General features: G+C 40.6%; 1 long non-coding RNA gene across 1 annotated transcript; it reads left to right on the top strand.

The window, feature by feature from the left end:
- Positions 1-16,068: 16,068 nt before the first annotated feature.
- On the top strand, positions 16,069-63,835 carry LOC147017059 (uncharacterized). The gene is made up of 3 exons (XR_015049320.1): positions 16,069-16,194; positions 18,501-18,649; positions 63,311-63,835. It is a non-coding gene; the product is annotated as an uncharacterized LOC147017059 (long non-coding RNA).
- Positions 63,836-72,089: the final 8,254 nt, after the last annotated feature.

Below are 72,089 nucleotides of genomic sequence, written 5' to 3'. Positions count from 1 at the left end.
AACATGTGGCACTCTGTAAAAGTGGCGTTCATGGGTGAATCTGTTGAGAACCCATCTTCATGCCATTAACACCAACTGTGCTTATAAGAGTATGTCATTTAGTAGCCCCATGCAAAATGCAATAGTGGACAAGTGGGACCCCTGTGAGCCTTGTCAATCTATCACACTAAAATACTAAATTTGGCGTTCGTCTGTCTGACGTCGATGTATTTGAAGTTGTTACTTATGCAATCTCAACCAAATAAACTTGCCAAGAGGATGGTGGGTCATCTGGAAAAGGCTGCAGCGACTAAATTTGCCCCCCTCATCCGGAGTTCCAAAGGTGTGGCTGCAAATTATCTTCTTAAATGTGTACAGTGTTGCGTCCCTGCCGGTGGTTGTGGGAGAGGGTATTACTATGACGAACACTTCAGAATCCTTCATCGTATCACTAGTAAGAGGACTCCATGTTATTTTCACACTCACTTAACTTATGTTGCTTTCGCTTCAATTTCCACAAAATCCAGATGGATTCCAATGTTTTATTGTCTTTTTCCTTGTTGAAACGTGTGTATAGCGTGAGCATCGTTCCACTTCATCGTGGCATTTTCCCAAGGCCACTTCAAATGACAAAAGTAACAATAAAAGTAATGATAATCGCATAATAAAAATAATATTAACATTACAGTATTGCAAAATAATATTATTAACAATAATAATAGGACAATAATTGGCAGTAATAAAAAGAATAATGTGATCCCCCTGTGGCAGCTCCTATAGATAAATTTTAAATTATTTTTTGCGATTGGAATTACGATTATTCCCTAATCTCACTCGACACCACCAGGCATCAACACAAACTCGCGCAAAAAGCTGTTCATTGGGATGTGTTCAATTACCAATAGGCTTGCTATCGCTTGCCTAGCCAGATCTTCCTTATCGACCAAATCATTGGAAGTGCTTGCTTGAGTGCTTAAACCACTTGGTGAGTGCTCTACAAGCTGATTAGTCACTGAACACACCCCAGCACTTGTGCTCGGCCTCAGGCCCTTTTCTGGTCTGCTGCTTTTGTAATGAAACAAGGACAAATGTGTCCAAGAGCCGCGTCATAAAGGTTTTGTCTTCACCAGAACAAGAAGAAGAAAAACAACGCAGAGCTCTCTTCGAGCCAGCGTTCGCAACGCGACGCAGCTAAAAAGTTAATTTCTGAAGATTTTTAACCATTTTCGTCTTTTGTTGAGCTATTTTCGGCTTTTCAGCACTGGTTGGGTAGTTTCGCTTCATCCTTTGGGCAGGTGCTCTGATTTTTAAAACCGCAACATTCCACTGTGTGCATGTGTTAGTCCATTTACTAAAGGCCCGGTCACACCTTGACGTTTTAGCCAGCGATGGCAACGTATTAAAATGTATGTAAAACGCTGGCTTACGTTGAACTTTCGATGTTTTTTTTTAAAGATTCGGACGTATTCATAGCGATTTGGTCTTATGTATAACGCATTAGTAACGGACACAGACGTTTCGTTGTGTTATAGATAACTTATACCAACGAATGCTGAACCTGTTGTCGGCCTACACAACCGATGCCCAACGATAGTCTAACTTAAGGCCCGGTCACACCTTGACGTTTTAGCCAACGTATGCCGATTTTTGAATTTTTTTTCTAAAACGCTGGCACACGTTGAATACGTTATGGGTAAGTTTTGATAACATTGAGAGCACGCTGGCATACGTTGTAGTACGTTGCCATACGTCGTTGTATGTTGGCTTTAAACGTTGTACTTTTCGGTTGTCCTCAAATTTTTTCATGCTTGAAATTTCACGACGTATGCCGGCGTATGACTCACACGTTCCGCTACGCTGGCCACAAGTTGTAGGCACGGTCTGCGATCGTTGACAGACGTCAACACATGCTACTTGTAAGTTAATCATAAGTTGAGACACGCCGAGGTAATGTTTAGAGTACCCGAAACTTATTTCCTACCTATGATTAACGTGTTGTTGGCACGTTACGCGATCGTTGCCACACGTCGACAGACGTTACTTTTAAGTTACTCATAGGCTGAAAGACGTCGGTATAATGGATCGTCCTTGCGTCAGCGTCCACGGCCACGGCCAGGACACTTATTTGCAGCATTCTTCAAACTTTTCTTCGGCATGACGAGGATGTTCACACTTTGATGTCTAGCTTGGCTATGATTCCAATTGTCCATCGGCAGCGTCTATTTAAAATAGTCGAGTTTGAGCGTTTTAACACGTTCAGAAGAAACGTTTCAAATTTCCAAATCCCAGCGTCAAAAAAAAACAAAAAAAAAAAAAACAAAGGCGAGTGACAGCAATTTAAATCGTTCATTGTAAACAATGAAACTAGCTGAGTTGTACCGTTTAAAAGTCGTTTAGTGTAAAAAAAACCCAATTGTTGAGCGCAAGGGTCTACTTTCAATAGTGGAGATGCAGCCATTTAAATCGTTGAGTGGCAGCCTATGAACCTACCCGTGGACACGCGGACGCAAGGACGATCCATCATAACCCACACCCTCCCCCTCACACCCACCTACTACTGCCAACATGAACAAACTACTACTAATACTAATACTAATACTAATACTGTAACTGCTGACATGGACATCGACTCAAAAAGGACTCGAAAACACTGTTGGGTTCCCCTTTTATGAGCACCATTTTTATATACCAATTCCCAAAACCGCTGGGAACACGTCTTTATATGGCAGTTGTAAGCTAGAAACACATTCATTTTTTTTTTTTTGTCGACCGGAAGACGTCATTGGAATACGTCTACATACGTCGATGTGTGTTGGGACTACGTAAAGAATTGGTTCAAAGCACGTCAAACATAAGTTAGAAATAAGTTTCGCGTAAAAAAGACATTACCGCGACGTGTTTCGACTTATGAGTAGCTTATAAGTAGCCTTTGTGGACGTGTGTAAGCGTCCACATATCATGTGTAAAACTTATCCTCATCGCATGCGAACGTGTGTCATACGCCGAGTACGTCGTAAAATTTTGAACATGTTCAAAATTTCTTGACGTACTCTACTTACTACGACTTATGATAGCGTATTTAGCGTTCTACTCGCGCATACCAAACTTACCCATACCGTATTCGACGTGCCCCAACGTTTTAGACACACTTTTTGTTACATCGACATACGCTGGCAAGATCGCCAAGGTGTGACTGCGATTTTGACCCTTCCATTTCTACGGCAGTTATGATTTGAATCGTTGTGCGTCAGCCTTTTAATAGGCTATGCCATGACATCGTCGGCGATGCGTGCAACGCGCTATGCCCAAGTTAGACTATCGTTGAGCATCGGTTGTGTAGGCCGACAACAGGTTCAGCATTCGTTGGTATAAGTTATCTATAACACAACGAAACGTTCTGTGTAGTTACCAATGCGTTATACATAAGACCAAGTCGCTATGAATACGTCCGAATCTTTAAAAAAAAACATCAAAAGTTCAACGTAAGCCAGCGTTTTACATACATTTAAACACGTTGCCATCGCTGGCTAAAACGTCAAGGTGTGACCGGGCCTTTAGGCAGAGCGCGTTGCACGCATTGCCGACGATGTCGTGACGTAGCCTATTAAAAGGATGACGCACAATGATTCGAATCATAACTGCCGTAGAAATGGAAGTGTCAACATCGCGGTCACACCTTGGCGATCTTGCCAGCGTATGCCGACCTAAGAAAAATGTGTCTAAAACGTTGGGGCACGTCAAATACGGTATGAGTAAGTTTGGTATACGTGAGTAGAACGCTAAAGTACGCTATCGTACGTCGTAGTAAGTAGAGTACGTCAATAAATTTTAAACATGTTCAAAATTTTACGACGTACTCGGCGTATGACACACGTTCCGCATGCGATGGGGATAAGTTTTACACACGATATGTGGATGCTTACACACGTCCACAAAGGCTACTTATAAGCTACTCATAAGTCGAAACACGTCGCGGTAATGTCTTTTTTACGCGAAACTTATTTCTAACTTATGTTTGATGTGCTTTGAACCAATTCTGTACGTAGTCCCAACACACATCGACGTTTGTAGACGTATTCCAATGATGTCTTCCGGTCGACAAAAAAAAAAATTAACGTGTTTCTAGCTTACAACTGCCATATAAAGACGTGTTCCCAGCGGTTTTGGGAATTGGTATATAAAAATGGTGTTCATAAAAGGGGAACCCAACAGTGTTTTCGAGTCCTTTTTGAGTCGATGTCCATGTCAGCAGTAACAGTATCAGTATCAGTATTAGTATTATTAGTAGTAGTAGTATGTTCATGTTGGCAGTAGTAGGTGAGTGTGAGGGGGAGGATGTGGGTTATGATGGATCGTCCTTGCGTCCGCGTGTCCACGGGTAGGAGACATCTTTTCACCATTGTTCGAAGTTCTTTGTGGCTAATTTTTTATGGGGCTTTTTCAACAATGAGCTATAGCTTGTTTTTACGATTTAGGTCTATTCATAACGGGTTGGACAAATGCACAATGAACTAATAATGTGCATAGAGCGCTTTGATTACTTATAGATACGATATACCAACGAATAATTATCGTGAAGCCGGCATTCACAAACTATGCCCAACGATAGCCTAACTTATCCATATCGTGCGGCAGTTTATCTTTGCCGGTGACGTGGGGTTTGCTATTCAAAGGCTGCCACTCAACGATTTAAATGGCTGCATCTCCACTATTGAAAGTAGACGCTTGCGCTCAACAATTGGATTTTTTTTTACACTCAACGACTTTTAAATGGTACCACTAAGCTATTTTTATTGTTTACAATGAACGATTTAAATTGCTGTCGCTCGCCTTTGTTTTTTGACGCTGGCGTTCGGAAATTTTAATCGTTTCTATTGAACGTGCTAAATCGCTCAAACCCCACGATTGAAAGTAGATGCTTGCGCTCAACAATTGGATTTTTTTTACACTCCACGACTTTTAAACGGTACCACTCAACTATTTTCATTGTTTACAATGAACGATGTAAATTGCTGTCACTCGCCTTTGTTTTTTGACGCTGGGGTTTGGAAATTTGAAGCGTTTCTTCTGAACGTGTTAAAACGCTCCAACTCGACTATTTTAAATAGACGCTGCCGATGGACAATTGGAATCATAGCCAAGCTAGACATCGAAGTGTGAACATCCTCGTCATGCCGAAGAAAAGTTTGAAGAATGCTGCAAATAAGTGTCCTGGCCATGGCCGTGGATGCTGACGCAAGGACGATCCATTATACCGACGTCTTTCAGCCTATGAGTAACTTAAAAGTAACGTCTGTCGATGTGTGGCAATGATCGCGTAACGTGCCAACAACACGTTAATCATAGGTTAGAAATAAGTTTCGGGTACGCTAAACATTACCTCGGCGTGTCTCAACTTATGATTAACTTACAAGTAGCATGTGTTGACGTCTGTCAACGATCGCAGACCGTGCATACAACTTGTGGCCAGCGTAGCGGAACGTGTGAGCCATACGCCGGCATACGTCGTGAAATTTCAAGCATGAAAAAATTTGATGACAACCAAAAAGTACAACGTTTAAAGCCAACGTACAACGACGTATGGCAGTGTTTTTCAGCGTGCTCTCAATGTTATCAAAACTTACCCATAACGTATTCAACGTGTGCCAGCGTTTTAGAAAAAAAATTCAAAAATCGGCATACGTTGGCTAAAACGTCAAGGTGTGACCGGGCCTTAAGGAAGGGTGTTTTGTGATCATACAATAAATTGTCGTTTAGATTTCCTAAACAATATCGATATATATATATACATATATATATATATATATATACATATATATATATATATATATATATATATATATATATATATACATATATATATATATATACATATAAATATATATATATATATATATATATATATATATATATATATATATATATATATATATATATATATATATATATATATATATATATATATATATATATATATATATATATATATATATATATAAATATATATATATATATATATATATATATATATATATATATATATTATCATTAGGAATTGCACTTGTTTTATTTTGATTATTGTTGCATTTGTATACATTAAACATAGTTATTATTCCACTTACTGTCTCTGCGAACATCACCCCCTAATTTTGTAATAGCTCTGTCCAGTTAAAGACCAGGGAAAAAACCTTTTTAAAATCCATTCATTACATGACAGTGCTTTCTTTCCTTGAGATGGAGGAATCCCTTTGCGCTGTGTTTATCACCACTCACAAGTTGATATGTTTTGTCGGCAAAGTAAGACCCCACCCTCGGGGGCCCTGTCTCAAAAGATTGTGAATCACAATTGGTCATGTGTGGGCCGCTTGTTATCTCGGGGGTCCAATGCAATCGCATGGGTTGCACACCTCAAACACTGCCTCTGCTTATAAGAGATTCTGAAATGGCCAAGGTTTCCATAAAGAAGAGGTCGATGCTTCCGGAGCGATGTTGGGGCACTGAGCCATGTACGGAGCTAGTTCCTGTCCCCATATGATGGTGAAAATTTGTGGCAACAGAACATCTTGAACTCTTGCATTGGAGTTTTGGTCATATTTCGGTTCAGCTTCTTTGATACCACACCTTCCAATTAAAGTCTTTTTATCGAGTGCCTCGTGTGCAGTGCGAATAATTATTTTCAATTGGTGAGACGCTGAGACTCCCTTTTCTTAGCTTTTCCTTTCATCCTCCCTGCTGATTTGGACTTGACTATAATGACACAACAAAAGTGCTGGTCAGGCAGCATAATTAACGCCATCTTTATAAATTGTCCTTTTATTTTCCTTCGAGAAAAGATAAATAAAACAAAACGAAATACAAAAAAAAACAGAGAAAAAGAATAAACAAGTTGGCACCACCAAAATAGAAATAACAAAATCAAGGCTACGAGAGATGATGGCCAATTTCACAAAGGACTCCGACAATACCTTGTATACTCATAAAGAAAGTGCTGGGATCCTGCTTAGCTCGTTACATGCCACGGCTGATTGTGTTTTTTGGAGGGGTTTAACCCTGTTGCCTTCTACAAGGTATTGATTCCCCTCACTGATTCTCCTTAAACCGCTGTGAGGAAGGTCAGACTTGCACTAAGCTGACAGACAAGTCCCACAAATCAAAAGGCCTAGGTAAGAGCTCGCCAGACCAGCCAGCTGCCCTTTTTTTTAATTTTTTTTTTCTTGTGCCGCTCTATGGCCTAGCTAGCTCTCCCAATCATAGGCTCAGGGGCTGCTCAGTAATTACTCGAGCCATGTGCAAAGTCCCACGCATGAATACAATTACGCACCCTCATTATGGAACACAACGGACAGACCTTTACGCAGCAAATATATTCACGGCATTGTAAATGGAGTGATTAAAAAAAACTGTACAAATAATGAACACATGGGTTGGTTATACAAGGATATTTACCATAATAACTTCATATTTTATGCATTCGTGCCACCGCCATCATCCTTAATTTCCCTTCTCTCTTCCTGATTAATATTTTCAAAGGCCATGAATGCATTCCTCAAAAGTAAAGTGGTGGGATGAAACAAGTTGCCTTTTACAATCCATTGACTTTGATACTTTCATTTTATGACACAAGTGTAATCATGTTTCAATTCTCCTTTGATGTTGAATAATCTGTATTCTGAAGTGCATTTCCAAGTAATACGCAAGTAATTCAATTCGGTATAAAATAAACATTTCTCTATGTCACCTCTACTTTTATCTATGACAGCACAATGTACCCTGGGGACTTCTGTGACATAAGGCAACCTGTTCACAGCTTGCAGATCTTCCAGTGGGAATAGAAGTCGAAAAGAGAATGAAAAAAAAAATTAAATAAATCATTTGGGGTTGACCTGTTCAGTGTTTCCATTTGAACCGCTGGCTTACGATGTGGGGAATCCAGATGTGAATCTCATATGGCACATAAGTTTATCTGAATTGTCCACGAATGTTCTTGCAATTCAATGCTAAAAGTACATTGATGTCTTTTCTTGAATTCTACTCATGACCTTGACATGCATGTCAAAGCTCCCACAAACCTTAGAGAGCTGAAAAATAAATAAAATACCAGTCAACTCAAATTATTGAGATAGCTTTTGTCAAAGCATCAGTGCCCGTGTAAAAATGAGGCAGGGAGAAGGAGAGGAGTTTGGGTTTAAAGTGAGGGTTCGATTAAAAAATCTTCATTCACAAGGACTGAGGTTAAAAAGAGAACTGAGGAAAGTCTGGATTGTCTGAGCTCCAGCAAAACAAGGGAATTGAAACAATCACCCCAGATTAAAGAGGATTGGGCCAAGGATACTTATAAAGTCAACATATCACATTCTAGGAGTTGATTTATTGTTTATATTATTTATTGCGCATAGACGAAATGTGTGTGTGTGTGTGTGTGTGTGTGTGTACATACATATATATATATATATATATATATATATATATATATATATATATATATGTATATATATATGTATATATATATATATATATATATATATATATATATATATATATATATATATATATATATATATATATATATATATCTTTTGATATAAAGTTGAAAGTGTGTGTGTGTGTGTGTGTTTGTCTGTGACCTATGCACGCGAAAAGTACTGGACTGATCCTCAACAAACTTCAAATGCTGACAGAACATGTACCTGGGAGTGTCCCGATGTAAAAGAATTGTACTTCCGACTTCCGGTTTCCGAATTATGACGTCATCACCTGATTTCGTAACGTTAATTTTTCAAGTTCAGCCGATTGACATGGGGCCAACGCCATTTGCAATAGAATGAAAAAATAATGCTACAGTCAATTGAAGACAATGTCTTCCGACTTCCTGATTTCCGAATTATGACGTCATCACCTGATTGCGTAACGTTAATTTTTCAAGTTCAGCCGATTGACATGGGACCAACAGAATTTGCTAGAGAATGAGAAATTAATATGACAGTCAATTAAAGACAATGACTTCTGACTTCCCGGTTTCCGAATTATGACTTATGCATTCGACACACTTGCAAAATTGACCGTATGTATATTATACCGTATAATGAGAAAATAATCATCTGTGTCATATTTTATTAACATTTTCTTTGTTCATTATTGTTATAACCATGGTTATAAAAACCATTTTTATTGTTACTGTATAACGTTTTTTACGTCACTTCGGCCTGGATTAGGGATCAACGATCAAATAATGTAAATCACGATTAAAAATTATTTTTGATGATGCGGGAGTTATCTTTATTAAAATCAGTAGAGGAAATATACACCATGTCTGATATTTGGGTCTTTCATGTCTCCGCCGATGCCTTTATCTCCAGGGACGCATCATTCCCCATGACAAAAACCAGAAGCAAAAGGGTCATAGCCGACGACACGGATTCCAAATTGCCAGGGTATTGTGTTGTTGTTGTTGTTGTTTACTATTCTCTCATGTGCAAGCGTTGAGTATGAAGCTCACTGCGTTCACTATTAAATACTGTGCGGTGTATAAACACGATTGGGTTTGATTTCTATGTTGCGAATATTAAACGCTGTGCAGTGTATAAACACGATCGGGTTCGATTTTTGTCTTGCGAATATTAATAAACACTGTGCGGTGTATAAACACGATCGGGTTCGATTTCTATGTTGTGAATATTGTATCCACACTATTAAAAGTGTGTGTGTGTGTGTGTGTGTGTGTGTGTGTGTGTGTGTGTGTGTGTGTGTGTGTGTGTGTGTGTGTGTGTGTGTGTGTGTGTCAGTGTATGTGTGGCAGCCTCTACAATTTTACAATCAACTGTAACATATACTCCTTCAGACCCGCCGTTATCCACGGGATTCCTGTGCGGAGCACAGGTATCCCTGCTAGTGTATGTGTGTGTATATGTATATATATATATATATATATATATATATATATATATATATATATATATATATATATATATATATATATATATATATATATATATATATATATATATACAGTAAGTGTACGAGGTCAGTCGAAAAAGTCATGGGACTGACTTCACTGAAATTTAATTCCAAAAAAATATTGAAATCACAGCTTATACCATTCAAAATAGAATCCCTCCAGTCTCACACACTTGTCCATCCTCTTCTTCCATGCTTCGATGCATCTCCAGGAGGCTTCTTCTGGAATCTTCCGGAGCTCCATCGTCACGGCCCTTGTGAAGGCCTCCACATCAGAAAATCTGGTCCCCCTTGATCAACCCCTTGAGCTTGGGGAATAGGAAAAAATCCCAAGGGGCCAAGTCTGGCGAATACTGGGGTTGCTCCAGAGTTGGCACGTTCCTCTTCGCCAGGAACTGTTGGATGCTCAGGGCACTGTGAGCAGGAGGGTTGTCATGGTGGAGCACACAAGCGTTGTTCTCCCACAGATCCCTCCTCTTGTCCCAGACTGATCTCATGAGGTGCCGGAGGATCTCCTTGTACATGTTTTGATTCACTGTTTGACCCTGTGGTATAAACTCAAAGTGGACGATGCCCTTGATGTCAAAAAATGCGATGAGCATCACCTTGACCTTCGACTTCGACATCGTTGCTTTCTTTGGTCTTGGTGATGCCAGACTTTTCCACTGATGACTCTGCCATTTGGTCTTGGGATCGTATTCGAATATCCACGTTTCATTGCCAGTAATGACTTCCGAGCAGGTCTGGATCGTTCTCGAGGCGATCGATAATGTCTTGACAGACAGTGACTCTTTGCTGTTTCTGGTCTTCGGACAACAGCTTGGGGACCATCTTTGCGCACACCTTGTGCATTTCGAGATTTTCAGTGATGATGCTCCAGACAGTGTCCTTGTTGATGGAAAGTTCGTCAGCAATCATCGCACCATGAGTCGACGATCTGCATGCAACATCTGCTTCACATGCTCGATGTTGTCCGCCGTTCTGCTCATTGAAGGTCTTCCAGACTGTGGATCATCTTCAACCTCCTTCCGTCCCTCTTTGAACCTCTTGTGACATTCAAATGCACGTGTATGTGACTTCATTTATTCGCTGTGGACTTGCTGCAGCATTGCAAAGGATTCCGAAGGTGTTTTGCCAAGCTTGGTAAGAAACTTCAGATTGGCTGTCTGCCTCTCTGGCTCACAGCGAGACGACTCAGATTAGACAACGTGTAAAGCACGACCTGTAAAAAATCACACAATAAGCACAGTCAACCATCACCAATCATATATATTGCTGGAATTTTGCGAAAGACTGTGACTCAACCTGTTCATTCAAGTTGTGTAAGTGGAGCACACAGCAGGCTCAGTCCTGTTACTTTTTAGATGGAGCATATGTATGTGTATATATATATATATATATATATATATATATATATATATATATATATATATATATATATATATATATATATATATATATATATATATATATATATATATATTCCCACCAGACTCCCCGGAATTGTAGGCCATAACGGATAATTCCATGACGCGCAGGTCGGTTAACCGACCGTGGACGCCAATAACTCAACCGCGTGACCTAGGGTCCTCCCGCCATTGGAATCAGGTTACCTAATTAACCACGCAGTTTAACCACCGGGGAATCACGCCCTCGGTACGCCTTGTCCGAACCAGATCACTCTACCGGATCAGATCTCCTTTCCGGATCAGATGCAGCCGAGCGGCACTGCCAAGGACGTACCAGCTAGAAGGAACGGATTGTTGGGAATAAAGACACAGCTCAACCTGAATTCGAACCATGCTGGACCAATGAGGGAAAAGACAAAGGCGAGCTGGGAGCATTTCTACAACAATTATTTATTTACATCAAGCGAGGAAAAGCATGTGGCACACAAAGGTTTGTGGGGTATGTAACGCAGGGAAAGAGGAGAGGGGTGTGGGGGGGGTGCGACAATTATACAAGCAACTTACGAAAGCAGACACAATGAAGACTTGATACGAGATTATTCACAGTAACACCAATAAAAGATCTTCTACAGGCTTATTGAACAGACAGACGCCAGCACACTCAGACACACAAACACAGAAAAAAAAGAAACCCCAATTAAAAAAAGGACTTTTGCAGCCAGGGAGGGAGGGGGTTGAGGTGATAGTTTTCGGTACCTGGGTGTTTCAGGGAGGGATGCTCCGTGGTGTGGCACCCGACAATAGCCGCGTTGTTCTGGCCACAACCACATGTGTGGAGATCATGTTCCGAACAGGAGGAGCTTGAGTGGAGAAAGGAGGAGCCCAGAGGGCGAGGCTGGAGCAGTAGCCGGGACCAGGCAGGAGATTGTTCGATGTCGTGTGGGTGGAGACGAGGAACAGGAGGTGAGCCGTCGAGGCGAGACGTGGGCGGAGTCAAGTAGCAGGGACACTCCAAGTGAAGACACCCACACCAAACACACAACAACCACTACACAGAGGATTTATCCGTGTTTTATAGAGCCCGGTGGTCGGGGGAGGGCCGTGCCGAATCCGACGTCATCGCCTGAGTTGGCGTTCCGACTGGCCCCGACCCATCACATGGTCTGACATTCTGGGCCGGGTTTCGGCCAGATGCCGGTATAGCCCACCCACCTTGGTGCGAAAGCGTACGTGACACGCCGCACAAGTCTGGCCTCGGGTAGACGGTGGAAGTTCAAAGCTCCAGTCTACTCCAGAGTGCACATTGCGATTTTCCTCAGAGTGATCGTTGGGGAGGGTACCGTGGGTTGTCATGCTGTGGTAAGCGAGAAGAGGGGCAAGCGAGGCAGATTTACCTCAGAGAAAAAAAGGTGGGAATAAAATAAAATAAAAGGGAAAAATGATTTAATAATCCTAACTAATAGCCTATCGCAACGCATTCCCTTGACCTCCCACTACATAAAAGGAAGAGGTATATCTGCACGTATATTAATGGCATAACTAAATCGGGAAAACGATCTGTTGTGCGCATGCGGTTCCGTGAACCGCAATAATATATATATATATATATATATATATATATATATATATATATATATATATATATATATATATATATATGTACATATACAGATGCATGTATATATATATATAAATATATATTGTTACGGATTTCAGAATCCGGTCTGATGTATGCATCCACACATCCAGGTCCTGAGACAGTTATTTCCTGAAATGCATGTCCAGAGTAGCCCCATCCCCATGTCTAATAGGATTTAAAATGTGATGCATTGCAAAGGGGAAAGAATAGATCCCCTCTCTTATGGGAAGCTTTTTTCTTTCCGACAGACAGATTTATGCACATATTTCCTTCGTGACCGGTGATGTCCACCTTTTTTTTCTTCAGCAATGTTTACACACATATCTTTCATGATACCGTGGCCCGCCCTTCTTCGAGAAAACGGGTTGTCATGGTAACGGTGCGCAAGTGGGGCGGCGTGAGCTTGCGGGGACTCTGTGCCCGCTGAGATGGGCCACATATATAAAAACGAATTGGAGAGGTCCGTTGAAAAGAAAAAAAAGCGAGAAGGAAAGCATGAGAAGGGAGAAGCGAGAAAGAAGCAGGCAAGCGAGCCAGAGAGGAAGTGCGCGAGCGAGAAGTGAGCCCGAAAGGAAGTGCGCGAGCGAGAAGTGAGCCCGAAAGGAAGTGCGAGCGAGCAAGCACGAGCGAGCAAGAAGCGGGCAAGCACACGATGGAAGAAGTGAGCGAGTGAGCGTATGGGTGTCTGATCAGCACCAACAATGGGACAATTTGTCAGTCAGTCAGTCCTTCTTTCCAGTGCTTGAGCAAGCGAACATGTGGTGTGGGTGTGAACAGTGCCGACAATGAGTGAGGCACGAGTCAGTCACCAACGGACCATGTGTATCACTGGGCATCAGCAGTTTCGTAAATTGTGAGGAGCTGCCGGTGTCGCAGATCCAGGGTCTAAACCCGCGACAGACAATCTCAGTGCCCCCCCCCCCAACCCAGACGTCGACTGGCATTCAAGGCTATTGGCGAGTGGGTGCATGGCAAGGCTGGGTACTGGTGACGGACAAGACACGCACACACACATTTCAGGTCGTTTTTACTTCATGGATGACTTCTCTCTGGTGAGCGAGACGACTCTTCTCCCTCCCCTGAATGACCTGCTGGGTACCCTTTTCTGTGTTTAGTTGAAAGTAAGTCAACCCCCAACAAGCATCGGCTCTGTGTCTCTTTCCAATCATTTCGAATGATTTTGCCTGATTAATTATTCATTTCGATTGCTTTGGAATTTATTCACTTATTTGCCTCAGGAAATAAAAAGTTATTTATATATATATATATATTTATTTTCCAATTAATAAATTATTTGTTGACTTCCAACCTGACCGTGTTTGTCCTTTCCTTCCATTGGTCTAGCATTGTCCAAACCTAGATAGACTGGGAGGTAATTACCACAGATTTGACCAAAAATAATCGACACGCACCAGCGGTTAAAAGGCTCGGCCACCCTAAATAAAGTTAAAACAAGATAAGATTGGTGCTTTGCCGATGGCGCGCTCCCCATTCAGGCAACCACGTGACCTCTAGTTAAATGGCATAATTAGATGGTGGAAACTGGAACTTGTGGTTAACTGGGTGGTGTTCCTGGTTCTAAAACAACACACCAGACCACAACGTTAATTGTGAGCGGTGGCCCTAGGTCTGGCACTTCCGAGGAAAATCGGAGATTAATCTCGCTGAGTGACAAACTGGTGTCTCGGTACCCGTGGCCATAACAATATATATATATATATATATATATATATATATATATATATATATATATATATATATGTAATATATGCATATTACACACACATACACACACACACACACACACACACACACACACACACACACACACACACACACATATATATATATATATATATATATATATATATATATATATATATATATATATATATATATATATATATATATATATATATATATATATATATATATATATATATATATATATATATACATACGTCCACTAGAAAAGCTGTGATTTGAGTTTAAACCTCAGTATCAAACACCCTGTAAAAGAGAATGGATCAACCCTTGGCCTGTCAGGTCAGAAAGAGGATCGAAGATGTTTCATCCTCCGATGTTTAGCGGATCCGTATTTCCACATTGAAGTCCTGCCAGAGAACATGAAGGCTAACATGCTTTTGACAAACACATCCTGACATTGCTGACAGGTCCTAATTGCAAGAGAAAACAGGAAAAGTTTTGGTTCTCTGGGCAGATGGCTGGAGTATAGAAAAATGGTTGGCATTGTGACCAGGTGTTGAAAGAAAATAAAGTGGAAGGGTAATTGCAGTGGTATCGATCTTTTATCCTGATTCCTGAGGTGTAGTAAAAAAAAAAAAATTAGCAGAGAGAAGTGCATGAAGCCTTTTCTTACAGGTAAGCTCATTGGCCATGTTTTATGGCATTCGGTCAGCAGAGATATCTTTGGCATGTATTATTAATGTCCATTTGCAGTTTGGAGCATTTCATCAGGCTTCGGCTGGGGTCAGCTTTCAGTACTGTAAAGACTTTTTATTTTAAAAAGCCTTGTCATTCCAGCATTTCGTAGTGGTCGTACAACAGATCACCAGTTGGAGAAGGTGGAAGCGTCGTTCGGTTGAAATGGATTCAAATAAAATGAGATACGAACTTGCGTTTTGTTGAACTTTTTTTGTTGCACTTGTTTATCAGTAATACAGATTGATTTAAGAAATCATTGAAATAAAAAAATCATGGAGTGTCTTATTAAATCATTAACGTGACACATTTATAAAGCATCCATGGGGATGAGGAAATTCCTCCTTTGGAAATTCCCCGCTGAGTGCAGTGAGAAATGCGAAGTCATTGTTGTGGCATCGCTGGTACTCAGAGTATCCCGGGAAGTGAAACAATTCCTCCAAGTTCAGTGTCTGTGTCGTGTGTAACAGTCTTGTGTTGTGTTGCTTATGTTCATCTGCATGTCCATACATGTATGTGTGACAGCTCCACAATGACTCTGCCAGCCAATTATAGATCATGTTTAAAAAAAAACTCACCATTTCCCCTTCCAATGTCCCTCAACCAGATCCCAATCCCCTCAAACTCCTCCTAATTTCCTCAACCTCCTCCCAAACCCCTCAGCCCCCACCCCTCAAAACTAAAGGAAATTAAAAAAAAATTAAGGAGTGTGAAAGGGGAATGCAAGATATGAGCGTGTGGTTGAGAGAAGTCGGGAGAGAAGAAAAAGAGGTTTGGATTAAGGATACATTTAAGAGTAAACAAGAAGGATAAGTGATGGATGTAGTATATTGAAGAGGGAAACGAGGGGGGGTGGCAAAGATGTTCAAAAGTTCCACCGTGATTGTATCAACACCAGAAGAGATGTGTGTGTGTGTGTGTGTGTGTGTGTGTGTGTGTGTGTGTGTGTGTGTGTGTGTGTGTGTGTGTGTGTGTGTGTGTGTGTGTGTGTGTGTGTGTGTTGCATTTTTCTCAGAGATGGCAAAACGGATCTTTGTCAAATTTTCATAGGTTCATCAATCAATGAGTGCTGTGGATTGTTTTTGCCAAAGACAACTTTTGAAAATTTTCACAAAAAAAGTCGGCATTTTTTGGAATCACTCTATAATGCCTTACTTCGCCTTTGTAGCTATATGAAAGGTAACGATATTAAATGATCCCTGACCCCATTCCTTAGTGGGTGTTGGGAAGTGTTTTACGATCCACAAACAAAAGAGAAACAAGTGGTGCCAGGCACAACAAATCCCGCCCATTTAAGGCATAAAGTTATTTTGGGGATCACATTTAAATTTGATACATCCTTAACCTGAATGTTGATTATAAGGAATAGGATACGGAATATTTTAGTCTTAGATTGAAGTCAATTAAACCATTTTTGACGAAGTTGTGAGCGAAAAACGATTTTGATCTTTTCATGACCTTGACCTGACCTTTGATCTAATTGGACCCAAAAGTTAGTGGGGTCATCCAAGGTTCATTGCCTGCCTGTGGATTAAATTTGATAGTGTTTGATAAAGCCGTTTTGCCATAAAGTTGCTAACAGACAGACAGAAAAACAAACAAACAGACAAACAAGTAGTGCCAGGCACAACAAATCCCACCAATTTAAGGCATAAAGTTATTTTGGGGATCAAATTTAAATTGGATACATCCTTCATATAACCTGAATGTTGATTATAAGGAATAGAATAAGGAATATTTTAGTCTTAGTTTGAAGTCAATTAAACCATTTTTGACGAGGTTATGAGCGAAAAACGATTTTGACCTTTTCGTGACCTGACCATGACCTTTGACCCAATTGGACCAAAAAGTTAATGGGGTTGTTAGAGGTTCATTGCCCACCTGTGGATACAATTTGACAGTGTTTGAGCCAGCCGTTTTCCCGTAAAGTTGTATTTTTGTAACCATGTTTTAGTTTTAATGGAAAATTTGTAACTTTGACCGATAGCTATGACGCCCAAAACTTCGGACCCTACCGATCTTCACAAATATGCATTTTTCACTATAGGAATGTGTAGGATTATAAGTGACAAATAGAATAAGGTTCACTATAAGCTTAGTTTAAAATAAATCAGATCATTTTTGATGAAGTTATGAGCGAAAAACGATTTTGATCTTTTCGTGACCTTGACCTTGACCCTTGATCCAATTGGACCCAAAAGTTAATGGGGTCGTCCAAGGTTCATTGCCCACCTGTGGATTAAATTTGATAGTGTTTGCTAAAGCCGTTTTGCCGTAAAGTTGCTAACAGACAGACAGACAGACAAACAAACCGGACAATTACAATATCCTGCTCCCTCCCTCCGGGGGGGGGGGGGGTGGGATAAAAAACAATTACATTTTTAAAAATGCCAACAAGATTTGAACAGCACCAGGCAAAGCCAGGTACCCCTGCTAGTACATAATAAATAGATGACTTGGCATGATGTGCTTTGAGGCAATATATGTAAAGCTTTGGGATAATTATGGATTCAAGTATAAAACTGCTTTGCAACTAATGATGACAAAATCATGTGTGTCCATTTTCCCATTTAAAAAAAAAATCATTTTTCTTTACCTCTTTTCTCTAATACAGTGTATATATATATATATATATATATATATATATATATATATATATATATATATATATATATATATATATATATATATATATATATATGTATATTAATAAAATTAAATAGTCAATATCAGTTTATTGCAATTTAAGAAGATTATTAATTTGAAGATAAGATGATAAGTGAGGTTTAGTTTTTTACTCTTGTGCAACACAATAGGAGATATCCCATCTCTTCTTATCATGATGAGAGGTGATACTGGTCTCTGGAGTTCTTTAAGTTTCTAACGCATCAATGAAATTTACAGGAGGTAAGAGAACAAATTCTTGAAAGTTGTTCAATTTTCCCTGGAGCACACAAAGGGAACTCTCATGAAGGGGCACAATCGAAATTCCGAGTACTCATCCGAGTCCACTGCAGTGAATCTCTGACAGCTTGTAGTTGGATAAGCGAGCACAACTGTTCTCTCTATGAATGCAGATTGGAAGCTGTGACCCTTATCTGAGCCATACATTTCTCATGACCGCCATGGATTCCACTTCTTGTCGGCAATCTCCTTCAATTTCCTGTGTACAAGGCTGCCTTGGAAGGTTCCTGGTGTGTGCCGCGTGGACTGGCGACAGCCTCGGGTAAACAACATCTTTGGATAGAAACAGCAGCCTCTCGGTCTGCCTAATGGCTTTTCCACGGTTATTATTACATTGCTGACCAGAGACAAGGCCGGTAATTTAACAAATCTCTACCAGACATGTGCAGAAAAAGGCCTCCTGGTTGGTGACCATGTGTGGCAGCTATGTTGTAAATTTCTCTTGCAGGGATGAACAGTAAAGTATTTTTCTTTATTTCAAGCATGTTGACCATGCTTGTAGCTGCCTGTAACAGCCACCACCCTATTCCCCCCGAGATATCCTTCTGCACCTGGTGTTTGTGTTGCTGCCCATACTGCCGGATGCTTTCTTTGGTTTCCCATTGCTTTTGCCCCATTGGTACCGCCACAGCAGCCTGTCATGAACGGTCCAGCTGAATGCACTTTGCTACCGATCCACATCAACCACCAATGATGTAAAGTGAATGAGCGGCACAGCGATAAATCAACCAAGGCAATCCACCGTGTTGCTTCTCCAATGTCTGTGCATCTCCATTTAAATGCTGCCATGTCCAACTTTGGATGCATTGTACTTTGCTGCCATCTGAATGTTCCATGAGAAGGCACAGCATCGTTATAAATTATAAATCGGACACCCATGTTTGATGCCCATACACCAAACACCCTCATTTGTTATTACCTTCACCATTGAAGGTGAAGGAGGTTATGTTTTCACCCCTCTCTGTTTGTTCATTTGTCTGTCTATTTATGTACAGGATATCTCAAAAAGTTAAAGACGGATCCGAATGAAATTTTCTGGACAGGTTTGGAATGTGACAAGGACGAACTGATTCGATTTTGGTGAAGATCCAGATCCGGCTACTAGAATTTTTAAAGTGATTCTTCACCAGTGAGAGAAAGGGCCAAAAACGATATATAGCATGATATCTCAAAATGTTGTGGAAAGATTTGAATAAAACTTGGTGGACACATTGGGTGTGTGACTAGGATGAATTGATATAATTTTTCCGAAAATTTTAAAAGTGATTCTTCACTATTTAGAGATAGTGCTAAACCGATATCTAGTATATCGGTTTAGCTACTAGAATTTCGTCTGAATCCCTACACAACTTTTTGTGTACGGATTCGGACGAAACTTGATGGACAGGTTGGGTGTGTGACAATGAAGAATTGATTAAATTTTGGTGAAGATCCGAATCTGGAATACGAGAATTATTTAATTCTGAAAGTGATTCTTCACCATTGAGAGATCTGGCTAAAAACCATATGTGGCATGATATTTCAAAAAGTTATTGGGCTTCAGCTCATCACTGGATCAGGCATTGCGTGGTGGAGGTATGCGCTCTACTGAATGCCCTTCTTGTTGGTATATGCTTTCCAAGTGATTGGTGGACTGCACCATGTAGGGTTTAGAGATGATGGATTTCTGTCTCTCCTCTATGTTTACTGGCCTATGGATTTTTTAAAATTAAGATTAGTGTTGCTATCCCTTTTTGAAAATCCATCTGGCCTTTGGTAATGCTTCAGGCTAATGCCCTGTGAATATTTTCTCTCTCTGTCTCTGTCTCTTTGTCTTCGAACTCATTCTTCCATGTGAGTCGCTATCGCACTCCCGATAATTATGTACATGTAGGGGATGTAAATTGGATTGATCTTTTCCTGGCCTTTGTTGATTATCTCTCCTGTCTTTGTATTTTTACTTCCTCTTTAGCTCTCAGCTTTTATTTATACCTTTGCTTCTTTCTTGCTTTGTCAGTGAAGGTCTTTGTGATTTGGACAGCTTGCATTCAAGGTGTCCTGCATTCTTTAATAATAGCTGCAGAAACAGAGAAAAGGAGTTGTTTGTTTAGGCTTTGTATTGTGCTGTATAAGAATGATTTTGATATATTTTTAGAAAGCCATACAATCATTACACAATGTCTCTTTTTGGGAATTAGTTTGTGTCATTGTCCTGTAAATATCTTATCTTGTGCTTTCTGCTAAAGTCATTGTCCCTCCTGCTAAGCTAATTATGCAAAGTTAGACATGCACTGGCATTTGCAGCTTTGCAGCAAACAAGATTCACATTCATTAGCCTAATGATTTTGCATTCCTTTGCGTTATGGCAAAATGTCTTTAATCCAGACCTCGCCACGGTTCCAAACCATGCTGCCATCTTATCCCCATGGTTTTGCCTTAACAGTAAGGAATGAGAACGCATATCATGAGGAAAGCAGGGAGGGCATTAAAGCTTCATCAAACCATTCTGAAATTTAATTAAAACATGTTTTATTTTGTTCTTTCGAACATTTTGCATTTTTTTTGAATTTTCTTTTCTTTTCATCTTTGTGGGTTTTTTTCACATTCCATGTGAATCGTCATTTTTGCAGTATTTTCCATTCCTTAAAAAAAAAAATTTCCAGTGTACAAGGCCTTTTTTACTCAAACGGAATTTCAAATAGATATATTCTTAAGGAGCCGAAAGTATTATTCAATTCTTTCACAAAGACATCCATCTGAACAGTTTACTTGAAAAATAGTTAAACTTTGATTGTAGTTCAAGGTGGGGTGTGGGGTGGGATCAGGCGATGAGGGTGAAGGGGGAGGAAATTTATTCAAAAGTGTCTTTTATTTTTGTGTATGAAGTCGAGGCTCGTGGAGGAGCGAGAACTGAGAATGGATCAGGGTGTAACAACACAAAGAGAAGGGGAACACACTAACAGCAGGGATGAGGGACACAATAGATGGAGACTCGGACAATAAAGGATGTGGGGAAGAACGACGGCTCGTGGAGAATTCATGGCTACATGGGGTGGACACGATATACAGAAGAAAACTATCAGGAAGGAAAAACTGGAAGCTTGGATAGAGTTCCCCTTGGGTAGGGTTAATGGGGGTCTTAAAGATCATGGTTTTGGATTGGGTATGATCCAAGATGGTGGTTAACAGCTGTCTAGAAGACCTCGAGGGAAGAAGGAGATTGAAGAGATGTGGAAGTTGGTTCGAGAGGTGGAAAAAAGACAAACGAATGAGTGGAGGGTCGCAGTTATCCTGGATTTTGGGATTATTCTCAAAATGATATTATTTATTATTCTCACAAATTGATTACTTAAATAAATATTTCCTTCGAATTTTCACCAGGAGAACGATGAAACCTCAACGATAAACTGTATTTTATTTCATAAAAGTGCCCCTTTAAGAAAGCCGATCCCAGAAACATAAACTACAAAGTGAATACAGTGGAAGTGTGAGAAAGAAGCTTCTTTTGATGTAAATAAAACATTTTGCAATTTTGGCAGCAAAAAGTATTGTTGCTGTTTTTATGAGTTTTGGTTGTAGCTCTGGGGAAAAAAATATTATACAGGTATGTGCACAGGTTTGCAAAGGTTCATTTAACATGTCCACTCACCAGAATAGTATAACAGACTCATTGAATATTAAAAACAGTAAACTCTCCTTGAAACTGCCACTGTTAAACATTTGAATTTTCGCTCTGATTGACGGTTTTCATAATCTCATGACCATGCATCAAGCCATTTAGGTTGCCAAGATCATAATGATCATCCCAGAGCCTTTGGCTTTAATAGCCATGTTGGATGCGTGTCCTAATACTGTACAAGAGTATATAACACTGCCATTACTCATGAATGCTGTATGCTAGCAGAGTACTTGTATTGGGGATGACAAGATCGGAGATGGGGGACATTAAATGAGCTCTGACCATCTGACATCATCTGTCCATGTACCTTTGTGTATGCAATATTTCAAAGAATGTTCAAGATTTAGCTTTCATATTACACAGATCTATTCCTCATACCACCCAAAAGGTGGGGGACAAAGAGTATCATCTGTTTATTTTTCATAATATGCTACAACAGTGCAAATCTCCTTCAATGAACCTTTCAAACTTTGTATTGCCTGGTAACATCCTGCAACCACATTTGCAGACATTTTGTGTTAAAATATTTTGCCTATGTAACCGAAGTCTGTATGTCATTGTCATTTGAGGTAGTTTATGTCTCAATAATTTACTAAATATGACAACATAGGATTAACACGACAACAGCTGACTTTTTTCCTTTGAGTGTCTTCATCTTGACTAAAAGACAGCCGTTTGTCTGTGGTCACCATTTTTGTCAGAGATGGCTGAAGGAATTTTCGTCAAACTTTCAGAGGTTGATCAGTGAGTGCCAGGGAATGTTTTTATGTGGAATTTTTTTGAGCATTTCGAAAAAATAGATTTTTGGGGGGGATTTTTCCCCGCTCTCTTGTGCCTTAGCCTTTGTAGTTTTGTGAAAGGTAATATTAAATGATCCCCAGCCCCATTTATTTGTGACTGTATAAAGTGTTTCCAGCCCCCACAAATAATATATTGGGCAACACAGGGAAAGCCAGGTGTTGGTTTAATGGTTAGGTTGGTGGGCCTGGGATACTAGGGAACTGATTTCAAGTCCTGCTTGGCTGTTGAATTAATAGCAGGTGTGGTTGACAAGCCTGTCATCTTTCCAAGGTTAGCAACATGAGTATCAGCTTGCTGGGATGATTGAGCCATTCTAGTATCCTGTGTTGGAGTGGTAACCTGTCTAGGATTCTGCCCAATAACCCAGGAGACTGCTTTAGCATCACTGGTGGTCTGTATAGAGTATGGTCCCAATGGATGGATGGATGGACACGGTACCTCTCCTTGTACAATCTACTTGGAGGCTGTAGTGATGTTTTTAACTACTTTAGAAGCTACCTTTTTAAAATCCTGGTTTACTTATGAACAGCATAACTCAGCTCACCAAATATGACATTAAAGTATGGTTTGTGGAAGATAAATTAATGAACACGAGAACATAAGTGGTAAAGTTTGGCCAATTGCTCAAGAGATGACAGCATTTTTGTTTGTTACATAATATCGGAGATAAAGAAAAACAACAACAAATAAACGCATAACCAAAGTTCAGGCATTCATTCAGGATTTTTACCTGTGAGACATGTGGCAGGTCTATAAGAGCTCCACATTCCTGCTGCTGCTGTTGTTATTGTTGTTGTTTTGAGGGTTCTTGGTGGAGAATCGATTTTTGAAATGTGCACATATTGGTCAGACAGCTGCCGCACCATACCCATATTGGTCGCTTGACTCCACCCACCGTGGCACCCAGGCAAAATTATATGGCCACCATCTTGGTTTTCTGGTGGGCCAAACACATTAAGCCTGAAGGCCTCTCATGACTGATTATACACTGGATGGTCAGATTTGGTGCGTCAGATTTCCATTGGCTTTGTTTGGGTCGAGTGGTAATCACAATAAGGGACCCTGAAATATATAATCGTGTGCCAAATATAAATTATTAGTAAGGTTTAATCAAGCCTGTACGTGCCTCCCTAAAAAAAATAGCATAACATATTTTTTGAACGACCTCATATTGGGGTTCAACATCCGTGACCGTGTGACAAATCAGCTCGTTCTGATATAACCGTGGTGGAGGGTGACATGGATGAGAAGTGTCGAGTTAATCTTTTAATATCACATTAAATGTGCATGTTTCCCAATCCTACTGTTCATATTTTGAGTGCTTAAAATACGCATTTCCCAATCGGCCCATTACCGGATTTTTAAAGAAAATTTACTCGAGCTTAATGGTGAAGTCCCATACCTCGAATGACGACAAACAGATTTTTTTTATGAACAAAAGGTTGAGATAGAGATAGAAATAGAGATAGAGAGACAAAGACAGACAGAGAGAAAGATAGAGAGACAGACACAGACACATTACAAGACTAAGGGAACAGATATGAAGTAAATCTGTTTTGCGTCACCATTCATCTTATCTATCTAATTTTATTCATTCATATGGGAACACAGGACAGACTCTGAAATGGCTGAACAGATCAAGGTGAAACTTAACAGCCTTGAACACCTATACATGAGGAACAAAACATTCCCTCCTGTGACATCATAGGTCAGTCACACGGTCTGGCAGCAAATATTGGACTTACCATAAAACCTTTCAAAATCTGGTTCTCCAGAATGGCTGAACAGATCGAAGGGAAACTTCACACACATGTTCCTAAAGCCTTGTGAATACCAGGGTGTTCACGAATAATTGATAGGTCACATGGTCGGAAGCCATATTGGAATGAATGAAAATCTTAAAAAAAATTATTTCTCTTGAACCACATCGATCGACGTGAACCTTCACAATTATGATCTAGTAGTGATGGGAACTATCTGTTTTAAATTTCAACCTAATCGGACAAATGGTCTGGCAGCCAGAATTATTTAATTCTTTGAATCCTGGTTCTTTTTTATTATTATGTTTTGAATAAGGCTCACTTGGCTGCACCTGGATGGGTTTGAGGGTAGAGGAGTAGCATCTGAAACCCAAATCCTATCCAGGTTCCTCCTGATGACTTCATCTTTGCTTTTTGCTTGTCTCGGTTCCTTCTAATACTCCAATGCAGTACTGTACATACAGGATTTGGTCTTTGATTTGAATTGAATTTATTTTAATCCCATTGTGAATTAAATTGAATAATAATAATAATAATAATAGTCATGGGACAGGGTTAAGTGTCCGATTAAAGCGGGGTTGCATCAAAGCGGGACTTATTGGTACCCAGTCATCACTGCCAGCAGTTATGAAGTGGCAGTTCTCGTTATGTCTCAAATGAATTACGTAACACACCAGCACACAAACACCACACAAAATTACACAAACACCCCACAAAAGTCCTGGCGAGGGTCTGCAATCTCTGATTGATCTGTTTTCTTCTTCACTTTGAATTTCATTTGATGTTTACAAACATTGAAGTGTATAATATATACATTAGACCAGCACAGAAAATCTGTTAACCCCTACACTGCCATTACAGTGAGATTATCTCACTCTCTTGGTTCGGGGAATACAAGTCGAGATGGATTTTTACCTGGGTCTGATCTGGAGGCAGCACCGGGCCTGGTGCGAGCATCAGTTTAAGACTTGGCCATGAAATTAAACTGGGTTTGAACCCACTGACTTGTGAGGTTGAATTTGACAGACTATTGATGTCCTATTACAAACTTGTTCAGGCCGTAATTAATTTTTAATTTAGACATAACAAAAGGTTCGAGAAAATAGCACACACATTCACATTAATAGCACCTGACAGCCATTTTGGTAAAAGAGATCAGCGTGTTGTTCTGACTCCAGGCTGTGGACAGAGGAACATTTGATCCATCTGCCTCATTATCGTATTGCTGCTGACTTTGCTGACAAAATACAGTGAACAGCTGTCCCGCTTTGGGCAAAGAGAGCCCCGTTTTAATGTGAGCTGCCATCTGATTACAAGAAGGAGAACCTGATGCATTATCTGCTTGATACCAAAGCAGTAGCGGCTTCCGGGGGGAATATAGTTTCTGTGGCTTTGCAGAGAAATGTTTTTTTGTTTTTGTCATGAGAGGTAGAGATTGAGCTTTCGTGAAACCAGGTTTAAGCATTACAGGCCATAACTGTCTGATACAAGAAATGTTGGTGTGTGGGTTGTATGCTTTCTGTTGGTCTGTGTGCCTGTGTGTGTTTTATATGTTTATATGTGTGGTTTCTTTTTGTCCTCCATATCTCTTTCTTTCTTTTTCTTTGTCTCTGGAGGGGTGACACTTGTAAATAGTTTTAGTAAGGTTCATTTGGCTGCACCTGGATGGGTTTGAGGGTGGAGGCAGAGCAGCCGGAACCCAAATCCAATCCAGGTTCCTCCTGATGACTCCACATTTGTCGATTTTGGTTTCTGCTGATACTACAGTGCTGTATTTGGTCAGTTAATTGATCACAATTACCCACATAGCACACTGTTGTTGGCAAAGGTTGGAACGGTCGGTCGGAATGCTGGGCCAAGCTCAGTGTGCCAGCGAGAAAGGCAAGATGTGAGAATTGCAAATGTATGCAATATCACAATGCAAGATGAATATTTTAATGAGATGCAAACCCAATTCATATTTAATGACTTGAGCAGAAAACTATTCATTAATTGTCATGGTATGGTATATGGTATATCTCTATCTCTATCTCTATCTCTATCTCTATCTCTATCTCTATCTCTATCTCTATCTCTATCTCTCTCTCTCTCTCTCTCTCTCTCTCTCTCTCTCTCTCTCTCTCTCTCTCTCTCTCTCTCTCTCTCTCTCTCTCTCTCTCTCTCTCTCTCTCTCTCTCTCTCTCTCTCTCTCTCTCTCTTTTCTCTCTTTTTCTCTCTCTTTCTCTCTCTTTCTCTCTCTTTCTCTCTTTTTCTCTTTCTTTCTCTCTCTTTCTCTCTCTTTTTCTCTCTTTTTCTCTCTTTTTCTCTCTTTCTCTCTTTCTCTCTTTCTCCTGATTTTAATGCAGCGTTTATTCATTCAGCATCACAGAGATTGTTTCCCATTATAAATTCTCTGATTCAGTGTAATTACAGCTCGGGTAGTGAATTGAAATGAACCTCATTGCAGCGCTCGATCGGCTGAAGATTCCAGACCAAGCTGGCGCCGTGGCTTCATTTTCCAGTCCCAACATGCCCGTGCAAATAATGACGCCAAGCATTCTGGCAAGCAATTACGGCATAATCTGATCTTAAAATGAAGGTCAGATGGATTGCATCAAAATATCACGCTGATACTCGGACGTCTTATTTTAATCTCGATGGTCAATAAACCTGCACCATTTAATTTCCCAAATGCATCCAATTAGGGCCGTTTTCAGTGTGTGATGTGTGTTAGTTTTACACCCACCTTATTCTAAGCCTCAAGATCTGCCTTCATCCTGGGTGACATCAATCTTTCAGTATACAATCATGAGAATATGAGCTCAACAGCTATTCATAAAAAAAAAAATGCATGATGTATTATGCATCAGCTTGGGACGAATCATCCCACTCTGAAAGCACAATGCTTTTCACAGCAAATTGGCTTATTAAAAAGTCCACCATGACACGCACGGCTCCGCAGGGACACACTATGCAAATACTTTGTGCAAGAAAAATTTCCGCTTTTCCTCTCGCTGTAATTTATTATTTTTCAGAGTCTGTAAATCCAGCTCGGAGTCAGTTTTTTCATTGTTTCACTTTCAGGCTCTGTTTTTTGTGACTAGGTCACGTCTGAATTTGCAGCTCACAGTGGCACCTGTGTAGGAAATTGAACATGTCGAATTACCAACCATGCCATATAAATGGTCAGCCTACTTATGTGCAGAGAATCGATTGCAACAATGTGTATGACCTCCTTCAAAAGGCTGATTAAGCTGGCTGCCTCACCTGCTAGAATTTTGCTTGTTGGCTTTAAATATCCCACGGTTCCTTCACAAAGCAGTAACCCAATGGGTGCCGGTAACCTAGCCAAGTTCGAAATCATTTCCACAATTTCCAGAGTGCTCATGCCGCCGTGGCAGAGCTGCACATGGCATAGCTGCACGTCAGTGATGAGGACGACATCATGATGTGCATTTGTTCTGTGTCTAAAAGATTAGAATTTACAACTTATTGTTTGTGAAATTTACAAAGAAATTATTTTCATCTCCATGTGAAATTAATTCTAAAAGAATCGTTATCGTGTTCGTTCGGATGTAGCATTTGACTGGGTAAGAATCAGTTCTTGCATGAGTGTGGTGGTTCCACTGAAGCAATGCCCGTTTTCATCAGCACAATGGCCAAATTTCTGCTCTTGCCTTCAGGGGCACTGCATCAGTGTAACAGTTGTGTCAACAGCAAATGTTGCGACCCAAAAGTACAGCTATGTGTTGCATCTATCTATACTAATAGGGGTGTGTGTGTGCATGTGTGTTTGTCAGTGTGTGTGTCAGTGTGTCTCCTCCATAACTCCAAAACTATAAAACTGAGCAGCCTGAAACTTTGCATTCTTACCCAAAAAAGTCCATGACTGAAAATTGGGTGTTTGGGTTAATTAAAACACCCCCTTTGCAAATAATTAACGGCATTATTGAATTATTTCCTTCATCAGGCGATCCTCAGCCACCTCTCTCTCTGGGGTCTGAAGGCGTTTCCTGGGTGACCTTGCAGGGGTCTGAATCCACCATGTTTTTTGGCCTGCTCAACCTTGCCTTGACTTGTAACAGGCCACAACAATTTCTTAACGTTAGTTATATTTATCACTTTCCTCACTCATATTATCAAATGTCTGTTAATTATAGCTATAAATCGCTGTATGCATCACTTTTTTAAGTACTATAGTTTTCAAATTAGGAGCTTGGAAAAATTTCATCCATGACATGATACGATTTTCCACGATCAACTCTCATGGACTAATTAAAGTATATCATCGAATATTATATCTGTTTTGAGGATCGGACATCATCCAGACTGAATAAGTGTCAAAATCTGTTGTGAAATCTCAAAATTTAATGAAATAACAAGTTTATCACTAAGCAAATTACACCTATTTACTTAAAGCAAGCCAGGCTATGTTCCCTCCTTCTCCATACATACACATGAAAATGTGAAATTTCCAAAGCATTAAACTTATCTTTTTATACTGTTTGGAGAATTATATTGAGTGAACAAAAAATTGAGGAATGTGCCAAAGTTAACCATCTTCATTGAGCTATATGACTTTTAATGCATTCACTGCAAGACATCGTGCTCTGTCCCCAAAGTTGACTACCAATGCATAGTGTCTGCCAGATCTGTGTCTATATTTTATAAGGTTTTGTGATGTCCTCTGCTTGGAATCAAAGCAAATCTGGTAAAAAAAAACAAAAAACCCAAGTGTTTTTAAAAAAAGTTATAGCGTTTGTGCGGACCCAAAACTGATGTACCACGTGACATGTGTACAGACGAGCAGGTAAAATGGTGGATTTATAGATTCATTTTCTTTCATTAACTGCTGCATGCGCAGAGAAGAAGGGCTTCAAAATTAAGGGGATCCTTTATTATACGCAGCGACAGCCTGGCCAACCGTTCCGAATCAACCATTGAATTGGAGTGCGTAATACACTTACCGAGCACGTATTGTCGATAGTGGTACTGCGCTCCGTCATGCTAAGCAAATTGTTCACTCACTGCGGATGCTTTTTGCCATGCCATGTCATTCAGAGCAAGTATTTCGTGCTCCATCACAAGGAGTGAGTGGTTCGTGCTCAATCACCCTGAGCGCGTGCTTCGTGCCCCATCACCCTGAACGAGTGGTTCGTGCACCGTCACCCTGAGCGAGTGGTTCCTGCTCCATCACCTGAGTGAGTGGTTTGTGCTCCATCGCCCTGAGCGAGTGGTTCATGCTCCGTCACTCTGAGCGAGTGCTTCGTGCTCAGTCACCCTGAGCGAGCGCTTCGTGCTCCATCACCCTTTGCTAGTGGTTTTTGCTCGGTCACACAAAGTGAGTGGTTCATGCTCCATCACCGTGAGCGAGTGGTTCGTGCTCATTCACCCCGAGCGAGTGTTTCGTGCTCCGTCACCCTGAGCGAGTATTTCGTGCTCCGTCGCCCTGAGCGAGTGTTCTGTGCTCCATCACCCTGAGCGAGTGGTTCATGCTCCGTCACCCCGAGTGAGTGGTTCATGCTCTGTCACACTGAGAGAGTGGTTCGTGCTCTGTCACACTGAGAGAGTGGTTCGTGCTCCGTCACACTCAGCTGGTGGTTCGTGCTCCGTGACTCTGAGCAAGTGGTTCAAGCTCGTCACCCTGAGCGAGTGGTTTGTGCTAGGTTACACTGATTGAGTGGTTTGTGCTCGGTCAGCCTGAGTGAGTGGTTTGTGCTCGGTCAGCCTGAGTGAGTGGTTTGTGCTCGGACACACTGAGCGCATGGTTCGTGCTCCATCACCCTCAGCGAGTGGCTCGTGCTCCGTCACCCTGAGCGAGTGGTTCGTGCTCGGTCACACTGAATCAGTGGTTCGTGCTCGGTCACACTGAATCAGTGGTTCGTGCTCCATCACACTGAGCGAGTGGTTCATGCTACTTCACCCTGAGCGAGTGTTTCATCCTCCGTCACACAGAGAGTATTTCGTGCTCCATCACAATGAGAGAACCGTTCGTGCCCCGCAACACTAAAAGAGTGGTTCGTGCTCTGTCACACTGAGTTCCTTGGTTCGTGCTCTGCCACCCTGAATGAGTGGTTTGAGCTCTGCCACCCTGAGCGACTGGTTCGTGGTCTGCCACCCTGAGCGTGTGGTCGTGCTCCATCAACCTGAGCGAGTGGTTTGTGCCCAATCACCGTGAGAGATTGGTTTGTGCTCGGTCACCCTGAGATTGGTTCCCGCTCCATCACCCTGAGCTAGTGCTTCATGCTCTATTACACTGAGCGAGTGGTTTGTGCTCCGTCACCATGTGCAAGTGGTTCATGCTCAGTCACACTGAGCAAGTGGTTCGTCCTCCAACGCCCTGAGTGAGTGGTTTGTGCTCCATCACCCTGAGCGAGTGATTCGTGCTCTGTCTCCCTGAGCGAGTGGTTCATGCTCCGCCACCCTCAAGGAGTGTTTCATGCTCCGTCAACCTGAGTGAGTGGTTTGTGCTCTGTCACCCAGAGAGATTGGTTTGTGTTTGGTCACCCTGAGAGATTGGTTCCTCCTCCGTCACCCGGAGCGAGTGATTAGTGCTCTGTCACGCTGAGCGATTGTTTCGTGCTCCATCACAATGTGAGAGTGTTTCATGCACCATCACACTGAGAGAGTGTTTCGTGGTCCATCACAGTGAGAGAGTGTTTCGTGCTCCATCACACTGAGAGAGTGGTTCGTGCTCCATCACACTGAGAGAGTTGTTCGTGCTCCATTACACACTGAGAGAGTGGTTCGTGCTGCGTCACACTGAGAGAGTGGTTCGTGCTGCGTCACACTGAGAGAGTGGTTCGTGCTGCGTCACACTGAGAGAGTGGTTCGTGCTGCGTCACACTGAGAGAGTGGTTCGTGCTCCGTCACACTGAGAGAGTGCTTCGTGCTCCGTCACACTGAGAGAGTGCTTCGTGCTCCGTCACACTGAGAGAGTCATTCGTGCTCTGCCATCCTGAGCGAGTGCTTCGTGCTCTGCCACCCTGAGCGAGTGGTTCATGTTCTGCCACCCTGAGCGAGTGGTTCATGTTCTGCCACCCTGAGCAAGTGATTCGTGCTCTGCCACTCTGAGCGAGTTGTTCGTGCTCCGTCACCCTGAGTGAGTGCTTCGTGCTCCGTCACCCTGAGCGAGCGCTTCGTGCTCCATCACACTGTGCAAGTGGTTCGTGCTCGGTCACACTAAGCGAGCGCTTCGTGCTCCATCACACTGTGCAAGTGGTTCGTGCTCGCTCACACTAAGTGAGTGGTTCGTGCTCCATCACACTGAGAGAGTGGTCCGTGCTCCATCACACTGAGAGAGTGGTCCGTGCTCTGTCACACTGAGTATAGTGGTTCGTGCTCTGCCACCCTGAGCGAGTGCTTCGTGCTCTGCCACCCTGAGCGAGTGGTTCATGCTCTGCCACCCTGAGCAAGTGGTTTGTGCTCTGCCACTCTGAGCGAGTTGTTCGTGCTCCATCACCCTGAGCGATTGGTTCGTGCTCCTTCACCCTGAGCGAGTGCTACTTGCTCAGTCACCCTGAACGAGTGGTTCATGCTCCGTCACCCTGTGCGAGTGGTTCGTGCTCCGTCACCCTGAGCGAGTGGTTCGTGCTCCGTCACCCTGAGCGAGTGCTTCGTGCTCCATTACCCTGAGCGAGTGCTTCGTGCTCCATCACACTGTGCAAGTGGTTCGTGCTCGGTCACACTAAGTGAGCGCTTCATGCTCCATCACACTGTGCAAGTGGTTCGTGCTGGGTCACACTAAGTGAGTGGTTCGTGCTCCATCACCCTGAGCGAGTGTTTCGTGCTCCATCACCCTGAGCGAGTGTTTCGTGCTCCGTCACCCTGAGCGAGTGTTTCTTGTTCCGTCACCCTGAGCGACTGGTTCATGCTCCATCATCATGAGGGATTGGTTTATGCTCCGTCACCCTGAGCGAGTGTTTTGTGCTCCGTCACACAGAGAGCATTTCGTGCTCCATCACTCTGAGAGAGCGGTTAGTGCTCCGCAACACTGAGAGAGTGGTTCATGCTCTGTCACACTGAGTTTTGTGGTTCCTGCTCTGCCACCCTGAATGAGTGGTTCGTGCTCTGCCACCCTGAGTGACTGGTTCGTGGTCCGCCACCCTGAGCGAGTGGTCGTGCTCCATCAACCTGAGCAAGTGGTTTGTGCCCAGTCTCCGTGAGAGATTGGTTTGTGCTCGGTCACCCTGAGATTGGTTCCTATTCCATCACACTGAGCTAGTGCTTCGTGCTCCGTCACATTAAGCGAGTGGTTTCTACTCCATCACCCTGTGCAAGTGGTTCATGCTCACTCACCCTGTGCGAGTGGTTCATGCTCGGTCACACTAAGCAAGTGGTTCATGCTCGGTCACACTAAGCAAGTGGTTCATGCTCGGTCACACTAAGCAAGTGGTTCATGCTCAGTCACCTTGAGAAAGTGGTTCTTGCTCAGTCACCCTGAGCAAGTGGTTCTTGCTTAGTCACCCTGAGCAAGTGGTTCTTGCTCAGTCACCCTGAGCAAGTTGTTCGTGCTCAGTCAACCTGAGCAAGTGGTTCGTGCTCCATCACCCTGAGTGAGTGTTTCATGGTCTGTCACACTGAGAGAGTGTTTCGTGCTCCGTCACACTGAGAGAGTGTTTCATGCTCCGTCACATTGAGAGATTGTTTCGTGCTCAATCACACTGAGCGAGTGGTTGGTGCTCCATCACCCTGAGCAAGTGGTTCTTGCTCCGTCACCCTGAGCGAGTGGTTCGTGCTCCGTCACCCTGAGTGAGTGCTTCGTGCTCCGTTACCCTGAGCGAGCGCTTCGTGCTCCATCACACTGTGCAAGTGGTTCGTGCTCGGTCACATTAAGCAAGCGCTTCATGCTCCATCACACTGTGCAAGTGGTTCGTGCTCGGTCACACTAAGTGAGTGGTTCGTGCTCCATCACCCTGAGCGAGTGGTTCGTGCACCCTCACCCTGAGCGAGTGTTTCGTGCTACATCACCCTGAGCGAGTGGTTCGTGCTCCGTCACCCTGAGCGAGTGTTTCTTGTTCCGTCACCCTGAGCGAGTGGTTCGTGCTCCGCCATCCTGAGTGACTGGTCCGTGCTCCATCATCATGAGGGATTGGTTTATGCTCCGTCACCCTGAGCGAGTGTTTTGTGCTCCGTCACACAGAGAGCATTTCGTGCTCCATCACTCTGAGAGAGCGGTTCGTGCTCCGCAACACTGAGAGAGTGGTTCATGCTCTGTCACACTGAGTTTTGTGGTTCCTGCTCTGCCACCCTGAACGAGTGGTTCATGCTCTGCCACCCTGAGCGACTGGTTCGTGGTCCCACACCCTGAGCGAGTGGTCGTGCTCCATCAACCTGAGCAAGTGGTTTGTGCCCAGTCACCGTGAGAGATTGGTTTGTGCTCGGTCACCCTGAGATTGGTTCCTACTCCATCACTCTGAGCTAGTGCTTCGTGCTCCGTCACATTGAGTGAGTGGTTTGTACTCCGTCACCCTGTGCAAGTGGTTCATGCTCACTCACCCAGTGCGAGTGGTTCATGCTCGGTCACACTAAGCAAGTGGTTCATGCTCAGTCACACTAAGCAAGTGGTTCATGCTCGGTCACACTAAGCAAGCGGTTCATGCTCAGTCACCCTGAGCAAGTGGTTCTTGCTCAGTCACCCTGAGCAAGTGGTTCTTGCTCAGTCACCGTGAGCAAGTCGTTCGTGCTCAGTCACCCTGAGCAGATGGTTCGTGCTCCATCACCCTGAGTGAGGGTTTCATGGTCTGTCACACTGAGAGAGTGTTTCGTGCTCCATCACACTGAGAGAGTGTTTCGTGCTCCGTCACATTGACAGATTGTTTCGTGCTCCATTACACTGAGCGAGTGGTTGGTGCTCCATCACCCTGAGCAAGTGGTTCTTGCTCCAATACCCTGAACAAGTGTTTTGTGCTCCTTCACCCTGAGCGAGTGGTGGATGCTCTGCCACCCTGAGTGAGTGGTTCATGCTCCGTCACCCTGAGTGAGCGCTTCGTGCTCCATCAGCCTGAGCGAGTGGTTCGTGCTCCGTCACACTGAGCGAGTGGTTCATGTTCCGTCATCCTGAGCGAGTGTTTCATGGTCCGTCACACTGAGAGATTTGTTCGTGCTCCGTCACACTGAGAGATTGGTTCGTGCTCTGTCACACTGAGAGATTGGTTCGTGCTCCGTCACACTGAGAGATTGGTTCGTGCTCCTTCACACTGAGAGAGTGGTTCGTGCTCTGTCACACTGAGTTAGTAGTTTGTGCTGTGCTACCCTGAGCGAGTGGTTCATGCTCCATCACCCTAAGCTATTGGTTACTGCTCCGTCACCCTGAGCAAGTGGTTCATGCTCCGTCACCATGACGAGTGTTTTGTGCTCCATCACCATGAGCGAGTGTTTTGTGTTCCATCACCATGAGTGAGTGTTTCTTTCTCCATCACACTGAGTGTGGTTCATGCTCTGTCACACTGAGAGAGTGGTTCATACTCCATCACACTGAGTTAGTGGTTCGTGCTCTGCCTCCCTGAGCAAGTGCTTCGTGCTCCCTCACCCTGAGCAAGTACTTCGTGCTCCGTTACACTGAGCGAGTGCTTCGTGATCCATCACCCTGAGCGAGTGGTTCATGCTCCATCACGCTGAGTGACTCTGGTGGAAAAGAACTCAATTTCCACAAGTTGGATCAGCATACCAAAGAAGAATCTTTAATTTCTTATATACGGAGGAAGAACATTGAATGATTCACTAAAACAATCGAATGGACTTCATTGAAACAGAAGCCCGAGCAATTCTTCTTATATACAATTTGACATTCCAAAGAATGGGAGGGTGAGCCATTTGGCTACTCTACTACAGGAGTAGCTGATAAGCATTAGGCAAAATAACTCAAACTGCAATACATGTCCACTTTGGGTGGAGGGAGAGAATGACACAATAGTGGAAAAAGTTTGCAGTGTTATCAACCAGGTCACTCTGTTTCATAGGAAGACATTCCTTGTATCAATATGTCGGTCAAAAGACTCTTGGGAAAAAGGGAAACATTACTGACTGCCAATTTGACTGCAGTGCAAGAATTAAATTTATGAAGTACCATCAACAATTATAATTGAGAGTACATGAATATAATTACTTTTCTTCCACATCGCCCCTTTTTTTTCCACATGAGGAAAAAGTTGAATAATTATATTACACATGATCACCATACCCTGTTACTCGAGGAGAAAAGATATCCATTACACAAGTTCAATCAACAATGGCAGCGAGCGCTCACCGCAGAAGAAGGCTGGATGACGACCATTTCAATAGTGTCCCACGCAGGTTAGTGAGTGTGTTTTACATTTAATTCATGGCCTGTTCATCAGCAGGTGTCTCAAATCGAAAAGACATGCTACCCGACGCCAGAAGATATGCAGCTCAGGGTATAAATAGAGCAGCACACAATAGGAAACATAGTATAGGTGCTCCTTGAGCTGCACAGAAGGTTGATCTTGGCAGGTACGAGCTTGGGCCCCACACTGGGTTGCAGATGACACTGGGTTGAAAGAGACGAAAAGGACTCGAGATGTGACCCAGAGATCCAGCCCCAGCAGAGTTTGGGGCCTTGTAGCAGCAGTTCATGCAATCAGGCTTGATCCACCAAGCGAGCTGTGCAGGTTGGAGGCAGCCGCGATGGCTGCACGAACCCCACCCGCACCACTGAACACATGTTGCAGATGACTCGCCGTATGGACCTTTAGGATCTTCGTTGTGCATTGTGCGACCATGGCAAGTTCACGATGTATCTGCAGAACAGCAATTTGCAAGTGTGGTTGGGGACATTCCTCCAGGCAGGCACCATGCAACTAAACTGTGATGTTAAGTCTTTGCCTTGCTGTGGTTTGACTTGTCCAACCTTCTCTTCAGTGGGTTTTTTTTTTTCCTCAAACATGCTCATCTTTTCTCCTCAGGATGGGGGTAGTGTCATGATCACGTGTTGAATGCCCAATCACCCAAATCTGGGTTCTCCCCATCATCCAATCTTTCGGTGGAAGTTCTTTCAAAGCGTCATTAGACTAAATCATACACTGCATAGTTCAACTGCTCTCAACTCTCTGAAACAAAGAAAATCAAGGTTAAGCATCTAACGTACATAACATTTTATATCAAAATTTTACCCTTTCCTTCCCCCCCCCCCCCACACTGAAATGACATGCTAACATATAAATAAATCTCAGTTGTATGTACACTCAAAAACATTCATCTCATTTGCTATTTCCATGTAGAAAGGGCAGCAGTATTTATCAGGGTTCCAATTTGCAATCAACAATTCTTTTCACCATCCTTAAAAAATCTCTTCTCGTGAAGAAAAATATTCCATTATCTGTACAATAATTATGAAAGTTAGCTACTTCTTCAATTTTCATTCACAAGCAGTTCCATAGCAACTGCCACTATTCATTTATTTATTTTTTTGTGAACTTAGCACTTCCGTGCTGAGGAAAGATGATCAAGTCAGTGTTAGAAACACCTCAACTTATTTAAGTAAATGTACAAGAAGTACCACTTCATCAAATATCATGCACCTGTCCAATTAATCAGGAAACAAATAAAACAGGTAATATTTTACTTGGCTTGTGGCATCATTGCACTATTTTCAATAATATAATTCTTACACTCTGACCGATTTAACATTCACTTCACATGCTAATGCCTTCTGTACTCAGCATGATTCTTGTTTATCCTTTCTGTTTGTCTTTCTACAAAATATGGAGGCATTTACAATACATTGTACAATTCCTAATTCCATTAATTGATTTCATAATTGCTGTTGGTCTCGCCATTCTTCCATTATTGTTACGTAAATACCATGCTGATTTCCCTCATATATTGATTTTTCCTTTCAGTTCACTTATTATTCCTAATATATAATGTTTACAAATCTGTCAATCAATTTAATAATGTAGACCCTCCTTCAATATTATGTTTTAGTTCCTCAACCTAATATATTATCTCGAAACAATTCTCAGTAACTTTTTTCTACCCTCAATTAATAGATCAACAAGGTCCATAGCTTCAGTGATTGATAATATATCAATCAATCAATACAAGTTATCAAAAACTAACGGTGTACCTTACTGTGATATAACCTATTATTCACATGTGTCCAAAGTTACTGGTTTTAAATCGTACTGCTGTTCCAAAAGTGCAGACACTACAAGACTGATTTGATAAAGGTTTCTCAATTTGTAATTCTAAAACAAAGCTTCATATCAATTTTAACCAAAATAAACATGATGGTATGAATACCATTATGAATTGTAATGGAGAAAAAGACACAATTAACACAAAAATCTTGTGCCTCCAGTGTTCTCACAGTTTTTTTTTTTAATGAGCTGAGTCTGAAAGTAATTAAGTTACTTATTGTACACAGCTTCCATTAGTTACTAATTGTTCCCCATGTTTATGCATGTGAAAACAAACCTGGTGCATGCAAACATTATCACGAGTATCACTTGTTGGTCCTATTGACCAGAAGAGTATCCCCATCATTACCATGCAGGTCAAAGCACACTGGTAATTCAAAGCTAGGTTGTTATAATTACATCAATTAACAGGAGTATTTAAGCAAGTAGCATGACTATCATTGTAGTCACAAGGTGATTCTTTTGGAAGTCTTTCTCAGGCTCTCAGCTCTGCGAACTCCCCCAAAGTAAGAGTTCCACGCTGATCAGCCTTGACACCTTGGCATCAGCCTTGACACACTTTGGCTGCAGAGTGTCCATTTGGAAATATTTGGGAACAAAACTAGCCAACATGGTTGAGATATAAAATTTCTCCAAAAAGTTTATTTATACGAAATGGTAAAATTGTTTCATCAATCTGATGAGCGTCCATTTCTTTCATGGTCAATGGAGCTGAAAAATCTCGAAAAAATAATCTGTAACCAACCTTTCTCATCACTATTCGGAATTCCATCAGCATTTTAAATCTCTGACATTGTCCATTTCTTTATACACTTCTCTCTCACCAATACAGCAAAATGCTGCAATATCACAACACACATACTCGAGCCATCTAATCACTTTCTCTGACCTTTTAAATACAAATCCATTCCTTTATCAAAACAAATAAATACAGTTTAAACCTGTTTTTATACAGGTGTTCAAAAATTGTCATTTGTCAAATTTGAGTCACCAGGCGAATGGCACTCCAAATTGCAGCTCAAAACAAACTCCGCCCATGCATGTAGCTCTCTCAGTAGAACCATCACCATCTTTTCCGCAAATAATGTTTAACCTTGCTGTGGGGGGAGCATGGCAGGATTTGAACCTGCTGTTAGCACTCAACTGGTCCATCTCCCCTGATTGGCTACTCCAGATGACCATTAGGTTCAAACTCCACCTTTGGAGTGCATTATTTTTCCAACTTCGCTTAAACAACTTTATGGTCTATCATTGTGACAATAAACAAAATTGTGCCCAATTAATTCTTATTCATGAATTAACCTCACGAATAGAGGCCCATATAAAGCCACCAGAGAGGTTTTTCTTTCTGCTATTCGTCTTGACCTTGGCAGACAAGCTTGCAGATCAAAAAGGCTTTTTTATTTTGCTAAGTGTCGAGCTTGTTACATGTCTTTGGCCTGTATTTTAACCCAATTTTCTTCACCACTTTATGTGCTTGGTTCACAGATCAATCACTACAAGTAGTAACACCAATATGGAGTTTGGGAGATGGTTGTGACTACTTTAATCTTTACATTTATCTGAGAATCATCTGTGTGGTATAAATCCTTGTTCATCACAAGGTACCAAAATCATACACAACTACTTTACAAATCCCTTTAAAATCATTCCAAATCACATTTCCACATTTCGATCACATTTAAGTACAATGGTTATGAGTCAAATCAAAATTTTGGAAACATTTCTCACAAGTCACAGAGCACGGCATGTGCATTCCAACACAGTAGCCCCCACCCTCCAAACTGTGCTGTGGGTGAAACAAACAAACAAACACACACACACACACACACACACACACACACACACACACACACACACACACACACACACACACACACACACACACACACCCTTGAGAGATGCAAGGTTTTTTCTGACAACGGCACTCGATCACAGATCAAAGCCTCTCGCATTTTGGGTCCATTTGTGGCGCTGGGGGTAATTACTCCCCCCCTCTTTGGAACCAAAATGAATGGAATGGGAGGGTTTCAGTACCCATAAAGCTTCAACACTTGCTTCAGCATCTACCCGAGGCACGGCACACACATTTATGTCTTTTCCTGTCGGCAAAGCACAGAGATTCCAATTTGGTGTTGGCCCATGCAGCGAAAGAATTCATGACCTTTTCATTATCAGCACTGAGAAAGTGTCCCCAAGCCAAAGTGGTCTCATTGCCTACCCAGTTGTGGGAATATTCAAAACTGCACCGAAACGCATGTGCGCATATCTGAGGGATCATTTTAAGGAATGATCATGATGTAAGGGATCAACAACACACACACAACAAATATCCCTCTGCTCTAAGTCATGAGCCAGCAACCAAACCACTCCCAGAAAAGTTCAAACACAGGCTGCTTTAAGTCTCTGCCTGAAGTTTCACCTTCAATGGATTCACTCTTTAATTGTTGCAAAATCATTTCCAACAAGACATTCATGTATGCTATTGTACAGTAATCTTCAGTTCTTTATCGAGCTCACAATCGCTTCAAATTAAGATTTTCACCAATATCAAATTCACACACACACCACCTCTCTATCTGGTCTTAAAACACTCTCAATGGCATCCACCCTGCATTACAAATAGACCGCACCACAATGCCAGGGCTCTGTCTTTCAATACAAGCTGACATATACCCAGATATTTGTGTCCACGCCAAAGATGCAACAATGTGTGAAGAGTCAATCATCATCGTTTTTCCTCTGGAATTGGCATGTGCACTTTTCCTCATCCAGGGTCTTCACAGTGTATGGTGACGACCAATCCATATTTCCACTTTCCGTACTTATTCATTCCCATAAGCTTCACAGTTCACAATGCACAACAGAGTACGTTTTATTCCAGTGATATCTACTGGACTCGCACACGCTGCATTTCAACACTCACTGAGCACTACATGCAGATCAATGCAAATCAGTGCGCATACAAATCAGATATAAATACAAACATACAAGAGTTCCAGGTTGGAACAACCAATTTATGTCCTTAACAAAAAAAACTTAACATTTCCAATCACATAGGATTCACAAATCCGACCAAAGAGGTAACTCCTCAATGCAAAACGATATGATTTACGAATCCGTAACACCTCCACACAATAACAATGCAACAGTCTCACAGCAAGCAAACTTCCAGTGAGCACAATGAACAAACAGAAATCCAAAGAGGTAACTCAACAAACATTCGAAACACTTATTCGTTCTCCCTCTTGGGGACTTGAACCTTTTTAGTGAGCAGGGGTATTAACCCTCTCTGAGCACGACAGAGACTTCAACTCTCCGTTAAGAGATCCCTGACCTCTACAAAAACATTTGAATGCCCAGGGTGAACCCTGTAATCTTAAACGGTCTCCAACGGCTTAATTTTCTTAGGCCTGTCACCAAAGGTTCTCCTTTGTATTCCTCTCCTATCAAAGGAGCTGGTAGTCACTGATGGTGAAGCAGTCATCTGCCTTCCAAGGCAGGAAGATGAAAGCTCTCTGGCTCCATGTGGTCAAGAAGAGGCGGACACTCGCATCATGCGACGTTACCCATTCGGATAAGAGATGCAACATCCGATCTGAAGTAAGAGCAAACATCTTAGTAAGTGACCACTTACTTGCTGTTATGCCAGACGATGATGATGTTCTCAGTCCTGCCAGGGTTTCAGGCCCCACATTGGGTGCCAAAATTGTGGTGGAAAAGAACTCGATTTCCACACCACCAAGTAACGTTCCCAATGAGGAAAGCAAACCCTTGTCATGGATACATAACTTAAATCGGTTACAAGCAAATGAAGGGCTCTGATGACTCATCAGGTGCTGTTAAAAAAGGGTGTGCTCGATATTAAGACCGTCGTTGTAAAACCTATTCAGGTTTCTGCTGAAATCCCTTTGCAGAACGTTGAACAAACAAATAAATGGATCCCCTGGAGAAGAATAGCTAACGGGTTTCAAACTGTACAACAGTGTGCATCCATTACTCACACAGATGAGGTCGATGATGTAATTTAAGCTGATAATGGGTACCTGAATGATACACCATTGATCCAAGCACGAGAAACTAAGCAAACTGTGGCCCAAGATAATTACGCCCATTGAGAAAATGAATGTGTAAATGTGAAGCCACAGGAGTGTGGAAGCAAAGTTATAAATGTTTTCGAGGAAAATGGAGGTCAGTATGCTGATGTTTCCCAATCCCAACACTCTGGGGACCCCCCGAGATGCTGGAATAACTGTTCCTAAAGCAAAAATAGCTGAGAGTATCAACCCAGATTATAGTGGAACAATGTCTGATTTATCAGAATCGGAAGAGGAGATGGACATGACTGTTTTGTCACAGCCAATGGTAGGTCAGCCCCATTCTCTCACAACACTCCATTCTCTTGTCACAATCATTTGGTAACAGCTGCTGAACATAATGAGGTTTGCATGGTTTCCATCTTAATTCCTCCTTCAAACTTTCCAGAATTGTTTGATAACTTATTGCACTCTCCTTCACCGCTTCTCCGATCAACTTCTTTGGTCTACTTGTTAACATGTCTCATACCCGGTCAATGTTTTCTGGTGATCTCACTGTGATATGTCTTCCTGATCTTATTATGTCCTTGACTGAGCCAGCTGTTATAAGCTTTTGGTGACATATTGTAATGGTTTTTAAATCAAAAGAGATATGTCTTCCCATTTCTTCCGCCACCATCTTTGAACTGCAACTACAGACTGCCAAACCTCATACCTTGCAGCAATTCACTCCCTTTGAGCAACAGTTCATCTCAGCCATAATCGATCAATCTGATCGCAAAGAAAAAGAAATATTAATGGCAATAAACAAACTTTCAACAACCAAACAAAATATTGCTCTACCTATAATAATAGAGTATTTCATATTTAAAATAGGGACTTAATTATAGATCACCCTGCATTTGCAATTAAGACAGATTATCAGAAAATCTGAGAAATTAATAAACCAATTTTGTTTAAATCTTAGAGGAGAACCAAAATGCTTGATCCACCTCAAAACGAATCTATCCATTGACACCCAACAAAACAGATATGATGTCTTTTTGTGACCTGCATTTACAATTAAGACAGATACTCAGAAAATCTGACAAATTAATAAACCAATTTTGTTTAAATCTTAAAGGACAACCCAAATGCTCGATGCTAATCTGTCCATTGATACCCTACAAAACAGATATGATATGTCTTTTTCTGATTTCAGGTCAGGTTTGGGAGCATGCACCAGAGCAACGCGTTGCTGTTTCAACTTTCTGCCGGTACTTGAGGAGCTTCCGTCTGACCATACCCATCTCGTTGAAATACTGATCAATCTGCTGCAACCACGAAGCATGTGGTTGGCGCATTGGCCTACTCTACTCAGGAGGCTCCCTCTGGTGAGCATGATCAGAATTAGGAAAATGAGCCACATGTCCATATAACTACACCTGACTTTCATGGACTATACAGGAAACGAATCTCATCTGAATCTCTCTCAGCAAATGCTCATTGGACAAAAAGTCTGCCCAGCAATAGCCAAACTCCAAAGAGACCTGATACCGAAGGAGTTAAGTCTTTGTCTAAGATCCTTCATCATAGTCCAAGTCTCACATCCGGAGAGCAAGACTGAAAGTCTAACCTCAACATCCTCACCAAGAACAGGTTCAGACAAGATATTGACATCCCAGATGTCAGTCAAAGCCTGGGTCATAGTTTGTGCTGTGTGCATGTTTCACATAGGAGAAATGTAATCCCAGTGGCTCCAACTCCTCATTCAGTGCCTGGAGGGCCCCCATCAGGAAATCCAGAGACTCTGCAAAGATGACTGAATCATTTGTGAAATCAAGATCAGAGATCTTGACATTCCCAAACGATGCACTGCAGCTTGATCTCTCCGGCATGCTCCCTAGAATCCAGTGGATACAAGTGCTGAAACGTTTAGGGCCCAGTACACACCCCTGATGAACTCCAGTAACAAATGGAAATAAGTCAGAGATGGAACCACCACAGCTCACATCATTTTCATTATCAGAGCATAGTTTAGACATCAGAATGATCAGTTTTGGTGGTACCCCACAAAGACCAAGAAACCTCCAGAGGACTTCCCAATTCACTGAATTCAATGGTTTATGTAGATCAGCATAGGCTGCAAGCATCCTCTGCTGAAACCCTTACCTTTGTTCGGTGAGGACACGAAGAGCAAGGATACGGGCAATCGTTGACCTCTTTGGTGTAAAGCCAAACTGCTCTGGGTGCTGCTGCTAATGCAGATAGTGGCGAACCCTATCATAGATTACCTGAGCAAAGACCTTGACTGGCAATGAGAGCAGCGTCACCCCTCAGTTGTTGTTGCAGTTGTGGTGATCACCCTTCCCTTTCCAGAGAGGGACAACAAGCCCCCTCTTCCAGTCAGTTGGAATGATGCCTGTGTTCCAGACAGAGTACAGAACTACATGCAATGACATGAGTAGAGCATTTCCACAAGCCTTGAGAAGTTCAGCATGGATGCCACACAAACTAAGGTGGTTCACAGTTGATTGGAGAGTCAGCAGTGGGGATAGTAACATACCTGACATCCAAATCAACAGCTGATATGTCAGCCTGGTACAGCCGCTCAAAGCCCAGCAGGCCTTAAACTTCATCCTCAATAGCTCACCACCTCCACTATATCTACAGTCCACTGAGGGATAGGCTTGGAGGAATGCAATGCACCGATTCCTCTATAAGCAGGAAGAGAATCACTTGACCACAGATGGTCAGCTCTACCCCTTTACAAATACCTCAGACATAGGTATCCTTGTCTTCCCTCAGTGAACATACAGTTTTATGCCTCATCTCCCCGAACAACTCAGTTCTGCCATTAAGCCTGGCCCTGCGACTTGTCAATAGTATCCATTTTTCTTGGGAGACAAACTTCCTCTTCACCTGATGGTGGATTCCAAGACAACCACCAGCAACATCAAAGATGGTAGTCTTGAAAGCACTCCACAACTCTTCACGATCTCACAAAACACCCAGACCCCCCCCCCCAAGACCCCACTCAACCTGTTCACAAACTCCTCAGCTATCTCCTCATCCTTGAGCTTGCCAACATCCAGCCTTGGCTGGAATGGTACCATTCTCCTGGATTTGAGCTGCAACTTCAGAGTTGCTCCAGTAACAACTAGAAATAAGTCAGACATGGAACTACCACACCTCACAGTACGCAGTTACTGCAAGAGCACAATTTCCAATTTGCAATCTATAAAGTCGGTAATTTTGTGATTAAAAGTCGAAATCTTCTTCATGCTCAGCTATGACATCACACAAGGAAGTCGACCACTAGATTCATACTGTCTCCGGGTTACATTGTGGTGAATAATTCAAACGGTGAATAATTTTTGATTTTACACAGATATGCTGAGTCGATTCACCCTTGGTGGTTGTTGTATTAAAAAGCAATGTGGTTTCATGCTACACCAATGGCCGAAAGACCGTAAGTTTGCCAGAAATGGGACGAGGTTCGTCCAAAACATTCAAGAGTTTGCACTGGGCCTTGAATATGTTTGCTTTTGTGCTTGGAACATTTTACAGAGCACTGTTATGAAACAACAGAGATAGCTAGATCTTGTGGTTATCCTTCACGATTGAGAGAGGAAGTCAACCCCATGATTAAGTGGAGGAAACAGCCGTTGCTCAAAATTGGAGCACAATCTCTACCCAGCTACCTCTCTTTACCCATGTACATGGGTGATTTGAGTATTGAATTGAACACCTGTTGCCATTGCCCTGCAGTTACCATAAGAGAACCTGAAAATAATTACCATTATCAACAAATTTCTGCAAGTCAAATGAACCACCATCTATTTATAGTAGAGATAAAGAATGTATGTATCATCTAATTCTCCAAGAGCGTTTGACCGAGGATGCTAACTAAAACCTTCAGGGTCCACCCCCCCTACTCTACCCCCACTCCCCTTCACAATCTCCCATCAACCACCATGCCACTCACCCCCTCCACCATCCCCCACAATATGCAATACCACCCCACACCCCCCAACTCTACCCCCAAGCACCACTCCCCCCCCCATCCACTGGGGCAAGACATCAACACAGTACCACAGCATTGACACGGCACGGACACGTGGCATGACCACAGACACAAGTGGTGTCTCGGGAAAGTATGAAACAATCCCGTAGCATACTCAGGAAACAATCCTGGAACATACATGACACCTGGTCAGCCTGTGACGGTGGGACAAAGCATTCTTTGCCCATTTTGTCCACAGTGTCCGAATGTGCCTGAACGTTGTCAGCTGTCAGGCAATGACAGGTGTTTCTGCTCGAGTAATACAACTGATTTATCAGTCAATACAAAAATCCCTTGTAAACCATCAATTGAATGGAAAAACAAAACATACCAATCTGTAGTAAATATGTGACCAGCGTTTTCATCTTCATGACTAACACTTCCATTTTCACTGAAGCCATTTTTGTCTGAATCGCTCGCACAAGGCTCAAAATTATACGGCTCCACAATTCTCCCGAAAGGGTTTCCATCACTAATTTTGTCTCCAATGGTTTCTTCAAATCCCACTGATCAGTTGTGACATACTGAGAACCTTCAGAGTTGTTGAGGATGGTCGAGTCAGTCTCTGAATCCAAGCTTGAAATACAGTTCCTCTATGTAAAGCTGCTATTTGGATCAAGTTGGGTTCACAGTGTGACGTCACTGGAGAAATTGAAAATGGGACTAAATTCAAACAGAATTTTTTACCCTTCAAAGTTGACCGTGATTCATGGTTTTCAATCGTTCTTCAGAAGAAAAAATCCATTTGGGTTCCCCTTTAAAGTAAATCCTCATAGTTATAAGAATCGCTAAATTCTTTAAATTTTCAGATTTCACTCCAGGTCTGGGCATTCAATTTGTCCATGAGCTCCGATCCTCAAATCCGAAGACCAATTTTGATTATATACTTTAATTTGTCTGTGAGAGGCCATCGTGGAAAATCGCATCATATCAGGCATAAGATAAGATCACTTTAAGCTCCGAATTTGAAACTATAGCACCTACAAAAGCGATATGTACAGCATTTCATAGGTATAAAGATCAGGCATTCATTGATATGAGTGAGGAAAGTGAAAAAACAAATTATGCACTATCATTCAGAAAAATTCAAGGCATTTAATTTTTCCTGTTCCAAGTCAAGGCATTGTACAGCAGGCTGAAACAAAATGACAGCTTAAGACCGCTGTGAGGTGACCTCGGGTTGACCAAGATGGCATGCCACCATCTTGGTCAGGCTTTTTTTTATGATGAGCATTAAGCATCTTGGTCAGGCATTAATTATCTTCAAAACGGTGATTAAATTAACCGAAACACCCAATTTTCATTCATGTATTTCCTTGGAGCTTGGTATGCATGCAAAGTTTCAGGCCACTGGGCTTCATAGTTTTGGAGTTATGGAGGAGACACATTGACACAAATACACACACACACACACACACACACACACACACACACACACACACACACACACACACACACACACACACACACACACACACACACACACACACACACACACACACACACACACACACACACACACACACACACACACTTCTGACAACAAGTTCCAGCAGAGAACAATTATTATAAGAGAAATTTTTAAATACAGAGTACATTTGCCAGAAGTTTTAAATTGCCTTACTGACTTGATGATCAACTCTCATCAATGTATGCACCTTATGAGAAGATAATTTTAAGTTACTTGTGTAATATATTAAAAAACTGAATTTCTCTGCCATACATAAATTACAGTTTGCCTTAACTTGACTGCCTATTTAGTCCCTGTAGGACAAAGACCTCCCTCAACATGGCCCATTCTATTCTATTCAATGCAATTTGAGGCCATTTTACTCTAATGAAATTCTCTATTTCATTTCTCATATGATTGTTGGTGTATATCTGCTTTATTCCAGGGCCTTCTTCAGTTTTCCAGTTTGCAATTCTTGTCCACTAGTTGTCCATTCTTCTTGCTATGTATTCAGCCCAGTTCCATTATATTACAGCATAATTGAAAATTACTGATCCAACCTTCATAATAAAGCACAGTTTTCAATGCATCTTAATTTAGCAGAGCAACAATTAGCATTTGCTGAAACTAACAAACAAGAAAACTCGATTATGTCTAAGTCTCCATGCTGAGCAGATACCTTCAACTGCCCTCACATATTGTCAAAACACTATTACACAGAGCGTTTTTAACAAGAAAATTGCCTTAGCAAGGCAGGCTTAACAGCAGGCAACGACACTGCTGGACAATATAAGCCTGCCACTGCCTCAGGACATTTGCCACAAAGATGAATTCATGTCTTTATTACTACTACAACCACCGACTAGGTTCAAGTATACTTTCTGCCACTATGTTTCATCAGGTACCCCACACCAGAAAAGGGATTTCCTGTGTGAAAACAAATCACACCTGTGATCAAGGAAGCTAAAATCGAGGTTGGAGAAAACCCAAGCATAATAAAAGCCCTGTATAATCCAGAATTGTTTTTTGTTCTGTAATGTCAGAAATCCTCTGGAGGTCTGACAAATAGAGATGCATAATTTAATGTTCCAGTTGGTGTAATGTAATATCTACAAATTGTATCAAAATCATTCAAAGCATTTTCACAAACACGAATAAGGAAAAGATTGAAATACTGATTTAAAGGAGATTCGTGGATAATAAATACAGGTGGAAATTTATCCAAAGAGAAAATCCTCTGAATTGAAGGTACATGAGGTACATCAGTCTTGAGTGTGATTTCCCCACCAAGCTTTTCAACCTTCTGTCGATGTAATATTTCCCACTCTGCTGTTCAGAAGCTCTTATTAGGTAAGGTAAGGCAGTATGCTTTCCCTCACTAGATGAAATGAAATCACAATACTGCATAACTGATTCATAACTGATGGAAATTTGGTCCAAACAGTTGTGTGAACATTCTAAAGTTATACAAGAGTGTGTGTAAATATTCTGAAATTTTCATGTCACTATTTCAATAAATGAGTTGGTTTGTTAATTGTTCCTATCTGAAGCTTTGGCTCAAGATACAGAAAACCGAGATTCAAATCTCATATACCAAATGTACTTGTTCCTTGTTTTGCCAATGTCATTGTAAATCATGTAAAAGTACAACGGTGACTGCTCATGCCCTTGTCCTGTATGTAATATATATGCAAGCTCCAACAGGAGCTGTATATGATATGAAGTAAAAAATTAACTGAGGAATAAAAGATAATTGACGTCTTAGAAATATATTAATTTTTTTAATTTTGGATTTGGCTATTGAGGTGGAAGTAGAAATAATTTTTGAATTAAAATAAAGTGGAAGGAAACCATTTTTGCCAGAAATAAAGTCTTATCAATAAGAATCCAGCTGGAAAGTGAGGCATCTAAAGAATTCCTTGAACTTCTACTGCAATCAAAAACATCAATCTTCCATAAAACCATCCAGACACATGCATTCATAATCCATAAATGAGCAGTATTCCTTTTTCGTATGTTAAAATATCAACTTTTTTGAATGTCAACAAAAACAATAAAAGCATATACAACCAGAAACAACTATGAATCGAACAGGCTGATGTACGCCCCCTCAGAACTTACATTGTGAATTAAACAAAGCCTAATGCCCAGAGACAAAGTCACTTCCTCGCATTCAATATTAAAATCATTGTAATCGCTTCAGCCTTTATTGTGCTTAGCTGGTGGAAAGGCAAAGAAGAAGACGATGTACAAATTGGCATTTTAATGACCTCCCGATTTATACTTTAGTGATCTATTCTGGCATCTTTCTCAGCCTTGGTAGTTTTGAAAAAAAGAGTTACTTTGTAAAGGCTTATGAATGTACTTTATAGGAGATTTTTCAAAGTATAATTTGGATACATTTTCTTCATAAGTGTAAATAGATGCAATTACATATTTGCTGCCAGAAGAGTTTGCTCACACCAAGTCCTTCTCAAGACTGTGCGGGGTAAGTATTCCATGAATACCATCTAGTTGATTAATAAGTTTCTTGTTTTGCAACATGTGGGCGACCATGGACATCGTGTAACCAGATGCAATACAAACCTTTAACAAAGGCACTGGAATCAATATAAACCAAATTATGGTTCAGAGCGAGAAAGAGAGCAGACGAGAGCAATAGGGAGGGTGAGGTAGATATGATATATATATACATATATATATATATATATATATATATATATATATATATATATATATATATATATATATATATATATACACATATATATATATATAGATAGAGATAGAGATAGAGATAGAGATAGAGATAGAGATAGAGATAGAGATAGAGATAGAGATAGAGATAGAGATAGAGATAGAGATAGAGATAGAGATAGAGATAGAGATAGAGATAGAGATAGAGATAGAGATAGAGATAGAGATAGAGATAGAGATAGAGATAGAGATAGAGATAGAGATAGAGATAGAGATAGAGATAGAGATAGAGATAGAGATAGAGATAGAGATAGAGATAGAGATAGAGATAGAGATAGAGATAGAGATAGAGATAGAGAGAGAGAGAGAGGAGAGAGACAGATGATTGCTGTGGAACAAACGACTGGCTGCCTCATTACACAGCACTCCCTTTATTTATATTTGATTAGTGCTGCAGTAACTAATTTTAATTTCACAAAAAGACAGGAATGGCTTGTTGTTGCGTGCATTTACCAGGACTGTATTTTGTATTGAATCACACTACAGTCTCGTGTCATGTCAGTGCAATGTTCTTGATATATTTGCAACACTGTGCATTGCCTAGCTATCTCCAATTACACACTAGACAAAAATAACAAAAAATAACTACATTTCTCATTACAAATTTTCCCTTTGGGGTCAAAAATGGAGCACAAGGACAAAGATTATTAAATATTTGGCTATGTTATGTATCAAGCACATGTCAAAAAAACTTTTTAAAAGGATTAAAAGTATTAACATATTTATACAATTAAGTGTTTTTTCCCATTATAAAAACAAGTTCCCTGTTGTTACGTAAAATAACCATAGGATGAAACCAGCTATACTTACCTTATACCATACAAGAACAAAGTGATGCAAAAGGCCTCTTCTGATTTCTGTGTTTGTCTAATTGTAGTATTTAGGTTGTGACCATGAAAATGGCATGGAAGTCCTGTCCTCAGTGGAATTGCATGCAGTACTAAAACTCAGTCTGGTGATCTTGAAAAGTACAATCATGGCCCTATAAATAAGGCATTTTACATGTAGACTAACACACAATTATTTCACTGTCGACTGTTTGGAAGTATCATACCTTTATGACAGAAGGCAAATTATATTCTGAATTCCACAAGGAGGGATTAATTGGGGTCATTGAAATAGTATGTATTTATGAAGGTGTATACAAAGTGTAGCATGCTTGCACATTACAAGCAAATACTCAGGTGAATCCTACATGCAGATATAATAGGTAATACAAGCTTTATACATTTGATGAAGTGAATTGTGGTTGCATTGTGCAAGCAGCTAAATAAAACAAGTAAATCAACAATCAATGATTTGAATAAGCTCATTCTTCAAAAGTTTGGAGCCACAGTAATTTTTACTGTAAATATGGCAAAGGTTATAGTCAGGCAACTTAGCAAATGGATGTGGATGTTCTGGACAAAAGCACTAAATTTTCCCCACATACTACCCATAGCTTTAGCTTTCCATTTTTGGGAGGAACAACTTCCTCTGAATACATTATGGCGCCATCTTGGATTTTCAAGACGGCCACCATGTAAAAACATATCTATCAATATCTCAGCTTCTAAGCCACTTCGGATCATATTTTGGTGTCTAAACATACATTTTCAGGGTCACACATGACTAATGTGTGAAAAACACTTGTGTTAAGCAAATAAGAACATTTTTGCATGAATATGGTTTATTGTGTAAAATGTGTTGTTTTGCTTTGCATAAGCTAAACACACAATATTTCATGAAAAGCACATGCTACTGCATTATAATTGTAATTTGGAACAAAAAACGGGACCAGTACAAGCCAATGTGTTGTTTAAAATATTTGTATTAGACAAACACGACCGTTATTGTATGAATAAAGTTTGTGTATAATGTGGTGTTTTGCTTAATGCAAGCCAAATTACACACTATTTGATGCAAAACATGAGTTTTTGCATTGGAACAGTGATTTGTAGCAAAAAAAATGGGGTCAGAATGAGGCAATGTGTTGTTACAAACGCATGTGAGAACAAAATGTGTTAAAAACACTTGTATCAGGCAAATCATAGTTTTTGCATGATTAAAGTTGCTTGTCTGAAATGGGTTGTTTTGAAAAGAAGACATTAAAATACACACCATTTCATGAAAAACATGCGTTTCTGCATTATAATTGTCATTTGGAACAAAATCGGGCTCAGGCGAAGCCAATGTATTGTTAATTGTGTTGTTTTGCTCACTACAACCTAAAATACACACTGTTTCATAAAAACATGCGTTTCTCCATTAGAATAATGAAAAGGAACAAAATGGGGCTCATACCAAGCCAATGGATTGTTAAATATGCTTGTAATTTGCAAATAAGACCGTTTTTGCATAAATAAACTTGCTTGTCTAAAATGTGTTGTTTTGCTTAGTATAAGCAAAAATACACTCTATTTGATGTAAAACACACATTTCTGCATTGCAATAGTGATGTGGAACAAAATTGGGGTCAGAACAAGCCAATGTTTTATTACAAACTTGTATTATGCAAATTGGACAGTTTTTGCATGAATATGGTTAATGTGTCAAATGTGTTATTTTTCTCAGTGCAAGTTAAAATACCCACTGCTTGATGAAAAACACACGTTTCTGGATAAGAATTGTTATTTGGAACAAAAATCAGGATCAGAATAAGCTAATGTGTTGTCATAAATGCTTGTGTTATGCAAATCGGAAGCATTTTTGCATGAATAAAGCTTCTTGTGTAAAATGTGTTTTTTTGCTTTGTGCAAGCTAAAATACATACTTTTAGATGAAAACACACATTTCTGTATGAGGAGAGTGATTTATTAGAAAAGACGGTGCCAGAACAAGTTAATGTGGTAAAAACAATTGTATCAGGCAAATAATACCGTTTTTGCATGATGGAGTTTTGTTGTGTAAAACGTGTTATTTTAATGAGTTCAAGTTAAAATAACAAAATATTTGATGGAAAACACATGCTTTTGCTTTAGAATTGTGATTTGGAACAAAAACCCCATGGATAGAACAAACAAATGTCTTAAAAAAAACACTTGCATCGGGCAAATTAGACTGTGTTTGCATGAATTTGTTTCTTATCTAAAATGTGTTGTTTTGCTTCGCACAAGCTAAAATACGCTCTATTTGTTGTACAACATGTGTTTCTGCATTAAAATAGTGATTTGGAGCAAAAAACGTGGTGAGAACAAGCAAATGTGTTGAAAACACTTGTATCAGGCAAATCATACCGCTTTTGCATGAATAAAGTTTCTTATCTAAAATGTATTGTTTTTCCATTTTTCATTCCAAGTCATGATTCAAATGCAGAAACGCAGATTTTTCATCAATATTGTGTATTTTAACTTCTTTTAAGGAAAACAAAATATTTCACAAAAAAAACCTAATTCATTCAAAAACGTTCTTATTTGCCTAAAACAAACGTTTTCATCAACACATTAGGTTTTATTCACCCCGTTTTTTTGTTGCAAATCTCTATTCTAAAGCAGAAACGAATGTTTTTTTCTTATCAAATATTCTGTATGTTAGCTTGTTCTCAGAAAAGCAAAATATTTCACACAAAAAAACCAAATTCATGCAAAACGGTCTTATTTGTGTAATGCAAGCATTTGTAACAACACATTAACGTGCTCTGACACCGTTTTTTTGTTCTAAGTCACCATTCTCAAGCAGAAACGCGTGGTTTTCATAAAATAATGTGTATTTTATCTCGTTCTCAGGAAAAGAAAATATTTTACAGATGAAAACTTATTCATGCAAAAACGATCTTATTTGCCTGAAACAAGTGTTTTGAACATAACATTAGGTTGTTCTGACTCTGATTTTGTTCCAAATCACGATTATAAAGCATAGACAAATGTTTTTCATCAAATAGTGTGCATTTTGGATTGTCCTCAGCAAAACAATGCTATTTACACAAATCTTATTCATGCAAAAACAGTCTTACTTGCCTCAAGGAAGCGTTTTAACAACACATTCAGTTGTTTTGAACTCACTTTTTGTTAAAAAAAAAAGAAAAAGAAAAAAAGAATAATCACGATACAAATGCAAAAACGTGTTTTTCAACAAATATTGTATATTTTACTTTGTATTGAGGAGAAAATATTTTACACAAGAAACCTAATTTTCCGAATACATGCGTTTTTAACAACCAATAGGTTGTTCTGACTCAGTTTTTTGTTCCAAATCACGATTCAAATGCAGAAACACGTTTTTCATAAAATAGTGTGTATTTTAGCTTGTTTATTTTAAGCTAAAATATTTTTTTTTATATATAAATATTTTATTTTAGCTTTTGCTTTACTAAGCAAAATAATTTATTTTACACAATAAACCTTATTCATGCGAAAACAGTATTATTTGCTTCATTGAAGTGTTTTCAACACATTAGCTTGTCCTGATCTCATTTTTTGTTCCAAATCACTGTTCTAATGCAGAAAGCTTGTTTTTCATCAAGTACTGTGTATTTTAGCTTGTACTAAGCAAAATGAATCGGAAAACCAAGAAGGAACTTGAAGAAGTAAACAGCAAAGTCATCATGGCCACCATCATGGTCATCAGGAGGAGCCTCGATATGATTCAGGTTTCAGCCACTACTCTCCTCCCATCAAACTCATCCAGGAACAGCCAAGTGAGCCTTCCAGAAAAAATTCTGCAAGAATTCACTTTTCCTAAGAGATAGATAACGGAAGAGAGGAATAGAGATGAAAGACAAGAAAAAGCAAGAATTAGAATGAATAAAGAGATTGTGAAAATAATAATAATTAAAAAAAAATGTGAAGGGAACACAGTACAAATCTGTCGGGAAGAACTTGTACAGATAGATTTCAGCAGTTACTCCCCGGCTCAAAGGCAGCAACATCTATGTACAAGCTACAAGAGGTCTATCAGTGGGAAGCACAGTCCACACATCAGCATTTTTTTTTATACAAGAACAACATATTTTACACACAAAAATCTTATTCATGCACAAACGGTCAAATTTGCCTCATATAAGCATTCATAACACATCAGCTTCTTCTGAAAACCGTTTTTTGTTCCAAATCACTATTGTAATGCAGAAACTCGTGTTTTACATAAAATTGTGTGTATTTTAGCTTGTTCTAAGGCCTAAGTCACATTTGCTCTACGGCAAGGATACGGCGGCCGTACCCCCCCTGAATTTACAGAAATGTTCGGCGGCCGCAGAGTTTCTGAGGTGGCCTCAGGGTGGCCCTACGCCGTATGGCTACCTTTTACAGGCCGTAGGGGTCGCTGTGGAATTATAGTGCGGAGTTATAACTTTTTTCATTTCTACATTTGCCGTAGCAATTCGACAAGCCAAGCTGTGACGTAGATGTGGTCCACGTCGACCGTACATAGGGCGTACGGTGGGCTTGCGTTATTCGTGCGGCTGCCGTAGGCTTTTATCACTGAAAAATGAATTCTGCCCTAAAAACCGAATACATTTTCAAAAAACCGAACACAACGTAGCATTCATGGTTGTTCACGTGCATCTCCGCCGCCTGTTCGACCCACATCTTCGCGCTTTGTTCATTCAGTTCGTCGGTGGAAGTACTCGTGAAAGCAGCTCTCGTGTGTCGATCACTACTTTACCTCGTGTTTTCACCTTGATTTGTGCTGTTTTTTTTTTTACTCATCTTGTGTTTTAATTAAGAACAAAAAAGCAATCTGATCACGTGGTGTGACGGACTGTCGGGCAAGGATTTAATTTCACAGAAAAACCGGTTGTAATTTGGAATATCCATGATTACCTCAGCCCGATGCGTTTGATGAAAGTAATTGTGGTTCTGGGGACATAATGTTGATGAGCTGCCCTGGGGGCAGCGCTCTCGCAGAGTGCGCGAGCGATCAGAACCCAGGCCAGAGCTCGAGCCTGTGTGGACCTTTGGATGTGGTGATTGTACCAGTTTACATACAATACACGACCACCGAAGGTCATTTACTCATCTTGTTTCACCTTAAACATGGGGAATTTCAGTTGAAAGTGTCTTGAAAGTGGGTTTTCTTGGGGTCCAGGAACGGATTAATTAACTTTCCATTATTTCTTATTGGGAAAATAGTTTTGGAATCCGAACTTTTTGCAATCCGAACAGCCTCCTGGAATGAATTAAATTCGGATTATTGGGGCACCACTGTACTGGTATTTTCTGAACTGTTATATTTTTATTTTAGTAAATAAAGAACTGGTATATATACCCACTCGTTACCATCCGTCTGGCCGCACGTTCGCCTTAGGGCCCCCCTGCTGTTGCCTTGCAGGCACCTTGAGGCTACCTTGCATCTGCCTTGAAAATTATATGGCCGCCGCAGGGACGCCCTACTGTCACCGTGCGACATCAAATCAAAGACCGTACGGCACCCCCACTTTTTTGGTTTCCACAATTTCTAAATACGCCGTGTGGCTCCCCGAAGAATAAAAACACATGTGACTGCTCCATTGTGTGACCATGGAAATATTGCAGCCGCCCTATAATTGCTAGTGGCCATAGATTTTGTAGACCCTACGGCCGCCGTGCCAAATGTGACTTAGGCCTTAGCAAAACAACACATTTTAGACAAGAAACATAATTCATGCAAAAACGGTCTGATTTTCCTAATACAGGGACATTTCTAACAATGCAATAGGGGTGTTCTACCACCGTTTTTTGATCAAAATCTATTCTAAAGCAGAAACGTGTGTATTTCATCAATTTTTAAGGAATTACAAGGAAATTTTGCACAGGAAGAGGCCATTCAGCCCAACATGCCTGCACTACACCAATACCAGATTTAATATATCCATCAATACCCCTTCCCGATTTTGCATGAATATGGTTTATTGTGTAAAATAGTGTGCATTAAGAACCGGATGCCATCGTGTGCAGCCTTTTGCCTTCTACACGGGTACTCATTTCACGGACTTCGGTAGGATTACAGGCCGAGTCAACCCCCTGGTGTTACTTTGGCGGCCAACGGTGCTTGAACCCAGAACCGTAGGATTCCAAGCCACCACCCTAACCGCTAAGCCAAAACCAGGTAAATATTGTGCATTTACCTTGTTTTCAGAAAAAACATAATATTTTACACAAGAAACCGAATTCATGCAAAAACAGTTGAATTTGCCTAATCCAAGCATTTTGAGGTAAGATTTTCTTTTCATATTTACAGAGTTTGATTTACTGGGCGTAGTGGCGTGCGCCTGTAATCCGGCTACTCAGAGGGTTGGGTTTGAGCATCGCTTGAGGACGGGCGCTTTGCGCTGGGCCGCGCTATGAGAGGGTGTAGGGCAGCCCAGAATCATGGTGAAACCCATTCCTTATCCCTGTGTCGTAAGAGGCGACCAGGGTTGCGTCAGGAAGGGCATCCGACGTAAAACCTGTGCCAAATCAGTATGCGGATCATAACGGATGATCCACTGTGGCGACCCCTAACGGGAGCAGCCGAAAGAAGAACAACAACATTTACAGAGTTTGATTTTAACATATTATAATTTAATAATTAAATCAACTAATTAATACGTTATCATTTTCTCTCACAGGAAATTGTACCTGAGACGCAAAATGAAAATACTGCTTTTGCCACAACTTGGGATGAAATTGTTGATTTGGTTGAAGACCTTCTGAGCGACCAAGACCCACAGAATGAGCTCTACCTTGATGACCCAACCAAAGAGTTATATCTTGGAGACCCACAAAATCCTGAAATAGATTTCTACATTGATGTAGTCCATGAGCCAGACCTCAAAATTTCGGCTTTCATTACCAAAAAGGGAAACAGACCCCACCATGATTTTTGGTTAGCTTGATACCTCAAGTGTCCGAAATCAGTTGATGGACTTGCAAGGAAGGAAGCTTCATGACCTTTTGGCGGCCATCTTTAAAAATGCCCACCGTTATTTCACCAAAATGGAGGAAATTGGAAAAATACCCACAACTCACCTCCACAATGTCCTATGGACATGCGGTTTGGCTTAAAATGATTATAAGAACATTCTACATCTGCCAATATATAGTTTTGGATAGTTATTTGCTACAGTATGTTCCAAAATTCGAAATTTCTCCCAAAAAAGTGGCATTTTTAGGTTTTTTTTTGCTATACGTTATCAGAAGTTTTCTGCCAATTAATGTTCAAATATATCTAAGCTCATTTTTTACCTTGATCACCTCGAGTGGTTCATAAGGCATTCAAAGAAAGTCAAATATCAAGTTATCTGAACTTCACAGGATTCTATGGATACGTTTTGTGGCATGCTCCTATTTGCTGTTATCGGCCTTTTTGGGGGTAGCGGTAAACTGATATCAATAAAACTTTTCACAACACTCCACATAAATTTTTTTATTGGAATAAAATGCACGAGTTCATGCTCATGAATTCCCCTGTATGAACTGTTAACAGTCACTCATAGCTGGCAGTCCCTTGGCCTGGATTTCGGATGATGGAAAGGGATGGGGGGGGACTTTATGTCTGATGCTCACGTTCTGACTTCAGGAAAAATTGGAGGATTCGTATTGTCTTCTCCCTCTGGCAGCCCCAGCCGCCCCCCCCCCCAATGGGTTGACACTTGGATGTGTGCTAGATCTGGGTAGCTCACGGCACCCATGGAAGATTTACCAACAATTACAACAACAATAAAAATCTACAATTTCAAAAAATCTACAGGAAAATGAATCATAAAGTGAAAGTAGCTGCTTGTGAGCAAATGGCAGGCAAGGTCATGACATTTGGTAACAATCCTGGACTCATCGGTGCTTTAACCCATTGTAAGTGCTGTGCAGATGCCAAAAATGTAAGTACATAAATTGAGTGTTGTCCACCAGGGCTATAGCCTGGTCAGAGTATTGCTGAACCCCCCCCCCCCCGCCCAGGGCTACGCCCCTGCCCATGATGCACTTTTGCTTATCGTACTCTACTCGGCAATAAAGATTCTACACACCACTTCCACTAACATTCAACGTTGGGGTGGAGCAATGCTGACAAATTGTATCATACATACAGGTGACTGGGCCTACATGGCTGTGCATGATCAGTATGATGTGATGTACTGACAAGACATATGATCTTGATCGCTCAGAACAGGAAGTTAGATATGAAAGAAGTTCTCTGCTATCCTCTCGGTCCCAAACCATGGGCATTGGCCAATGGTGATGGCACCCAAAAGAAAACAGGGAAAGCAACTTTGGGCAAACATATTGAAAAAGAAATTCCTAATGTTGAATTGTCCTCAGGTCCTCGGGCAACAATAGTTGATGCCATGGGGATAGTCCAAAAGACTCACAGCGAGACATTTGAAGAACTCTCCATGATAATTCTGAAGAAAGTCCTGAATGATTGCCAGGGAAGTGGACAAGTCGATGTTGTGTTTGACGTCTACAAAGACCTGTCGATTAAAGACGCAGAACGGTTGCATCGTGGCTCTCAACATGGCATTGTATTTAATCAGATAAAGCCAGGACATAGAATAAAGAACTGGAAAAGGATGTTGGCGAGTAAGGAAAGTAAGAACAAGCTTACAATGTTTGTAGCTGACAACTGGAAGGAAGAATGGAACAGAGACAAACTTTGTAACACAACAATGATGGTCACCTCTGGTGAAAAGTGTTTCCAGATTACGAAGGATAATGTGACAGAGATTGCAGCGCTTGCATCAACCCATGAGGAAGCCGGCACGAGAATGCTGCTTCATTGCAAACATGCTGCCATTACCTATCCAAAGGTTATGGTGATTTCAGAGGATACTGATGTATTTGTGATCCACCTTGGCCTACATTTGGAATTCGGGACCAGTAGAATCCTGTTAAGATGTGGGGGGGGGGGGGAACCAAATAAGACTTATTGACATCTCAAGGTTTGGCACAATATTAGGCAAGGATGTGTATATGTCTTTTATAGGAGTCCATGCGTGGACTGGCTGTGATTCAACTAGTTCATTCGCTAGCCAGGGTAAGGTAAAAGCAATCAATTTGATCCGCAAAAACCAGCATTTCAGAGAAGCGTTCATGAAACTTGGTCAGGAGTGGGTCGTCAGAGATGAAATGTTCGAAACGATACAGGCATTCACCTATAGCATGTATTGCTCAAACGAATGTCAAGGAGGTAAACATCTTCCGTTATGATTTGTTCTGTTCAAAGAAAGGGGATGTTTCATCGGGACAGATTCCCCCGTGCAAGGATGCATTAAAACAACACACGCAACGTGCGAACTACCAGTCTGCCCTTTGGAGGCATAGTCTCCAGAACTTTCCTGAGATATCCAGTCCCACTGAAGGGCATGGTTGGATAATGGTAAAGGGAAACTTGGAAATATATTAGCTTACAATAGCCCCAGCCCCAGAGGCTGTTCTGGCACTAATGTCGTGCAAGTGCCCAAGAAGTTGCAATGATGACTGCCCCTGTGTAGTGAATGGTTCTTGCTGCACACCAGCGTGCAGACTACAAAACGGTGCCAATATGCATGATGAGACAGAGGATGAAGACCAATTGCAAGACATGGATGATAGTGACAGTGACAAGGAAGACTAAATTAGATATATTTTTAAGTGGTTGAGTACATATTGAGAAACAGTGTATATTAATTTGTGGACAAGTGCTAAAGTCAAGACGTCGGGAAAACCTTGCCAGGAAATTACTGGGGGGTACCGCGAGAACCGGTTTGGTCGGTTAAACAACATCTGGATATTAGTTAGCAATTAAATGAAATGATCATTCATTTGTCAGTAAAAGTTGAATTCGGCAGGGCATTGGGATGCAGTTTGAACACAGACTGCATTACTGGATCACCTAAGTATGAAAATAGCAAGAAGTTGTTGGATCAATCAAACCGGCTCTTGCAGTGCCCTCCAGTTAGGGTACATGTACACAGTCAGATATACCCAAAGGAACTTGATTCACTGCTTTTTTGGCGGACATATCAATAATTTCTTGGAGACCTTGGACACCATATGGGCCTTCCCCAACAAAAATATGGGCAATAGTTGGTGAATTACTTTTTAATACAAGTTTTGTGAAAACCACTAACAGTAACTGGTAAGACATACAAATGTTGTTGATTTTGAAAACTAGAACAATAGCAAACTACTGGTCCCTCCACTGAGTACTGGTCAACTCCTGGTTTGTACCCTGTACATTTTGGGGCTATAGATACATGAATAGACATTCAGGGTATTATTCGCATTAATCACAATCTCTCATAGATGGGCTTTGTGTCCCTTCCCATGATAGGGCCAGGGATAGGGCCCCAGTTGGTGTATTAATACATGGGAAATGTATACTGACAGGTACTCAGCAGAGGGCCCAGTATATAATGAGCAAATGTAAAATCTTATTTCAGTTATAAAAATGCCTATTAGATATTTTGAAACCCCAATGGTGGCATAGTATAGAAGGTTTTTGAGATCGGGTACCCCAAAAAAGGCCGAAAACAGACAAATAGATCATGTACAAAAACATGTCGATAGAATCCTGTGAAGTTCAAATAACTTGATATTTGACTTTCTTTGAATGCCTTATGAACCACTCCAAGTGACCATGTTTAAAAAATGAGCTTAGATATATTTGAATATTAATTGGCAGAAAACTTCTAATAACATATAGCAAAAAAAAACCTAAAAATGCCACTTTTTGGGGAGAAATTTCGGATTTTGGAACATACCGTAGCAAAGAACTATCCAAAACTATATATTGGCAGATGTAGAATGTTCTTACAATCATTTTAAGCCAAACCACATGTCCATAGGATATTCTGGAGGTGAGTTGTGGGTATTTTTCCAATTTCCTCCATTTTGGTAAAATAACAGCGGGCATTTTTAAAGATGGCCACCAAAAGGTCATTAAGCTATCTTCCTTGCAAGTCCATCAACTGATTTCGGACACTTGATGTATCAAGCTAACCAAAAATCATGGTGGGGTCTGTTTCCCTTTTTGGTAATGAAATTCCTTCTGGCTCATGGACTAATGTTACTCATTGTGAGTTATCAAGACAATATCCATTTGAGTGTGAATAAACCATTTGAGAGTGAATAAATCATTTGAGTGAACAAAACAACAAGTTCTACCTTGATGATCAAGAATACAAATTTGGAAAAAAAATCAGTAAATGAGTTATCCATTGGAGACTTGAAATGTGGTTTCTACCAAGACTCTCGGGGTTCTAAACCTGTCGATGTAGTTCTTTGTTGGATGTTGCTGGATGAGAGGTAAGTTCAGTTGATTATTAATGAATTAAATTTTATATTATTTCATTCAATTTTTCGATAAAGTTGTATAAATTCATTTTATATTTTCGATAAATTTATTTTATTTATTTTTCAGCGATATCAAGACAGTTCTGGGAAGAAAGTCCTGGAAAATTCTTGCTCCCCATTTCTACTTCTTCAAACTTGAAAACTTTGAAAGACAGAATTGGAGGAACAGAAAAAAAAAACATGAAAAAATATATTATTAAAATAAATATTTTAAAACATACATATTATGTTGGGTTCAGGTTGGGATGGGTTGGGATTTTGAAAGTTAGGGTTGGGTTGGGGTTTTGTATTTATGGAAGGAAGGTTGATTATGCTCTCTGTTATAGTAACACACACACACACACACACACACACACACACACACACACACACACACACACACACACACACACACACACACACACACACAAACACACACACACACACACACACACACACACACACACACACACACACACACACACACACACACACACACACACTCACGCATGCACGCACGCACACACACACGCATGCACCACACCAACAAAAAAAAGTTAAGCCTTGACTGACTACTCAGTTGAGGATTGTATGTTTGGGGTTCATAGATTTAAGAACGTCCCCCCTCCCCAACCCCCCAATATTACACACATTATATGTAGTGTTCTTTATTTATGATTATTTTTATTTTATTGTCTCAGCAGACGCTTGCTGCTAAACTCCACAGAGGTGTAGAAGTGGAGGATTGTGAAGCGTTAACCTATTGCTTTCAAGGGTGTTATTTGCTTATTTTTGTCTTTTGTAATTCTTATGAATAAAATGAAGCCAAGATTTATTCTCCTTTTAAATCCTATAATTTATAAGTCCAGTAACTGTATCCATTACATCAACGATTTAAAAAAGTTCATTAATCCACTTCTTTGTATAACCTTTCTAAAAGTGTGATTTCCACCGATATATTTTTTATAATATCTTCTTCTTCTTCTTCTTCTTCTTCTTCTTCTTCTTCTTCTTCTTCTTCTTCTTCTTCTTCTTCTCCTTCTCCTTCTCCTTCTTCTTCTTCTTCTTCTTCTTTCGGCTGCTCCCGTTAGGGTTCGCCACAGCGGATCAACCGTCTCCATTTCGCTCTATCCTCCACATCTTCCATTGACACTCCAACCACCCGCATGTCCGCCCTCACCGCATCCATGAACCTCTTCTTTGGCCTTCCTCTTCTCCTCCGACCTGGCGGCTCCATCTTCAGCATCCTTCTCCCAACATACTCCGCTTCCCTCCTGTGCACATGTCCAAACCATCTCAATCTCGCCTCTCTCACTTTGTCTCCAAACCGTCCTACCTTGGGTTCTCCAAACCATTGATTTGGGTGCTGTATAATGTTAGGCTAATGTGAAGCTAACCCTAACCTTCATCAAAGGTGCTGTATAATGTAATACCATTATCTTTCAGGAAATTCATAATTGTTTTGTTGTAGAACTCTGTTCTCTCATCAATCCAAAATTTAATGTTGGTGATATTGTTATAATATCACCAACATTAAACTTTGGATTTTTCAGATTAATCTCCTTTTTGTATGTTAATTTTGTAAAAGTTTCCAATGGTTTTGATTGTGTTTAGGAATGAACTGTATTATTGGAAATTATTTACAATGTCCTGAATTAAAGATACCCATTGTTGAGAACCGAGTTGGGTGAAGTTTTTATATAGTCTCTTTCAAGGTGCGATTAAAATGCTAACCCAAACCTTCATCAAAGGTGCTGTATAATGTAATACCATTATCTTTAAGGAAATTCATAATTGTTTTGTTGTAGAACTCTGTTCTCTCATCAATCCATAACTTCTTTGGTTTCCTTTTGCTTTTATTAAATATCTGTCGGAAGGCTAACATAAGAGTATTACCTCTTTTCTTTTTCAAAGGAACAATCCATGCATATCTACTACTCACATCACAATTGTGAAAGCATACTTGTATCCCTTCTGCTTGGGATCCTAGGATCCTGATTTCAAATCCTGCGTGGCTGTTGAATTAATGCCAAGTGGGGTTGACTCTGCCTGTCATCCTGAAGTCGGCAAAATGAGTACTAACTGGCTGGTATTGTGCATCGAAGTGGCAACCCATCCAGGATTGTGCCCAATAGCCCAGACCAACACTTTGCACAGAGTATGGTCCCAATGGATGGATCAGCCAAAAGTTTATTTGGTAAAAACTCTTCAATGTTAATGACATCATAAGAGTTTACATTTTTTTTAATTTCCAAGCCCAAGTCTCAATTTATCACTTCTCATCTTCACAATTAACCTATCAACTTTTTTCTCTCGACGGTGGATTTTGTATTAAAGACAAGTTATACATTTCTCTGTTGGCTTTGTATTTTTCTTCCATCATGCTTCATACACACTTCATCAACCAGATTTAGAGGTTTAGACCAAGGTTTAGGATTGTGAGCCTCATCTAATCTTTAATCAAGTTTGTGCCTGGTCCACAGAAAGAATACCCTGGTAGATGTAATTCCCCTGGTATTCTAGTTGTAAATTTATGATTTTGTATATTGTTAAATAAAAACTTTATTTTATAATTCACAAAATTTTTTATATACTCCCCAATAAAATATTTTATAATATACTCCCTGATAAAAACTTTTGTATATCTCCCCCACATTTTGCTTGGAGATAAATTTACTCTTTTTAGAGCCACACACTGAACATATCCCTTTTTGTATAACCTTATGATTTTTACTTTTAACATGTGAGATGTGTTTCATATAGGTTTTATTTTTACATTTGAGACAATAAATTATTGTCATTGTATTTATTTATGAGAAAAATTAAGAGCATGAAAATCTTTTTTGTTTCCAACACATACATTTGAATCTTAATTTTTAGAACATAAATCATCCAGGGAAATGCCTTCACTCTCTCCTCGATTTATATCGTGGGAAAATGTCAAACTTTAACCGAAGCCAATAACACCAGCATCATCAATAATATCTCTTCCTTCTTCCTCTTCTTTATTACCACTTTCTCATTTAAATGTACTCCCTGAAATTGATGTCAATATTCTTGACATATATTTTTGATATACTTGTTACCCTCATAGAGGAGAGGGTATTGCATGTGTCCATTTGTTTGTTACTTGCAAAATCAAAGATTATTCAAGTATATTGGTCAGTCAATTTTGTTATTCTGTCTGTTTGTCGCCAACAGGTCACAATTTTAAACCAATTTTCACGAAACTTCACCACATGGTAGAGTTTGTCATAAGGAAGAAGACAACTGTTTTTGAGGTCAAAAGGCCAACATAGGCCAAAGGTCAACAATTTCGGTGAGATTTCTAAAATCCTCTCTGAAATTTCTAAATAAAAAAACGGTCGTTTGGGCTCTTCCAACATTCTTGGAGGCTCTTTTGCAATGGTCGCTTGCAGCTCTTTCAACAGTCGTTTGCACCTATCTTTCAATGGTCATTTGGGCTCTTTCATTCGTGGAGGCTCTTTTGCAATGGTCGCTTGCAGCTCTTTCAACAGTCGTTTGCACCTATCTTTCAACGGTCATTTGGGCTCATTCATTCATGGAGGCTCTTTTGCAATGGTCGTTTGTGGCTATTTCAACAGTCGTTTGCACCTATCTTTCAATGGTCATTTGGGCTCTTTCATTCGTGGAAGCTCTTTCGCAATGGTTGCTTGCAGCTCTTTCAATGGTCATTTACTCCTATCTTTCAATGGTCATTTGGGCTCGTTCAACGTTCCTGGAGGATCTTTTCAAAATGGTCATTTGCTGCTCTTTCAATAGTCGTTTGGGATATTTCAATGTTCATGGAGGCTCTTTTGCTTTGTAATTATTTTTTAAGTTTAACAGTTGATTTTGAAGTATGTTTTTGAATTTTTATAACAATATTTTTTTGGTTTATCACCTTTTTTTTCATAAGGCGAGCAATTTTGGAAGATATTTGGGAAATCTCGTATGCTCCGGGTGAAACTGTTACAGTTTTGTGTCCGCTCCATGAATTATAACTAAACTTGTCATTTTTCTCTCTGATATTAAACAAGATATTGTACGTTTCTATAGACAATAAAGATGCTTCATAATATTTTGTGTAGTCAAGTAGTAGGTATGGGAATGAAACCGTGTGATCACTCATGAAATTAAAACTAAGGATCGTGCTTCTCATTTATAACTCAAAAAACTCTGTATATAATTATTATAAACAAACAATGCACAGCAAGGGGGGCATGAGACAAGAGGGGCAGGAGAGGGAAGAACAAAACAGTGGGGAATAGAGACATGAGGAGATCTGTGGAAGGGAGAGGGATGGGGCGGGGAACATGGGGTATACAAGATGGACACTACAGGGACTTTCTGGAAGGAAAGCAGGGAATTTTAAGGAGGTGAGTTTGGGGTGGATTTACTGGGGAAGGAAAGATCAAGGTTTTTGATGGGGGAAGATAAAAGGTAGTGATGAATTGCTGTTTTGAAGGCCTGGAGGGAAGAATGGCATTGAAGAGAGTGTGGGAGTTTATTCCAAAGTTGGGGAAAAAGAGGAATGAAAGAGTGAGGGTGAGCAGTGATTTGTGATTTTGGTAGTTTTACGAAAAGGGGGTTGTTGGCAGACCTTGAGCGTCCTGCAGAAATATGTTGGGGACATATCGCACAATAAATGTTTTTACTTGTTAAACACTCTTGATAAATAGAAAAGACAAATCTTTTTTTCTTCCAGTATGTAGTGGTAATAACTCTGTCATTATCTGATCTATAAATATAAATGCTTATTTGTCATCTTCGAACAACAAAAAAAATTCTCATTTACATCGATAATAGATGATATTTTTGCATTTTCATCATGAGTGAACGAAACTCATTTAATGTGGGTTAAAATATTGTTGTGGAGGAGGCCAGGTTCGAATCCTGCTCCCATCAGCAGTTGTCGTAGGGGTGCTGAGGTTCGAATCCCACCACCCAAATTTGTGGTAACCAGGCGGTAAACATCGACCAACCTCCAGGGACTGTTGAGCCGTCCTTATTTTGAGGAGGCGGACACGCTTATTGACAAGGATTCTTTAATGAAACACAAATAACCACAAGGGCAACTGCAAAGATCAGAAGGAAAACAATGCACAAATTCAATAAACAACTCCAATGATCGAGGCCTCGCACACACAGATGCAAACACTGACAAAGGGTAACAATGAAAATCTAAACCCACCTTCCAAAGCACTGGTACTCAGTCTGACGGTCATTGATTTGGTGCTGGGAAGCTTCGACCAGCGCGTGCACCCGCCAAACAAAATGGCGCCGTCTCCCACCGAGTCCGGGAGGAAAGTGCCTCCACCATCCAACAGTACGAGCAGGCAGGAACGTGCCTCGCCTATTGCAGCCTTACAAACTCCAATGCACAAATCCTGCCAGCACCTCCTCGATCAGCTCTAGATGTGCTGCATAAAATATAGCATAAAACTTAAATTTATAAAACACCAGCACAATTACAATTTAGAATACATTAATATAATTATTTCCTCCACACCAGCAAGCTGGCACTCATTTTGCCAACATCAGAAGGATGACAGGCAGAGTCAACCCCACATGGTATTAATTCAACAGCAGAGCAGGATTTTAACTCAGAATCCTGGGATCCCAAGCCCATCACCCTAACCATGAAGCCAACACCAGGCATTTAACAACACGTATGAGGCACATAATACCGTTTTTGCATGAATTGAGTTTGTTGTGTAAAATGTGTTGCCTTGATCAATACAAATTAAAATTCACACTATGTGATGAAAAACATGTGCTTCTGCATCAGAATTGTTACTTGGAACAAAACTGGGTTCAGAACAAGCCAATCTCTTGTTAAAAACGCTTGAGGTTTAGCATGAATAATGTTTCTTGTGTAAAATGTATTGTTGTGATACTGCAAGCTAAAATACACACTATTTGATGAAAAACACACGTTTCTGCATTGAGTTGTTATTTTCAACAAAAACCAATGTCAGAATAAGCTAATGTGTTATTAACAACGCTTGTATTACGCAAATAATACATTTTTCCGTGAGTAAAGTTTCTTGTGTAAAATGTGTTTTTTGGCTTCATACAAATAAAACTAAAATGCAAACGATTTGATGTAAATAAAACACATGTTTCTGAATACTAGTAGTGTGGAACAAAATCGTGACCAGAACAAGGTAAGGTGTTAACGACACATAGGCAAATATATACTGTTTTCGCACGAATAAACTTTCTTGTGTAAAATGAGTTGTTTTGCTTTGGATAAGCTGAAATGCACACTACTTGATGCAAAGCACATGCTTCTGCAAGCGTAGTAATTCAGAGCAAAAAATGGGGTTAGAACAAGCCCAGTGTGTTGTCTAAAATGCTTGAATTAGGCAAATAACGCCATTTTTTCCTTGAATAAAGTGTCTCGTGTAAAATTTGTTGTTTTCATCAGTATAAATTAATATACATACTATTTGATGAAAAACATGCATTTCTGTATAAAAATTGTTATTTGGACCAAAAATTGTGGTCAGAATAAGCCATTGTGTTCTTAAAAACGCTTGGGTTAAGCAAATGAGACCATTTTTGCATGAGAAAAGTTTCTTCTGTAAAATGTGTTGTTTCACATAGTACAAACTGAAATACAAACTATTTGATGTAAAACATGCATTTCTGCATTAGACGAGTTTTGTGGAACAAAAAACTTGGTCAGAACAAGCTAATGTGTTGACGACACATATCAGGCAAATAACACCGTTTTTCGCATGAATAAATTTTCTTCTGTAAAATTGTTCTTTTGACGAGTACAAGTTAAAATACACACTATTTGATGAAAAACACATGTATCTGCATTAGAGTTGTTAATTGGAACAAAACCAGGTTTTGAACAAGCCAATGTGTTGTTAAAAATGCTTATATTAGTCAAATAACACCGTTTTTACGTAAATAAAGTTTCGTCTGTAAAATCGTTCTTTTGACGAGTACAAGTTGAAATGCACACTATTTGATGAAAAACACACGTTTCTGCATTAGAATTGTGATTTGGAAAAAAAACTGAGGTCAGACTAAGCTAATGTGTTGATAAAAACGCTTGTATTATGCAAATAATACATTTTTCCATTAATATAGTTTATTGTGTAAAATGTATTGTTTTGCTTTGCATAAGCGAAAGCACACTATTTGATGTAAAACACACCTTTCTGCATTAGTTTTGTGATTTGGAACAAACAGCAGGGTCAGAATAAGCTAAGGTTTTGTTAAAATCACTTGTTTTGGCAAATATGACTGCTTTTGCATGAATAAAGTTTCTTCTGTAAAATGTGTTGTTTGTGCTGTTGTTTGTGCTGTTTTGCTTCCTGCATGCTAAAATATACACTACTTGATGAAACTCACATGTATCTGCATTACAATTGTTATTTGGAACAAAAAAGGGATGAGGACAAGCCAATGCTTTGTTAAAAAACGCTTGTAATCGGCTCGATCAGCCATGATGCCTCTTTAACCAAAATGGTTTGACCGAGTTTCAGACAAAATGGTGACTCATGGGAAATATAGACTGTGCTCGGAAATGCAAAGCAAGAGTTTAAAATACCCTTCCAATGTCCTTCTTTCAAGACTGTGTGGGGTAAGTTGATCTGTGTTCTCTAGTTCTATTATGTTGTTAGGTGTCTTAGGTGTTTCATGTTCCCTCTAGTTCTCTATGCCACAACATGTCCAACCATCTGCAGATGACCCGGAGACACATTAAGACTACACAATACAATTACCCGACAATGACATCCATCAAAACATCCCCCCCACCGATCAACGACAATGAAAAGGAACACATCCACACCCACATAACCATAAACACAATCAACAACTCAGGCCCAAAGAGTATCTTGGGCACTAATCTCCATCCCATTGATGACAGAGAAATTACTCCCCAAGTCTGATTATGATGATAAATAAGAAAAGTGGGTACTCATGATGGAGAAATAAGGACAGTGAAGCATTTTTATATGTTTTTAAAAATCTTTTAAAGGAAGAAGGAAAAAACCTTTCCTTCAATGAAGATTCAGGTTGGAGATAAAGGGAGAGATTAAGAAAGAGGTACAGGAAGTACAAGTAGAAGAAGAAAATAAATGGGTCCGAGAACAAACCAAAACTCAGGATATCTTAGAAATAATCTAACTTAGGAAATGGAAAAATATACAAATGCAAAAGGTTCCTGTGCAGCATTTAAACTTATACACACACTCTCTCATGTGCAGCCTTGTGGCTGCTGGTTGCATCATTGGTTACAGACACAGACAGCTGTGCCACTGATGCAGTTCCCCTATTACCAGTAGATTGGTGCTCATTTCACCGACCTCAGGAGAATGACAGGCTGATTCAGCCACACCTGGTGTAAATTCAGCAACCAATGGGGCTCAAACTCAGGACCCAAGGATCCCAAGCCAGCCACCCTAACCACTGAGCCAACACCAAGCATTTACACCGATGTAAAATCAGAAATAAAAACATATGCATCACGTTGTATGGTCTTATCAGTATTTTGTGCTGTTAAATGTGTTTGTGAAGGTCATATCAGGAGTTAGTAGTATTTGATAAAAAATGTCTCTGCATGTTGTGAGCCAGAGAGGGGTCAATATACATCTGGGTTGGGCCTGGGAAGTCATGGATTCACTGGATAATCGGGTGTGGCGCTGTCGATACCGATGCAGGAGGATGAAAGTCCGAGTAAGTCATTGGTGCTTCCAGTCTTGCTCTAAGGATGTGAGACTTGGACTCTAACCTAGGGATCTGAGAGAAAGACTTAACTCCTTTGGTACCAGGTCTCTCGGAGAATCCTTGGGTATCGCTGGTCAGACTTTGTGTCCAATGAGTGGTTGCTGAGAGAGATGCAGATGAAATTATTTTCCTGTATAATCCGAAAGCATCAGCTGTGGCTGTACGGACATGTGGCTCGTTTTCCTGATGCTGATCCTGCTCACCAGATTCTCTCAGCAAGGGATCCTCATGAGTGAGGCGGCCAATGGACCGACCTCATGAGTTTAGGAGGCCATTGGGCTCGTGGTTGTAGCAGGTTGATCGGATCTCAAGGAGATGAGGATGGGCAAGTTATCTGCCTGGGGGATGGCCAGATGGAGGCCCTTGGCATAGCGATGGAAAATGGACGCAGCAAAGCACTGCTCCGGCGCATGTTCCCATACCTGACCTGACCTGACCAGCCCCCATGATATTTTTCTGTGGGGGTTTGCCAAAGATCTTGTTTACAACACCAAGGTGGGAAACCTGCAGGATCTTCATTCTTGGATCACAGCTGCATGCACACTGGTGGACGCAAACATGTTGAGCCGAAGATGGCAAGAACTCGTGTACCACGTTGATGTCCTGCATATGACAAATACAACTCACATTGAAGTGTATTGATGATGTGCACAAAACTGTATGTGTTTCTGCATCATACAAACCAAAGGGTATCGTATCATTTGTGGTTCTAAATATATTAACAACTAAAGTTGTCTGGGTCATTTTGGAACACTGTAAGATGAACAGTGAATCAGACTTCACATGTTAAATTATGTCAAAACCCAACTTAATGTGAAAACACGAAACTTCCTCATGAGCATAGACTTCGCACTAGTGGGTGTTGTGAAGGGGTTCAGCAAATCTTTGATGGGCCAAATGACGATTTATTACCTCCACCATCTCAGGTGGACAGAGGTTGTTGGCACCCCTGTTTGTCTGTCTGCCTGTCTGTGAGCAGGATTTCACAGAGTTATTGATGGATTCAGATGAAACTTGGTGTTCAGATTGGGTGTGTGACAAGATTGAATCGATTAATCTTTGGTGAGCATCCAGATCATGATCCTGATGCGAGTATTTTTTAAATTTTTTTAAGTG

The sequence above is a fragment of the Eptatretus burgeri genome, chromosome 11 (genome assembly GCF_056783735.1).
Source record: "Eptatretus burgeri isolate ZD-2024b chromosome 11, Ebu_testis_v1, whole genome shotgun sequence".
In the NCBI taxonomy this organism is placed as follows: domain Eukaryota; kingdom Metazoa; phylum Chordata; class Myxini; order Myxiniformes; family Myxinidae; genus Eptatretus; species Eptatretus burgeri.
Note: the sequence above shows the minus strand (reverse complement) of the source record. Positions and strands in the feature narration are given on the sequence as shown.